Genomic DNA, 70,888 nt, shown 5'->3' with positions numbered 1-70,888 from the left:
TGAAGCCATGGAAGATGAAATGAAATCAATGAAAACCAACAGTGTTTGGGACTTAGAAACAATTCCTAAAGGAGCCAAGACAGTAGGCTATAAATGGGTCTACAAAACCAAACATGACTCCAAAGGGAATATAGAAAGATTCAAAGCGTGACTTGTGGCGAAAGGCTTCACGCAAAGAGAAGGCATAGATTACAATGAGACATTTTCTCCAGTCTTATGTAAGGATTCTTTTAGAATCATAATGGCACTTGTAGCACATTATGATTTAGAATTACATCAGATGGATGTAAAGACGGTCCTAAACGGGGATCTGGAGGAAAATGTTTACATGGCACAACTGAAAGGTTTTGTTGTGGAAGGAAAAGAACATATGGGATACTGCCTGAAGAAATCCATTTACGGATTAAAACAAGCTTCAAGAGAGTGGTATTTGAAGTTTGATAGTACAATAAGAAAGTTTGGGTTTCAAGAAAATGTAGAGGACAATTTCCTTTATGCAAAGTTCAAGAATGGGAAATACATTTTCCTAGTCTTGTATGTGGATGACATCTTGCTCGCTAGCAGTGATGTTAATCTACTACTAGAAACAAAGAAGTTCTTGTCCTCAAAGTTTGATATGAAGGATCTCGATGAGGCTTCATTCGTCCTAGGAATAGAGATTCACCGAGATAGAGAAAATGGGGTTTTAGGATTATCACAAAAGGCATACTTAGAAAAGGTTCTAAAGAAATACAGTATGCAAAATTGTAAGGCTTAACCCGCTCCCATAGTCAAGGGCAACAGATATGGGGAATTTCAATGTCCCAGGAACCAATATGAGATCGATCAAATAAAAGTGGTTCCATATAGTTCAGCTGTCGGAAGTTTACAGTATGCTCAAGTGTGTACTCGCCCTGACTTAGCATTTGTTACCGGGTTACTTGGCAGATATCAGAGTAATCTAGGAATAAAACACTAGAAATTAGTAAAGAAAGTTTTGCGTTACCTGCAAGGTATGAAGGGTCTCATGCTAACGTACAGAAGATCTGATTCCCTGTACATAGAGAGGTATACAGATTCTGATTATGCGGGAGATGACAGAAAATCCACGTTAGGATACATATTCACTCTCGCAGAAGGAGCTATATCATGGAAAAGCTCAAAGCAAACCGTCACTACATCGTCCACGATGTATGCCGAGTTTGTGGCATGTTATGAGGCCACAGGGCAGGTGAATTGGCTGAAGAAATTCATGCCCGGGTTGAAAGTGATAGACAACATACATAAACCACTCAAGTTATACTGCGATAATAATCCAGCAGTATGTTATGCTCACAACAATAAGTCAAGTGGTGCAGCCAAACACATTGACATAAAGTATTATGTTGTGAAAGACAAAGTCTGGGATCATACAATTAGTCTTGAGCATATAAGAACGGAAAAGATGCTTGTGGATCCGCTTACAAAAGGCTTACCACCCAGCGTGTTCAGAGAACACTTAGCCGGCATAGGTTTAAGGGAAAACCTATGATTACTGGACAATAAGGGCCTAGTTGACAATCTGTTTCAAAATAGAGAGGTGCATTATAGCTGTTTAATCTAATGGCAACTGACCGTAACGATGAGGCACGCTCTATGCACTGATCTGTGATGGAATGGGAACAAGATAAAGTAAGTTGAGTTTAAGTCATAAGGTGAGATCAAGGGGGAGAATGTTTGATGATCTCCACCAATTGGCCCGCCCTTGGATCTGTGCCCTGATCGGGGGCGCCCAACCGTTCCATGGTTGGTGGGCCCCCATCTCACAGCACCATAAAAAGGGAGGTGGGGGCTGGGGCACAAGCAATGATGTTCACCTAAGCCATCAGACGCCCCACATATAGTCCCTAAACCCTAGTCGATCAAGAGAGGGGGCGTTGCCAGCGACGAGAAGCTCCGCCACCGGCCACCGTCGCCTCTGCACCGCCGCCACCGCGACAGTGCCTTCACTGTCGGGCATCACAGCGCCACCGTCAAGCAACCCTATGGCCAGCTCGTCTTCTATGAAGGCGGACGATAGTTTGCACCTCCTCAACCCCTATCTCTCTCTCACTCTATCTGTTAATCCCGAACTAGCACATGTTCTAGGACTCGCTATTTATTCCAAATGTAAGTACACATGCTAGATCTATGGCTAGTTGATCCTGTAATAATCTATCAACCTCCCTCGTACATATGAATGATTAGGTCTTCTTCACACACGCTGTCACTCCACTGTAGCCTAGGGCTATCCATGCAAAAGCTATATGCAAAAGTTAACATTATTGGAGAAGTTGGCTTAGAGCTATTAACTAACTCTAACCATCGTGGGTGCCCTAAGGGCAGCTCCAACAAACGACTTTTAATCAAGCTCTAAATATTTTTCTCGTATTTTAATAGAAGAGAGAGAAAACTAGCTCTTGATCAAGAGCTAAGCTCTTGCACACATTTCAAAGTTATGTGAGAGTGTCATATGAAGCTATCCATATTAAAACTATGTGCTAAAAGTTAATGTAGATATCATCTATGCTCCCGAACCTAACGGGTGAAGCTAGCAGCATGCAGCTCCTTCCACCCACTTGCCAATACGTACACAAGAGCAAACGTACAAAACCGTCCATTAGTTATTCCACGACCCTCTCAACAACTACGTTCCCCCCACTATACCACAACCAACAATTAGCGTCGAACAACGGTCGCTAAAACATAATATTAACAACCAATAATTGGTCGCTATAAATTTCTAACAGATTATCGGTCGCTATTTTTTCTTCTACCAACTCTACATCGGTCGGTATATATATTTACCTGTTTCCTCGTACAATCGGTCGCTAAAAACAAGTATTAGGGTCAAACGATCAGTCGGTACAGTCTATTTTCATTTTAGCGCGCTCGGCCCATCCCACTGGCGCCCAGAGAAATTTGGTGGCCCACCTCTCATTCTTCCTTTGCGAAACCCTATACCTCATCCTTTCCAGCCGCCGCCGCCCAACAGCACATAGTCGCGTGAGCGCGTCAATCCATTCTCTCGCCGCCCCTACCCCCATACCGCCGCTCGGTGCCGCGCGCCCTTGGCCCCTCCCGCGTGCCCTCTTAGATGGGGCCGCGCAAGCGCCCACGGAACCCCTCGGACGAGGCCGCACGAGCTTGGACGCACAAACCCACCGGAGTCCGTGATACCTGCATTACCATAGGCAAGGGGTCTGAGTCCCTCGCTCCTTTCATCTTCCTTCCGAAGCCCGATATTTATTCCCCCATCCCACCTGTCTTGCTCTAGATCGAGGAGATTGAAATCAAATCCTTGGGATAAGATGAGGTCAAGCAGGATAGTGATTTATGTGATCTGTCTTGCTCTATATCAAGGAGATTGAAATCGATTCCTTAGGATAAGATGAGGTCAAGCATGATGGGATTTATGAGATTAAAGGGGCTTTAAACTGGGCCCACTGGACGCCCCATACCCCCCATCCACCCACTATGCATGTGCATGGCTTAATTAAATGAGAGGCAAATCAATCATTGTAGGATGAAGGAGTAAAGTTTTGCCCATGAATCTAAACAGCCCAGCGGGGCTAAACTTTAGTCCCCCTAAACTTTAGTCTATGGACTAGTGATCCAAACACGGCCTTAGACTAAAGAAGCAAAAGTTTAGTCCTTGACGGGGGTGTTTGGATCATGGGTTAAACTTTAGTCCTTCAACCAACAATGGCCAATTTGCCCATAATTTAATTTAGCCATGCACATGCATGCATAGCCATGCAGCATCAAGTGGGTGGGGGTATGGGGCGTCTTTGACACCCCCCCCCCCCCCCTCTCCCTCCCTCCTCCCCCCTAAGGCACTTTTAGCCTAGTTTAGACCCTCCTATGGAGCAAATGGAACATGCACTGAGTTGTTTACTTTGCGAGTAGTAGCTTAGGCTGGGCGCAGCTCTTGAGTTAGCGTGTGGAATGCACATTTCATAAAAGGGCGTTGTATTCAACTGTTTTACACTTAATCATTGAGAAGAATTACCCTCTCTTCTGCATGAAAATAAGCATTCAATATCTCAATATATACCAATAACCCATTTTTCATGGAAAAATACAAACAGAGTAGCGTAAACCATTGACATGTCTTTTTTTCTTAGTGCTGCCAGGAGCACTGCCATCATTTAAAAACTTGGGCACCGGCACTAACCGTGTGCTCAAACACATAATAGGCCATTGAGCCCTGCTCGGTCCTCATGTGACACGCCACCCGAGTCATTCAGCCAGGAATCAAACTTTGGCTACTCCATTTTCCATTAAGGGTCCGTTAGGGAACCGCTCTCTAGAAGAGTTCCTGCTCGGATTACTTGCTTGCGCTCGTTCGGTTATCACGAATTTGCTCCATAGAACAATTCGTAGCTAGATTGTTTCTCTAATTTATATAAGCTTTTCTCATCTGGAATGATTCCTGGGAGAATTCAGATTAACCGAACATGGCCTTAATTTACATAGTCTACGAGCAGCAGGAATAATACCTGGTCAATTTTTGCCTAGCCGAACGGGCCCTAAAGTGATAAGTAGGTTAACCAAGGTCACACCTTTGAGTGCAAAACTTGTTTACACCACACTGAGTCTAATAGTGTGAAAATTGTTTACACTACTTCCTCTTGAGAGGTACAATCTCAAAATTTTCAAATTTATCGTTCATTTTTCGTTTGTGGTTTAACTTGTGCAATTTCAAAGAGGTACAATCGATCAGTAGTTGAAAGCAATTTTATTTATCAAAACATAGAGGAAGATTTCAAAATCAAAATGCTTCACGAGGAGCTGTGTTCTTTTTTTTACACCTTTTTTTTTTTACAAAAATCACAGCCACCACGGTCATTTGGGCCGCTTAAGGCACCGAGTGGGTTGTCCGTTGGGCTTGGCAGGCTGGACATATTGGGCCCGACCGGGCCGCCAATAAGTTGCAGCCGTGCAGGTGCCACCAACAGACTCTGTACGTCTGTGTTTCTTGGCTTGCCAAACGACCTCAACGGAACGGAACCGGAATCCGGTACGCAACAGCAACCAACGACCAACCGGAGCCGACAAGGATAGGAAATCGCCACCGCCCACCACCGCCGCCCGCCCGCCCCCATATTCACAGCCGCGCGGGCACGGTGGAGTTCTAGTTCCGCCCTTGTCCGGGATCGCTGCTCCACGATTCGATTCGATTGATTGATTCCGTCTCGAGCTTCAGGTGAGGCGACCTTTCCTCTTCTTCAAATCGCTGTGTGTTTTTTTTTTGGGTTCCCCACCCAGTCCGTAATCTGCAATCCCGCCGACGATTTTTGGGGTTCTTCCCCCTTGCTCGATTTGTTTGCTTGACTGATTGGCCCCCTTCCTCGTTTGCTCCCCGTTCCCCCGCCCTCCCTCGCCGATCGGCTTCCCAGTCGATCTCTCGCCGGGGTTGGTTCCCCGTGGTCTGCTGGATCTGGAAGGGGGCTGCCCTCGGTTCCTGGCTAACCGAAATCAACTGGTTTTCTTGAAGCTCTGTAGTCTGAACTGTATGTGATGTATTTCTTCCCATGGCAGGTTGACAAGGAAAGCATCGCCAGTCCACCATACAGATGGGTTCCAAAGCGCCTTTCTGTCTCACGCTCCTCTTGCTGCTGCTCGTCGCCGCCTGGGGACCTGCTGCAGAGGCCAGGCGTCTTGTACCTGCTGCTGGTAACAGACTTGGCATCCTTATGTTGTGTTCTTACTCAGGGACTCCATATCAGCACCGTTGACTTACTCTTATGCTGCAAAACTATAATCACCGTTGGTTGCACTATTTGTTTCTGTTATTTCATAGAAAGTATCATCAATTCATTATGTTCTCACTCAGGGACTCCATATCAGCACCGTTGACTTATCACTTATGCTGCAAAACTATAATAACCGTTGGTCGCACTCTTTGTTACTACTGTTATTTCATAGATAGAAAATATCATCATGTCATGCTGGTTTGCTTATCTACAGCTGTACATCTCCTTTACCCAAAAGGTGCAGTGGTCGTATGTCTAGATGTTTAGGGTACTAAACAGTTAACACGATTACTAAGACTGTCTCCGACGAGGAATCCATATGGGCACCTAAACCCAAAATAGGTAGCAAGAGACCTAAAGTCAGCCTCCAACAAAGTACCTATATGGGAGACCTATTTTTGGTTGCCTGAGAGGCACAATCCAAATATGGGCATCCTCTCTCCTAGAAACCGATTTGCAGAAATGATTCTTTTTTGGGTCTTGTTGTTGGAGAAGATGTTGAATAGTTATTGAACATTTTGCCTGTAGCAATACCCAAAGGACGAATGGGTCTTGTATTTTGGGTGTTGTTGTTGGAGATAGCCTAAATAAGTTGAAATTGAGCATGTTTTATTTTCTGATACTCCTATGCCGGTTGCTAGGGTGGCATATATAGATACTATATAACATAACATAACTGTCATACCCGATTTTAAGGATAAAATGGGATGCAAAATTTTATGTGCGCCCAGAGATCAGTCACACATATAAGCCGACAAATTATAAATTGTGACAACTAAAAGCTAAATGCTGTTAAACTTGTGTCTTATTATTCGTGATGTAATAAACGCTTGTGATGATACTATTTATAATTTGTCAGCTTATGTGTGTGACTAATCTCTGGGCGCACATAAGACTTTGCATCCCATTTTATCCTTAAAATCGGGTGTGACAATAACATAGGCTCAGCATGGCATCCATCCACTGCAACTCATGAAACATCCTTTCCTTATTAGTAGCGCTGGATCTTTTGCCTGCAGATTGGATCATACCCAGTTTATTGCCTTCTCACTTTTTCTTCATCTTGTGCAGTTGAACTCCCAGATCATGGCTCGACCTTGAAGGAACAAATTTCTTCAACCAAGATTCCTGTCCATCTCAAGGGTAGCGGCCCACTATGCTCAGCCTGTGAAAACTTCACGAGCGAAGCTGTCAGTTATCTCAGCGAGAAACAGACACAAGATAAGGTCATGGAATTCCTTCATGACGCTTGCTCTAAGTCATTCTCCTTTGAAGAGAAGGTGATCATCTTGAACATATTTTGTTTATTTTTATATAACTATAGATGTATATGTATTGTAGAAAATTAAAATATTGGCATGGTTGCAAGACATTAAATACATAAACATTTGGTTTCCATACTACATACCACCATGCTGAGAAGGTGCTGCCTAAAATTAAATAATATACTATGTGGGTTTAGTGTAATTTTCTCTAACAACTTCCCTATCTCTGCAGTGTGTTGAATTGATGGACTCTTATGCAGCTCTCCTGTTTGCCAAGATTACTGAGATCAAACCAGAAGCGTTCTGCAAACAGTATGGCCTGTGTAGGGACACGGCTATTTTCTCTGGAGTGAGAAGTAACAGCACATGTGTGTTCTGCCACCATCTGCTTGATGAAATTATGTCCAAACTGAAAGATCCAGATGCGGAGGTAATAGCTTCGCGTCATTTACTTGTTCCCTACCATGAGTTGCCATTCTGTGTCTGACATTTTCCACTTGATTGATGTCTGCAGCTTGAGATAATTCAGATTCTTATCAAGGAGTGCAATAAGATCGAAGGTCATGTTCAGCAGGTAAGCTATTTGGCTTTTGATGTGTGTAAACTTTTCACCCCTCCACTCACTATATTTCAGATTTACTTCCCTGTCATATAAAAAATCTGAATGTTTTGCAGAAACGCTAATTCTTAAAAAAAAACTTATATTGGGAATCGTTTTGATTTGCGATGACATGATATGCAATGGCTAATCTTGTTTTCGTGCTGGCAGTGCAAGAAGCTGGTCATGCAATACATTCCCCTCGTCCTGGTGAACGGTGAGAAGTTCCTCGAGAAGAATGATGTTTGTGCGCTCTTACAGGCGTGTCCAGCCAGCCAGAAGAAGACTTTCAGCTCAGTCTTGCAGGGAGCGTTGCTGAGTGACGCTTGAATTGAAGGTTGGAGAAGAACACGCGAAGCAGTTAGTGGTGGTTGGAAATAGTGGTGTCCAAGCGCTGTGTTGTACATATAATTGTCATATCATATATAAATGCATGATGAAGGACGTGTCTTGTGTCCTGCATTCTTTTCATCTTGTAATCACGTCACAACAACAACAACAACAAAGCATTTAAGTCCCAAACAAATTGGAGTAGGCTAGAGTTGAAACCCATCAGAAGCAATCAAGGTTCAGGCACGTGAATAGCTGTCTTCCAAGCACTTCTATCTAAGGCTAAGTCTTTGGGTATATTCCATTCTTTCAAGTCTCCTTTTATTGCCTCTACCCAAGTCAACTTCGGTCTTCCTCTGTCTCTCTTCACGTTACTATCCTGACTTAGGATTCCACTACGCATCGGTGCATCTGGAGGTCTCCGTTGCACATGTCCAAACCATCTCAACCGGTGTTGGACAAACTTTTCTTCAATTGGCGCTACCCCTAATCTCTCACGTATATCATTGTTCCGAACTCGATCCCTTTTTGTATGACCGCAAATCCAATGCAACATACGCATTTCCGCGACACTTAGCTATTGAACATGTCGTCTTTTCGTAGGCCAACATTCTGCACCATACAACATAGCAGGTCTAATCGTCGTCCTATAAAACTTGCCTTTTAGCTTCTGTGGTACCCTTTTGTCACATAGGACACCAGACGCTTGCCGCCACTTCATCCACCCTGCTTTGATTCTATGGCTAACATCTTCATCAATATCCCCGTTCCTTTGTAGCATTGATCCTAAATATCGAAAGGTATCCTTTCTAGGCACTACTTGACCTTCCAAACTAACATCTTCCTCCTCCCGAGTAGTAGTGCCGAAGTCACATCTCATATACTCAGTTTTAGTTCTACTGAGTCTAAAACCTTTGGACTCCAAAGTCTCTCGCCATAACTCCAGTTTCTGATTCACCCCTGTCCGGCTTTCATCAACTAGCACTACATCGTCCGCGAAAAGCATACACCAAGGGATGTCCCCTTGTATGTCCCTTGTGACCTCATCCATCACTAAAGCAAACAAATAAGGGCTCAAAGCTGACCCTTGATGTAGTCCTATCCTAATCGGGAAGTCATCCGTGTCTCCATCACTTGTTCGAACTCTAGTCACAACATTGTTGTACATGTCCTTAATGAGCCCGACGTACTTCGTTGAGACTTTATGTTTGTCCAAAGCCCACCACATAACATTCCTTGGTATTTTATCATAAGCCTTCTCCAAGTCAATAAAAACCATGTGTGGGTCCTTCTTCTTCTCCCTATACCGCTCCATAACTTGTCTTACTAAGAAAATGGCTTTCATGGTTGACCTTCCGGGCATAAAACCAAATTGGTTCATAGAGACCCGCATTATTGCTCTCAAGCGATGCTCGATAACTCTTCCCCATAGCTTCATAGTATGGCTCATCAACTTAATTCCCCGGTAATTCATACAACTTTGAATATTCCCTTTATTCTTGTTGATCGGTACCAATATACTTCTCCTCCACTCATCAGGCATCTTGTTCGATAGAAAAATATGGTTGAACAGCTTGGTTAGCCATACTATAGCTATGTCCCCGAGGCATCTCCACACCTCGATTGGGATACCATCCGGTCCCATCGCCTTACCTCCTTTCATCCTTTTCAACGCCTCTCTAACCTCAGATTCTTGGATTCTCCGCACAAAGCGCCTATTGGTGTCATCAAAAGAGTCATCCAAATGAAAGGTTGTGTCCATATTCTCACCATTGAACAATTTGTCAAAATACTCTTGCCATCGATGTCGGATCTCATCCTCCTTCACCAAGAGATGCTCCCTTTTATCCTTAATGCACTTAACTTGGTTGAAGTCCTGTGTCTTTCTCTCCCGAACCCTAGTCATCCTATAAATGTCCTTCTCTCCTTCCTTTGTACTCAAATGTTGGTAAAGATCCTCGTACGCTCTACCCTTTGCCACACTTACAGCTCGCTTTGCAGTCTTCTTTGCCACCTTGTACTTCTCTATGTTGTCCACACTCCTGTCATGGTACAAGCGTCTATAGCATTCTTTCTTCTCCTTAATAGCCCTTTGGACTTCCTCGTTCCACCACCAAGTATCTTTAGCCTCGCGTCCCCTTCCTTTGGTAACTCCACACACCTCTGAGGCTACCTTCCGAATGTTGGTTGCCATCTTGTCCCACATGTTGTTTATATCGTTTTCTTCCTTCCAAGAGCCCTCTTTGATAACCCTTTCCCTAAATACCTCTGACGTCTCCCCTTTCAGTTTCCACCACTTTGTTCTTTCAATCTTAGCTTGTTTATCCCTACGGGCACGCACCTGAAAACGAAAGTCTACCACCAAAAGCTTATGTTGAGAAACAACACACTCCCTCGGTATCACCTTGCAATCCAAGCATGCTCGTTTGTCCTTTCTTCTTGCGAGGACAATGTCAATCTGGCTACAGTGTTATCCGCTACTGAAGGTCACTAGATGAGATTCTCTCTTTCTAAAGAAAGTGTTGGCTATCATCAGGTCAAAAGCTACCGCGAAGTCCAGAACTTCTGTCTTAAGTAATTTTTTATGGACATCCAGAGGGATGAAGGGTAAAACATTTGTATCATAATAAACACATTGTCTTAAGCTACGGATGCAGTCAATCAATTTATATCCAGAAAATTTCAGCACTGTTGGCATGTACTCATTTCGACGGAAGCAATGCTCCTAAAATGATGTCTTCCTTTTTTTCGCGATTGGCTCCTAAAATGATGTCCTGATCATGCACTTGCACTTTGATGAGAGATTGAATTTTGGTCAATATGGGCATATAAACAAGGGATTTTTGGTTTCTTGCCATTACAATTTTCCAACCTTTGAAAAACGCCATTACAATTTACGTTATTGTAAATTTGCCATTACAATTCTGCTTGTCCCTCACCCTTGCCCTTTTCTATGCCTGGAACGTACCTGGGCCCACTTGCAGGCGTCGTATTTGTGTACTGCCCCGTATTGCCCCTGGTTAAGTGGATAAGGCAGGATTGAAGCTGGTGTTCCTTTCTTCTCTCTACTCCAGTTCTTCTGTCCAATGAACCCTAACAACGTTCTGGCAGCGGCGATTTGGAGGCATCGGCGGTAATTGAGGCGTCAGCTTGCGACTGGAGGCGACGGCGACAAATCCTAACCAGCGTGTGTCCGGTGGGGGCGATGGAGGCGGCCTAATGGCGTCGGTAGATTCGGGCACGCCGCGCGCTGGTGCGGCTGCGATGGAGAACACCGCCACCAGGTACCCTTTCCTCCTGCTTTGCCTTGTTGTGGTCATCACAGTATGGGATTAGGCTTGATTTGTGTGGTGGCATCGATGTATCGTGCATGTATACACTTTTATTTGGGGTTCGATTTACTGCATGGTAGGGATGGCATGTTTTCGGTAGAGTTTAAAGTGGAAGGATTTGCGTCCAAAGACACGGCTGGTAGGAAATCATACACAAAAGGCCATACATTTAAGTGGAATGTGGAGTATGGGTCCATGACACTTGACTTGCTGCTGAAATTTCTAGCAACTGAATTGAATCTGAGTAGTAACCAGACACCAGCAGTTTGGTTCTTTGACAAAAGATTGAATGAGGATGTCAGATTAGTTAATGAGATACATATGCTTGATTTGTTTGAAATGTATAGGGCAGTTTGTGTGGAAGCTGAATTTGACGCACTAGAGCCTCTCTGTGTGGTTCCTGCTGATGATGCAAATGTTCAGTTAGAGGCACATAGAGATCCTGATAGACAAGTAGAGGTAGCTGCTAACATGCCTAAAGAACCCAATAGTGCTGCTCCTGAGAATCCAGAGGCAGCTGCTGACATAGAGCCAGATAGGGAGCCTGATATGTTTGATAATGCTGAAGAATATGTGGGTGTTGATGATGAGGGCATGTATGATATAGAGCCACCTGCTCCTCGGTTTGCAAAGTCATCTGACAGTGCTAACACTTATGCTACTACTGATACAACTCACAATGTTGAGCCATCTGATGAGTTTGTCCATGTTGAGGCAGAGGTGGATGATGCTGACCCTCTGGAGATCCATGTACTACAAGATCCTGAGAACCCAAAAATAGTGGAGGGGCAGTTGTTTACTGATATCATTGCATTCAGGAAAGCAATAAGACACTATGCTGTGAAGACTGGGTTTGCCTTTGCTATTGGTTACAAAACAGACAAGTCAAGATTTATAGCAAGGTGTGCTGCTGAGGGATGCCCTTGGAGAATACATGCTTCCACTATATTTGATAAAAAAACTGTAAAGGTATATTTTTCTAGATCTTTTTAGTTGTTCTATTCTTTTTTAATCATGTACATATTTGCAAATGCATTTATATGTTTATCTGCCTTTCTGTAGATCAAAGTCCTTCCTACAGAGCATAATTGTCCTACCACCAAGCTTAAAGAAGGGAAAATGGCTACTCAGGGCTGGTGTGCTGATAGGCTTGGAGATTGGGTTAAGAAGAATCCAACTAAGGGAGCAAAGGATGCAAGAGACAAATTGGAGGGTGACTTTGGAATAAAGCTGAAGTACTCAAAAGCGTGGTCTGGATTGAAGGTTGCCTTGGATCAAATTCATGGTAAGTATGAGGAAAGCTTTCAACTTCTTTTCAATTGGTCTGCTCAACTTGAACAAACTTCACCTGGAAGTCATGTACAGATAGAGTTAGAGAAGATTGGTGACAAGAATAGGTTCAAGAGGATTGTTGTTGCTTTGAAGCCATGCATTGATGGATTCCTAGCTGGTTGTAGACCCTTCATAGGAGTAGATGCATCTTTTCTGCATGGAAAGTATACTAGACAGTTGGCTTCAGCAACAGGTGTTGATGGGCATAACTGGTTGTACCATATAGCATATGGCATTTTTGACTCAGAGACTGAGGACATCTGGACGTGGTTCCTAGAGAATTTGCACAAAGTTATAGGAGACCCACCAGGACTAGTATTATGTTCAGATGCCTGTAAAGGATTAGAGAAAGCTGTAGGGACTGTTTTCCCACAAGCTGAAAACAGGGAGTGCATGAGACACATGTACAGCAACTTCATGAAACACTACTCAGGGGATGTTTTCACTGATCATCTGTACCCTATAGCTAGGAGCTACATAGATTATATGTTTAAGTGGCACATGAAGAAAATTTTTGTGTATGCTCTAGAGGCAATTGACTACCTTCAAGAGCATCATGGTAGGATATGGTACAGATGTGGCTTTGCTGAGGACAGCAAATGTGACTATTTAACTAATAATGTGTCTGAGAGTTTCAATGCTCAGATCAAGCACTTGAAAGGCCTTCATCTCCATGAGTTAGTTGACAGGATAAGAGAGCCGATAATGGAGAAAAGGTACATTAGAAAGAAGCTTGGACAGCAATGGCAAGATGGGATCCTACCAAGTGTTATGAAGGATTTGAATCTTATTAGCAACAATCTAAAGGTTGTCAAGGTGAAAGTTAGTGATGAGGATTTTGCAGAGGTCACACTGCTTGATGAATGGAATAACCAGAGGAGGCATACGGTGGATCTAAAAATCAAAATTGCTCATGCAGGGAATGGCAGATAACTGGCAAGCCATGCAAGCATGCCTTGGCATGGATACTGTCCAACAGAGGTATGCAGATAGCTGACTTTGTGCATGAGTATTACTCGGTTGCTAGGTTCAGAGCAACCTATGAAGGAAGAGTTGAACCAATGACAGATAGGTCCCAGTGGCCAGAAGTTAATCTTGGGTTCAAGGTTTACCCACCTTTGCTAGGAAGAGCACCAGGTCGGCCAAAGGTGCAAAGGCAAAGGGGTTGTCTAGAGAAAAATGCCAACAAAAAGAAAGTGTGATGCAAACGGTGTGGAGGTTTTGGACACTTCGCGAAGACATGCAAGCTTGACATGGTTGGAGAAGATGGTGAAACTGCTACAAAGAAGGGGAAAAGGTTATCTTTAGTTTCAATTATTTCCTGTTATCTGTACTTTCAATTATTCACTATTATTTACTGAAAAATTGCATGTACAAGAAGCGGACAGAGTGCGCAGGTGATGATGCTTGACCATCCAAGGGGAAGAAAAAGAAGGCAGCGAAGAAGAAGAAAACTCCTAAAAACAAAAAAAAAACCCTTGAAGAAGAAGCAAAAGAAGGATGCAGCTGCTCCTCCAGCAAAGGTTGTCAGGAACCTGAAGGACCTGTTTTCTGATGGACAGTGAACCTGATGGTACATTTCAAGCTATTTTGTGACCTTTCTTTTTGTAATATAATGGCATTGAACTGTGAAGGTAGATGCCTGTTGTTGCACTGAACTGTGTGTGATCTAGATGCCTGTGATGGCACTGAACTGCGAACTAGATGCCTGTGATGGCCTATTTTGCGGATGCATGTGATGTCATCTAAACTGTGAACTGGAATGCTGAAATGCTTGTAAGCTGGGCATTTTCTGGATGTAGTGCTTCAAAACTTGAACAAGCTGTGAATTAATGCTATTCTCAGAAGTGCTATTGTCTCAGTGATGCTACTGTGAGTTATTGATATATTTTAATAATGCTATTGTCCTATTAATTATCCCAGCAATACTTCTGTCTTGCTGAAATACATGTGTCAAACTGAAGGACTCTCAATCTGAATTTTCATACATACATTTTCAAACTGAAAGCAGCTATTACAGAATACATTTCAGACATTTTCAAACTGAAAGCAGTTATTACAGAATACATTTTAGTTTCAGTCTGGCTACTGGCATACATCAGCTGACCAACAAAAGCAACACACAGACTGCTTTCAAATCCTACATTCGACACCACTGGCTACTTCCATATTTTGCTCATAAGACAACCAATAGCTACACCTACACACACTGCTGCAATAATAACGTAGTCCTTCTTCACAACCTGTACTTGCACCTTCAACTCCCACAGATCAATCACAGCACTGTCAAGTTTTGCCTTCACTACCTCCAAATCTTGCTTCAGGTCCAAACTGAGGTCCATAGACCCATGTCCACCATCTACTGAATTGAATGGGATCACCTTCTTCGACCGAATTGGGTGCTGGGTTGCGTAGGTAAGCTTCATACTGCGCCTCGGACATGATGATAGGACATGTAGTTGAGTCATCCTGTATCACATGAAACCATAGCCTCATTGAAGGGGACCGTGACGCCTCAGAGGGGGGGAGGTGAATTAGGCAACTTAAAATTCTAACTCTAAACTATAGCCTCTTTTACTAACCTTAGCAAAACCTATGCAAAAGATAAACTACCTAAATGTGCACCTACGGTTTTGCTAGTGTGTTACTATCTCTACCGCAAAAGGAGTAATTCAATTAATGTAAATACGGAAGCTAAAGAGTTAGGTAGAGATATGCAAACTCCCGTCGACGACTCCGGTATTTTTACCGAGGTATCGAGAAGCACGTAAGCTTCCCCCTAGTCCTCGTTGGAGCCCCTCGCAAGGAATCCCTCGCAAGGGCCAAGCTCCCGGTCGGGTAACTCCGTGGACAGCCTTAGGCCTTCCCCACGCGTAAGCGGGTCTCCGACGTGCCTTCCGGCAAGCCTCTCCCGGATGCTCCCCGCCGTCTTCACTATCAAGTTTTTGGCCGAAACGCCGTGGGCCTTGTTCCCTCCGATACACGGTGGCGGCCACACCACAAACGCGGTTGGTATGATCTCGCAAGACTAAAAGCCCCTCCGATGTACAACAATGGTGCGCGCAAGCACCGAGTGGTAAGAGGTATGCAAACCTCACTAAACACTAGGTCTAAACCTAGAGCAAGCGCATAAGCAGTGGTCTAATCAACCTAAGCACTTCACAAAGCACCTACGCTAATCACCTAATAAAACACTAAGCACTATGCAAGTGGAGATCACTAAAATGGTGTATCAACACCCTTGGTATGTTTCCTCAGCTCCACACACTCAAATGGCCGGTTGGGGGTTGTATTTATAAGCCCACTGAGAAAGTAGCCGTTGGAGACGAAATCCCGTTTTTCTGCTACTGACCAGACGCTGAACTCGTCCTAACCGGACGCGTCCGGTCGTCCCGACCGTTGGAGCCACGAACACTTGATCGGACGCTGCCAGCGTCCGGTCACCTGCCACCGGACGCGTCCGGTCGTAGTTTCGCCACTCTGGAACCTCTCTGTACTCGACCAGACTCTGTTGTCCTATATCCAGTCAATCTGTCGCCAGCGTCCGGTCCAACGTCCGGTCGCGCCTGTTTGCCGAGCCTCTTGATCGGAGCGTCCGGTCACTTTCTTCCATCGTCCGGTCCAGCGTCCGGTCACTTCTGTGAGCTCATTTCTTCGCGATCTTGCGTATGGCTTGGTTTCTATCTTTATGTTTGGACTTTGCTTGATATCTTGGGTCTTCTCTTGTGCTCCTAGGGTCTTGCTTATGGTGTTGATTATCGGATCATCACATCGCCTTCGTCCAAGTCGTGTCTTGTATCCTATTGAACTACAAAACAATTACTTGCAAGTTCATTAGTCCAATTTGGTTGTGTTGGTCATCAAACACCAAAATCCAAAGTAAATGAGCCAATGGTCTATTTTCCTTACAATCTCCCCCTTTTGGTGATTGATGACAACACGACCAAAGCAAGCAAATAATAAAAATTTTAAAATTGAAAACTATCCACTTGCTAGGATGCAATGCAAGGGGCAAGTTTATATGATGCTAAAAGATACTATTTGTAAGACTAAAAGATACTACATAAAAACTTATCTTGCCCTTGCAAAATGTCCCCATGTGGCATTATAGATTTAAGCCTTGCTTCCTACAAATTCTCCCCATTACATAGGCAATCCATAATCCACTATCATCCCTTTCTTGGACCATTACCACTTGTAAATTATTAATGCTTGCTTTTGGTCCTCTAAATTCTCCCCCTTTGGAATCAAACACCGAAAATGAAGACATTAGTAGCACAAGGGAGGGTAAACTTTGTGAGCCTTTATGTGTAGAGTGGAATATGTCACAAAATTTTGACTCTCACATTATATAGATTAAGCTCCCCCTAAATATATGCATACATATGATAGAAAGCAAAGTATATGCCTAATTAGCAAGTTATTGCTCAAGGGAATTTAATTTATATAATGCATGGAGAAAGCATATAAATATCAAAATGAAATCAACATGATGATATTGGTTTAGAAATACCACATGTGGAAACCAAATTGATTTATACCACTTGCAATGAGTGGTGAATATTTGAAGTGTGATGCTTAACTCCGGGGACTCCAATTTTCTTGCAATGAGACTACTACACACATGATAAACTTGAAAAGGGTATTAGTCTCAAAGCATCCAACTTGTAGATTAACCTCCCCCTAAATTTGTGCACACACAAGTGTGGAGTACTTGTAGGAATCATGCACATTGATTTTAGAGTCAAGAATACCACTTGAAAGATGACATCTCATGAATGTGAGAATCACTTTCGAAGATAATATTCAGGAGAAATTATCTACAATTTGGACTTTGGCACATATTAAATGAACAATCAAAGGACAAGCTATGTGCCGTGCTCCTAAACAATTTAAAACCATATAGGTTTGCTCTAAGGGTTAAGAATGAAATCGAGCAAGCCTACCATAAGATATACCTAGTGTATGCATGACAAATGATGTAAGAATTCAAATACAAACCTAGGCATGAAGAGTAACTAGATGCTAAAAGATACCAATTGTAGGAAAATTTAAATCTAATACTAATTGAAGTAAATTGAATCTAGTTACCTAACATGGGAAGGGGAAGTTGGATCCATAGTATTCACTAACCCACTTGGCAATGTCTTTGTCCATCATGATGCATCTCATGAAATGCACCCATACTTTGCCAAGTCTCCAAATTCTCCGATGTCCATCGGACTTCTCACTTCCCTTTTGGGATCCAAACCTTCTTGGTGCTCTTCATGTTGGAAATAATTTCCTTTGGCACCCAAAAGCGTTTGACCCCATTATTGGCTTGCTTGTTCACCTTGATGGCCACCACCTTGTCATTTTTCTTCTTCTTCAAGAGATAAGGTGTGGAGGCCTTCTTGTCCACCTTGTTGGTGTATGTGTTGGAGAGCTTGCTTGTTTGCTTTTTGTTTCTCTTTCTTCTTTGCTCCTCCCCCATTCTTCACCTTGCACTCATAGGACTTGTGACCTTTCTTGTGGCATATGTAGCAAACCACGGTTTGTCCTTCATCAAGCTTCTTCACTCCCTTGATGGTGTTATCTTGATGAAGTTGGGCTTGCTTCACCTTGCCTTTCACTTGAGTCAAGTCCTTGGTGAGACGAGCGACTTCTTGCTTGAGTTGCTCATTCTCCTTTGCAACCTCTTGTGTGCATGTTTCTACAACAATTTTCTCAACACAAACTTGGTTGCACAAGGATGAGTCTAAACATAAATCATTGTAAGAAGTAGAGACATCCTTTTTAGACATGTTAAAGTTAGAACTTTTCTTTTTAGATGCCTTGGTGGGGGTTGAACTAACGGCTTCAAGGTTAGCAACTTTATTAGTTAGCTCATCACAATGTTTGCACATGGTTTCCATGTTAGCAAGCAAACTTTTATAAGCATCTTGTGAGCTAGCTAATTTTTCTTTTAATTTTTCATTTTTCTTTACAAGTTGCTCATCATTGATTGTGCATGTATTTGTTGTTGCACTAGCCTTAAGTTGCTCAATTTTAGTAGATAGTTCAACATTGAGATTAGCAAAGTTCTCATATTATTCAAGCAAAGTTTTGTATGCTTCTTGTGAACTATCTAGCTTTTCTTTTAAACTTTTGAGCTTCTTTTGTTGACTAGTGCAAACTTTAGCATATTTAAGATTTTGTTGCACAATTGCATCATAAGAAGGCATATCATCATCACTATCACTCTCACTAGAGGATGAGCTTTCGTTACCTCGTGCCATAAGGCACACACATGAAGAGCCTGATGATGAGTGCTTGCGGCCTCGCCTCTTATGATGGTGTTCTTCTTCACTTGAAGAATCATCCCATGATCTTATTGAGGTGAGGGCTTGGTTCTTGTATGCCTTCTTTTTTGTCTTTGGGTGTGGGCTTGTTTGGACAAACTTCCACAAAGTGCCCCAACTCGCCGCATCCATAGCATCCTCTCTTTCTTTGCTCATTTCTTTGATTTATGAAAATGAGATCTTGAATTTGGATGGGCACACCCTTGACATTGAGCCTTTGGATCATCTTCTCCACCTTGTTGATTAATTTGATTGATTCTTCATCAAGGTCGGAGGTGGAGGAGGAAGATTGATCATCACTTGAATCTTCATCATCATCATCGTCCTCATCTTCTTTTTCATCTTCACTTGAGGAGCTTGAGCTTGTCTCAACTTGCTTGCCCTTCATCTTCTTTTTCTCGCTACATGCGAGAGCTTTTCCTTTGCTTGATGAAGAAGCTTCTTCTTGACCCATCTTACATGATATTTTAAATGCCACTAACTTGCCGATGACTATGCCTAGGGTCATGGTGTTCAAGTCCCCCATATTGTGAAGGATGGTGATGATGCTTGCATATTTCTTTTGTGGTAGCACAGAGATGATCTTCCTTACGATGTCCGTATCATCTAACTTTATCAATCCTATTGAATGGAGCTCATTGATAATTAGATTCAAACGTGAATACATATCACGAACAAGCTCATCATCATTCATTTTAAAGGCATCATAATTTTGTTTAGCTAGACAATGTTTTTACTCACGGACATTACTTGTGCCGTCATGGAGCTCTTGGAGTTTTAACCAAATTTCATGTGTCGTATTTAAAGCGAATACTTGGTTAAACACATCCATACTAAATGATTCAAACAAGCAATTTTTAGCTCTAGCATTGAAATGCATTTCTTTTTTATTACTCTTTGTGGGTTTTTCGGGATTCTTGATGGGTTTCATCCCGTCACGAGTGACTCTCTATGCACCCAAATCAACCGCCTCAAGGTGGCAAGCCATTCTAGCCTTATAATAAGGAAAGTTAGTGCCGTCAAAGTGCGGAGGCCTAGAGGTATCCATCCCAATCACTCTAAATGGCGTCGGCTCAACGGCGGTTAAGCCAAATGTCCAAAATGAGCCAACCGGCTCTGATACCAATTGAAGGGGACCGTGACGCCTAAGAGGGGGGGGTGAATTAGGCAACTTAAAATTCTAACTCTAAACTGTGGCCTCTTTTACTAACGTTAGCAAAACCTATGCAAAAGATAAACTACCTAAATGTGCACCTACGATTTTGCTAGTGTGTTACTATCTCTACCGTAAAAGGAGTAATTCAATTAATGTAAATGCGGAAGCTAAAGTGTTAGGTAGAGATATGCAAACTCCCGTCGACGACTCCGGTATTTTTACCGAGGTATCGAGAAGCACGTAAGCTTTCCCCTAGTCCTCGTTGGAGCCCCTCGCAAGGAATCCCTCGCAAGGGCCAAGCTCCTGGTCGGGTAACTTCGTGGATAGCCTCGGGCCTTCCCCACGCGCAAGTGGGTCTCCGACGTGCCTTCCGGCAAGCCTGTCCCGGATGCTCCCCGCCGTCTTCACTATTAAGCTTTTGGCCGAAACGCCGCGGGCCTTGTTTCCTCCGGTACACGGTGGCGGCCACACCACAAACGCGGTTGGTATGATCTCGCAAGACTACAAGCCCATCCGATGTACAACAATGGTGCACGCAAGCACCGAGTGGTAAGAGGTATACAAACCTCACTAAACACTAGGCCTAAACCTAGAGCAAGCGCATAAGCGGTGGTCTAATCAACCTAAGCACTTCGCAAAAGCACCTACGCTAATCACCTAATAAAACACTAAGCACTATACAAGTGGAGATCACTAAAATGGTGTATCAACACCCTTGGTATGTTTTCTCAGCTCCACACACTCAAATGGCCGGTTGGGGGTTGTATTTATAAGCCCCACTGAGAAAGTAGCCGTTGGGGACGAAATCCCACTTTTCTGCTACTGACCGGACGCTGAACTCGTCCTAACCGGACGTGTCCGGTTGTCCCGACCGTTGGAGCCACGAACACTTGATCGGACGCTGCCAGCGTCCGATCACCTGCCACCGGACGCGTCCGGTCGCAGTTTCACCACTCTGGAACCTCTCTGTACTCGACCGGACTCTGTTGTCCTACGTCCGGTCGATCTGCCGCCAGCATCCGGTCTAGCGTCCGGTCGCGCTTGTTTGCCGAGCCTCTTGATCGGAGCGTCCGGTCACTTTCTTCTAGCGTTCGGTCCAGCGTCCTGTCACTTCTGTGAGCTCATTTCTTCGCGATCTTGCATACGGCTTGGTTCCTATCTTCATGCTTGGACTTTGCTTGATATCTTGGGTCTCTCTCTTGTGCTTCTAGGGTCTTGGTTATGGTGTTGATCATCGGATCATCACGTCGCCTTCGTCCAAGTCATGTCTTGCATCCTATTGAACTACAAAACAATCACTTGCAAGTTCATTAGTCTAATTTGGTTGTATTGGTCATCAAACACCAAAATCCAAAGTAAATGGACCAATGGTCCATTTTCCTTACACTCATGAACACCATCCAAAATTGAATAAAATAAATTGACTTACTTTGATGTTGTTTGGACACTTGAAGAAGGTCTTGCCGTACGTCTCCCGCTGCTTGCTTGTGATACGTACTAACTCAATGCGGCACTTTGGGCAGTCCACGAGCGGGAACAACGCCGGGCTCTGGATGGCCGCCGAGCTGGAGCATGCCGCTGTCCCTCCCTTAAATTGGCTGCCACTCATCTGGGAAACAGCAGGCGGCAAAGGCACAGGACAAAAGCAGGCGGGCGTCAGTCGCGGGCAAAGCACGGCGACGCACGGCAATGGTGTGCGCGAGAAAAGGGAGAAGAATGGGGGCACCTCTGTTTGTCTCCTGCCGATGTCAACGACCCGGAGCCAGAGCCGACGTCGCCAATCGTCGCACGGCCACCTCCAATCGCCGCACGGCCGTCTCCAGTCGAGTGCTAGGGTTCGTCGCGGAAGAAAGGGGAAGAACACGGGAGGGACAGAGAAGAACGGTGAAAACGCCAGCTTCAATCCTCTGTGCCTTATCCACTTAACCAGGGGCAATACGGGGCAGTACACAAATACGATGCCTGCAAGTAGGCCCAGGTACGTTCCAGACGTAGAAAAGGGTAAGGGTGATAGAATTGTAATTGTAAATTTACAATAACGTGAATTATAATGGTGTTTTTTTGAAAAATTGTAATGGCGAGAAAACAAAAATCCCTATAAACAATGGCTCTTCCAGACTCCCAAGCACATAGCCGGCCGATGCAGGAGTCTAGTAGGACTGCGGATGCGGAAGAGTAGAGTCAACCCAAGCCGTCCGGAGAGGAGCAGGGGAATGGCGACGCCTCGCCGGCTCATCCGGGAGCGCGCCGAGGCGGCGGTGGCTTCCCTCGTGGCAGTCCGCCCCCACGAGATCCCCCCGTTGATGAGCGCGGCCGCCACCTTCTTCTTCGTAAGCCAACCTTTGATCCATCTCTCGCCGTAGTCCTCGCGCCCCGTTCCTGCAAGGTTACGATACGCCATCTGAATTGTCTGTGCTGGAGACGCAGATCCTGAGCGCCTACTTCGTGGTGCTGCCGCTGCGGGACGAGGGCGCCATCTCCCTGGGCCTCGACACCCTCCCGGGCCTCTTCGCCGGCTCCCTCCTCCTCACCGTCGTCTCTGCCCCCATCGCCTCCCTCGCCTTCTCCCTCCCCTCCATACCCAAGCCCAAGGTTCGTCCGTCCGTGCCACCTCCCTTTCCTAGCTTGGGCGCATCCATTGGTTTGGGAATCATAAAATTAACCCCGGTGATAAATTGATAATGTGGGTCTGTACTGGTCAGCTGGCCTGTTAATTAATCCTATAGAAATCAAGTAATGACCCCATTGGTACAATAGAGATGCCCCAGTGGAATTGATGGCTGGCTCCACACCTGGTCTGGTTCAATCATTTCCCTCACGGTTGATTCATGGTTTCTTGTTTCGTCGTACACAATAATTAGGATTTTTTTGTTGTTCAAGCTCTAAAGATGGGATCTTTGTCTTTGTTATGTTGCGAGATGAAGGTGGACTGCTGGCCCTCCTTTGTCTGTGGAATTCTTGCATTATTTGTGTTGCTTTTATGCACTGCTGGTCTGCTATTAAAAGTGATCCTGGAAGACTTGTTTGTTGCACTTGCTGCTTATAAGTGTAAAAATAGTGAAGTTAGTTGAATGATTATGGCCAGTTTCTCTTAAAAGATTTCCCCCTTTGGTATTGATTGTTTGATTTATCTGTTTTTATTTTCATTTTTAGTAAGAACTTTTCCATTTTCAGAATCCAGATAATTTTGTAAAACTATTGACATAGTAGAAATTACATTGCAATTATTCTTTTATAAGGATACAGGCTCATTTTATCATGTACATATCTTCTTTCAGGCTTTGGTGATGATACACAGGTTTTTCAGCATATCTCTTCTTGCATTTTTTTTGCTTTGGTATACCTCTACACCAGGGCAGTCCGGATCTACCTCCCAGGTAATAGACGCTGATGAACATTTGCTGTCCATATCCATCAATATTGCCACATTTCCTTGTGATCTTTGGAAAACTAAATGTCCAAGAATACTTCTTTCACTTCACCACTTCCTATGTGCGTCAAATTTTCTTTTATTGGAATCTTGAGCAACAATTCCTGACACAAAAGAGTTGTTGCCCTATGTTCTCTTGTCTGATGATGAAGTCAAGTGAAGGAGGTTCAGACAAACCTGCGGGATGGAGAAATCAGAGCTGGTTCTACATAGTTGTGAGAATAAGTTTGTTTCTTTGGGTATGTCCTTTCCTAATGACGACATGATGCTGTTCATGTTTTAAAGACCAAAGATGATAATTGATTTGAATAACTCTCTTAATCTGAAGGTTGCTTTGCTAAATCTCATTACAATATCGTCAACTTGGGCAAGGGTAATTGATGTCATGGACAGTGAGGTACCATTTACTATTGCGCCAATAATCATGTAGTTCTTATTTCTTACTGCCTGTTCAACCCTTTTCTTGTTCTTCAGTTTCTTATTTCTCTTTTAGTTCAGTCAGGTTCAAGATTATTTGGTTTTATTGGGGCTGGTGCTACGCTAGGGCAACTCTTTGGTTCATTGTTTGCTGCAAGTATGGCATGGTTGGGACCATGTATGTATCATTCTCTTGAGTAAATTAATGAGTTTGTTTCATGGAATGTGACTTCACATCTCCCAATTGTTCCTCAGTTCTGCTCCTATTTTCCTCACTCTTGATGGAACTTGCTGCGCTGTCATCAAAAGGAATTTGTATTGATGGAAATCATGCTTCAGCTGAATTATGTCAAACAGGGTATGAAATCCTTTTGGACACTAATTACATGTTATCCATTCATCTTCTTGATAAGTTTGACCTGGGCAATCTATATGTTTTATAGAAAACATTTCTGGGTCCATTTCCATTATCAAACTTTGAGCCACAAGCATTGTCTTTCTATTCATGATCAACTATTTCTTTGTGACAATCTATATTGACAATTTGTAGTACAGACCTCTATTAGAAAAGTCGGCTTTTGCAATAAATATATAGGCTTCACTGATGATTTATTTTATATTCTGCTGCTTCCCATATTCGTGGGTTGCAATCTTAGACTTTCCAATCTATTGCTAACTGCAGGGCAGGACAAGCTCCTAATACCGTGGCTGATGATGAAATGTCTTCACTGGTCACTTCACCTAGACCAGCGATCCAATCTCAAAAATCTAAACCTGAATTTTTCATAATGTTTGAAGGTTTCTGGCTGATCTTGCGATCGCCCTACCTGATATACATATCGCTGTTTCTTTGGTTAAGTGCAGTTGTCTCATCTGTATTTTACTTTCAGGTATGATTATTCTGTATATGTGTATTGCCATGCATCATTGACCTTGTTTCTTTATTACATATCATAATACAAATGAGTCATCTTCTCCCAATTACCTCTTCTCCATGGTTTTCAGAAAGTGACGATAGTTGCTACTACAATATCAAGCCCAACGGCCAGAAGGAGAACGTTTGCTCTGATAAACAGCTTTATAGCAGTTTTTATTCTTGCGGGACAACTCACTTTGACGGTATTTTGCATCTACTGATTATTCTCAGTTCACTCTATGCCAGTAGTCCCAATACATTATGATATTGATACATAACCAAAAGTGAAACTGATGAAGTCTAGTCCTTTAGCAGACATTTTTATTTTATTTTATTAATTGTTGGTATGTTTTTGACAAATATTTCAGGGTCATATTCTTACAGTAGCTGGTATCACAGTTGCTATCTGTGCATCTCCCTTTGTTGCTGCCTCAAATTTGGTTGCCCTTGCTGTATGGCCAACTTGGGTTGCTGTTGCTATCACTGAAACAATTAGAAAGGTATCAGTTTAATAGCTATTGTAGCCAACATGCTTACTATCAACAACAATAACAAAGCCTTTAAGTCCCAAACAAGTTGGGGTAGGCTAGAGTTGAAACCCAGCAGAAACAATCAAGGTTCAGGCACGTGAATAGCTGTCTTCCAAGCACTCCTATCTAAGGCTAAGTCTTTGGGTATATTCCATCCTTTCAAGTCTTCTTTTATTGCTTCTACCCAAGTCAACTTCGGTCTTCCTCTGCCTCTCTTCACGTTACTATCCTGACTTATGATTCCACTACGCACCGGTGCCTCTGGAGGTCTCCGTTGGACATGTCCAAACTATCTCAACCGGTGTTGGACAAGCTTTTCTTCAAATGGTGCTACCCCTAATCTATCACGTATATCATCGTTCCGAACTCGATCCCTTCTTGTATGACCGCAAATCCAACGCAACATACGTATTTCCGCGACACTTATCTGTTGAACATGTCGTCTTTTCGTAGGCCAACATTCTGCACCATACAACATAGCAGGTCTAATCGCCGTCCTATAAAACTTGTCTTTTAGCTTCTGTGGTACCCTTTTGTCACATAGGACACCAGATGCTTGCCGCCACTTCATCCACCCTGCTTTGATTCTATGGCTAACATCTTCATCAATATCCCCGTCTCTCTGTAGCATTGATCCTAAATATCGAAAGGTATCCTTCCTAGGCACTATTTGACCTTCCAAACTAATATCTTCCTCCTCTTGAATAGTAGTGCCGAAGTCACATCTCATATACTCAGTTTTAGTTCTACTGAGTCTAAAACCTTTGGACTCCAAAGTCTCCCGCCATAACTCCAGTTTCTGATTCACTCCTGTTCGGCTTTCATCAACTAGCACTACATCGTCTGCGAAAAGCATACACCAATGGATGTCCCCTTATATGTCCCTTGTAACCTCATCCATCACTAAGGCAAACAAATAAGGGCTCAAAGCTGACCCTTGATGTAGTCCTATCCTAATCGGAAAGTCATCCGTGTCTCCATCACTTGTTCGAACTCTAGTCACAACATTGTTGTACATGTCCTTAATGAGCCCGACGTACTTTGTTGGGACTTTATGTTTGTCCAAAGCCCACCACATAACATTCCTTGGTATTTTATCATAAGCCTTCTACAAGTCAATAAAAACCATGTGTAGGTCTTTCTTCTTCTCCCTATACCGCTCCATAACTTGTGTTATTAAAAAAATGGCTTCTATGGTTGACCTTCCGGGCATGAAACCAAATTGGTTCATAGAGACCCGCGTTATTGCTCTCAAGCGATGCTCGATAACTCTCTCCCATAGCTTCATAGTATGGCTCATCAACTTAATTCTCCGGTAATTAGTACAACTTTGAATATCCCATTTATTCTTGTAGATCGGTACCAATATACTTCTCCACTCGTCAGGCATCTTGTTCGATCGAAAAATATGGTTGAACAGCTTGGTTAGCCATATTATAGCTATGTCCCCGAGGCATCTCCACACCTCGATTGGGATACCATCCGGTCCCATCGCCTTACCTCCTTTCATCATTTTCAACGCCTCTCTGACCTCAGATTCTTGGATTCTCCGCACAAAGCGTCTATTGGTGTCATCAAAAGAGTCATCCAACTGAAAGGTTGTGTCTGTATTCTCACCATTGAACAATTTGTCAAAATACTCTTGCCATCGATGTCGGGTCTCATCCTCCTTCACCAAGAGATGCTCACTTTCATCCTTAATGCACTTAACTTGGTTGAAGTCCCTTGTCTTTCTCTCACGAACCCTAGCCATCCTATAAATGACCTTCTCTCCTTCCTTCATACTCAAACGGTGGTAAAGATCCTTGTACGCTCTACCCTTTGCCACACTTACAGCTCGCTTTGCAGTCTTCTTTGTCACCTTGTACTTCTCTACGTTGTCCACACCCCTGTCATGGTACAAGCGTCTATAGCACTCTTTTTTCTCCTTAATAGCCTTTTGGACTTCCTCGTTCCACCACCAGGTATCTTTAGCCTCGCCTCCACTTCCTTTGGTTACTCCACACACCTTTGAGGCCACCTTCCGAATGTTGGTTGCCATCTTCTCCCACATGTTGTTTATGTCATCTTCTTCCTTCCAAGAGTCCTCTTTGATAACTCTTTCCCTGAATACCTCTGACGTCTCCTCTTTCAGTTTCCACCACTTTGTTCTTTCAATCTTAGCTTGTTTATCCCTACGGGCACGCACCTGAAAACGAAAGTCTGCCACCAAAAGCTTATGTTGAGAAACAACACACTCCCCTGGTATCACCTTGCAACCCAAGTATGCTCGTTTGTTCTTTCTTCTTGTGAGGACAAAGTCAATCTGGCTAGAGTGTTGTCCGCTACTGAAGGTCACTAGATGAGATTCTCTCTTTCTAAAGAAAGTGTTGGCTATCATCAGGTCAAAAGCTACCGCGAAGTCCAGAACGTCCTCCCCCTCCTGATTCCTACTACCATACCCAAAACCTCCATGAACTGCCTCGAAACCTGCGCTTGTAGTACCTACATGCCCATTAAGATCTCCTATAAAAAGCTTCTCACTACTGGGTATAGCTCTAATCAGGCCATCTAAGTCTTCCCAGAACTGGCTCTTAGCACTCTCGGCGAGGCCTACTTGGGGGGCATACGCACTAATTACGTTCAAGACCATATCACCAATGACAAGCTTGACTAAGATAATCCTATCTCCGTGCCTTCTCACTCCCACCACACTATTTTTGAGCCTCTTATCAATCAAAACTCCTACTCCATTTCTATTTGCAACTATCCCTGTGTACCAAAGCTTGAAACCTGTATTGTCCACCTCCTTCGTCTTCTGACCCTTCCATTTAGTCTCTTGAACACATAATATATTTACACGCCTCCTAGTCGCGGTATCAACTAATTCTCTTAACTTACCTGTAAGCGACCCTACATTCCAACTGCCTAAACGGATCCTAGTTGGTTCGACTAGCTTCCTTACCTTTCGCACCCGTCGAATCAGATGTGAAGACCCTTGCTCATTTTTCACTACACCCGGGCGCCGATGTAGCGCGCCACTAAGGATGCGACGACCCGATCCTTGATCACTTGACACCGTGCCCAGATCGTGACACGGCGCGTCACGGGGGTGACGATCCGGCCCTTGCTCATTTAACACCATACCCGGGTTCCGATATGGCGCGTCGCTAAGAGGGTTACGCCCCAACAATTTTCTTTCGGGTTTCATCTCCATTAGAATGGCTAGATTTACCGTTGGCTCGCCACGCCTATCACAACCCTCCTCCTTTACCAGGGCTTGGGACCTGCTATGTTGAGACAACATAGGCGGAGTTAACATGCTTACTATGCACCAAGACAAAATTACATTAAGGAAAGCAGAGTAGTCATTATTATTCTGAGATGCTTTAAATCTTGTCTTTCTTATTTTGTTAGTAATATTGTAGACATGATACAAAAGAGCCTGTGCATCTCATAAGTTGAGGGCAGTTGTACTTTAGCTGCAACCAATTTTTTCATCTTTCTATGCCAGATTTGTTCATGCTAAAATAACAGATGTAGTTCAATAATTGGCCTGTTGTGTACCTCTATCAAATATTGTTTCTACTCCATCCTATCATTTCTAAATCCAGCTATATTCAAGAATACAACTAACCTTTGATTCTTTGCAGGTAACAACTTATGTTTTGACAAGACCTGGAAGGGAGTTATTATTCACTGTTGTCTCACAGGATGAAAAATACAAAGCAAAGGTGAAAGATGTTTCTTGGAACCTTCTAAAACTGATTAGAAAACAAAAGGGTGATGAGTTGGTACTTCGGAAATGATAACGCACTGGTTTAGCCCATCTTTCATATTGTCATGACTTCTTTCACACACACAATAATTATTTCATAATGTTGTCAAAAATGGTAATGAAATCATAGCTTCGTGTGAAGTGATCATTCAGCATTGCAGCTCCATGAGATGTACAGCTCTCTCTTAAGATAGAAAGCTATTTTTCTAAAAAAAAACAGAAGTTACTAAATAGCAGTATAAATAGCAGTATAATAAACTCAAAAGCCTGTTTTCAGAAACATTAGACCGTTAACTGGAAAGAGTCAGTTTTTTGCAATTGCCTACCTACCTTTTGAGCATGAGATCCTTTAATAACAGTTTCATTCATATTGGTAAATCATGCAACATTGTTTTTGTTTTGTACCCATCTTGCCATAATTTAGAAGAAAATACTTTCGACTTTTTTTATATAGGTCTGTATAGATGTGATTGTCCAGAGGCTTGGTGATGCCACAGCCGCTGGAATTTACAGGTGGTTGTTCAGTAGCCTTGAGAAGAAAACATCCAAGGTCACCCTGTTTGCACTGCCGGTATGAATCGTATTGTGATCAGTTCATTACTTTGTTTCTAGTGTCATATGTGTTATTTTGTATTCAAATAGTGGCTCAGGGTGGTCCTCGAGTCTTGCTTGCATCACTCGATCGAATGGCGAATGCAATGCTCCATACTTCTAGGGAAATTTAATCAATGTATAATCCTAGTCCTAGTGCCATTCTGTGGCAAAAAAAAAGGAAGAAAGAAAAGTGATTTGCATTTGCAGTGTCTCCCTTTTGGCCTCTTATCACTTGCACAAAGTATCTTTATACATGTGAAACAAGCTAGTGCTGAACTGGATAACATGAAAGGATTGATAAAGGTTGTTTGCACCCATGCATGGTTTCTTTTTTTTTTTATTGCAAGTTCTGGGAGATAGCAATTAACAGTTGTTTGTGTTTCTTTTCAAATGTCAGCTCTGCTTCCTGTGGCTTGTCATTGCATTTCACTTGGGCCGGCTCCAGACTAATCTTGCCAGGCTTCAGGCTTCTTCTGCCCCATCCTATTCCTGAACAGGTATATATATAGGGACCAAAAAATGGTGCCCCTTCATCTTTCATGTTCGTTCTTGTGCTCACCGCAAAGTCAGAGTTCAGGGTTCTGAGTTTTGACTGAATACAGGGAGCTGTTGCGAGTGTCCTTGGAGATGCGCTTCGAGAATGTTTGAACAGACATGGCGAGAAGTTAGGTTGTCATCAATAGTTAGTTTACACTTTCTGAAGGAATTTCAGGTTTGATTGATGGAGAAACCTTCAGAATATAGTACCAACCATTACTACACTATACAGAAGAGTTTAGCATGCAAGAGGCGAGAAATAGTACAACATAGATTAGAACAATATACAAATTCAGTATTCCATTTCGATGTGCACTGTAGGGAACTCTAGCATGCAATGTGTGAGTTATTATAATGATGTAGTAGGGCCGGATTTGTTGGGCATTCTTCTGCCATTTGGAACTACTGTTGTCTTGGCAGACACAGCATTCTGCATTTCACCTACTTCCAGATCCCAGACTAAATGGCTGTAAACACAGATTGTGCGAGGTGGTGGTACACCTGACCTTCTTCCATATAATTCAGAAAAAATGCCTGCTTTCTGGAACATGCCCCTTTCTTTATCGACAGGAGCAGTAGAACAATATCTCACGTTCTTCGTGCTAACCGTATAAGAAATGACACACGAGTTGAACTATAAAGACGAGGCAGTGAATCATCGGATGGGCACAGCACAGACCTCTCTAGCTATCTAGCTGCATTTCATCTGCTCGCTCCGGTCCAGCGGTTCATCTGATCTGTCACAGCAATCCATCCAATGCAAGCCATCAACAGTAGCAAGAAGGCGGCGGCGGCAGCAGCAGCAGCATCTATGGCCAAGTGCATTGCCACCGTGCTCGCCGTCGCCGCCGTGCTCACGACAATGCAGCCATCGGTGGCGGCGAGCAACGCTCTGGACGCCGATGCGCTCCGGTTCCCCGGCCGCCCGGGCAGCAGGCCGCGCAACCCGGTGTTCCCAGGGTACCCGAGAGCCAGGCCGTCGCCGCCGGTGCCCGGCAGCTCCTCTTCCCCGGGGGTGCCATCACCCATGCCCGGCGTGCCGTCGTCGTCGGGTTCAGGGACGCCGGCGCCCTGCGCCAGGCCCGGCGGCGCGGTGGTGCCGCAGCTGCCGGGCTTCCCCGGCCTGCCGGGCAGCGTGGGCGGCTCCGCGCCGTCGTCGCCGACCGACTGCGTGACCCCGCTCGCGGGGCTGATGACGTGCGGGACGTTCCTGACGGGGAGCGAGCCGGAGACGCCGACGCCGCAGAGCGAGTGCTGCGCCGGCCTCGGCGCGTTCCTCAACAGCTCCAGCTCCGCGGCGGAAGGCGACGACCACACGCTGCGGTGTCTGTGCCCGGTCATCCTCGGCGACGTGAACAAGATGCTGCCCAAGCCGGTGGACCCCGTCCGCATGATGTACCTGCCCATCGCCTGCGGCGTCGTGCTGCCGCCACAGGTCCTCTACATCTGCTTCAGTGAGTCCTCTTCTTCCCTCTGTCCTCGATCGATTCTTCCATGGCTGGCTGTTGCATGACTCCGTGGACGAGCATTACGTAACTGACCGTTGCATTGCATGATGCTGCCATGGATGCAGCTGGGCAGCAAAGCCCGCCACTCGTCGGCCGCATTCCTGACGTCTGGGAGAAGCCGACTTCAGGCAAGGAATACTCTACTGGTTCTTCTTCAAGATTTAACAGCTTGCTTTTTCAGTTCATGGTTCACATTATATTACTGCTCGTGGAAGTAGATGTCTGATCTTGTCTTCTCTGTTCCATATATGCAGCAGCCTTGTCGCCATGATGAGCAACTTTCTGAATGGAGGCCGGACACGAATGGCTCAGCCAGCATCATATATAGTTCATATAAGTACACAAGACAAAACTTACTAGCATGCATGCCTCTCTAGAACATGCATGCTTCCATATATATAGTTTAACATACATACATATATATATACATGATAGTTTCAAGTTATCAGAAATTAATAGGCCGTGGATGTACGCACTTCAGAAATTTACCATCAGGTCTGATGTAAGAGCATGCTCTTTTACACGGAAGAATATATTATATACAATATAAGCCAGGTAATTGTATGACTTTGAGCGTATTGTTCCGATCATCCGCAACTAAAGAATACTGTGATCCAGTTATCTGAGGAAAGAAAAGAAAATAAATTTTACACGAAATTGCAGGAAACAAACTAAATGGCATTTCTTTGTCGATGTAGCTTACTCATAAACACTCGGGGGGCTGTGGCACGTATGCCATATGAGATAACAGCAGCAAGATGCAAAATACACACATCTAAAAAAATAAGAAAATAAAGATTCAGTCTGTTCCAAGGATCAACAGGCCCAAAACCTATACAGAGTGCTTCGATTTTGGTGATGGCTGCTTTCTGGGACATGCATAGTCAAAGACAGCCTCCTTCGTGTGCAAAACAAATTAAATTAACCCAGGATCTGTTCAACTTGTTACATACATGAGCTACCAAGAGTGAGAAGTGCATCCTCTGTTTGTGTTTGGGCAGCAACTGGCAAGTGATCATCCCCTGTTAAGTTTGGGCGCACACAGACTGATAGACGTCCGCACGCCCTCTGCATCTTCTTTTTCTTGATTTCTGTGCAAATTTCCAGCTGCTTCCCCAAAAGCTGTGCAGATGTTTTTTGTTCATCTTTATTTTAGTTTCCTTTGTTTTTTTTTCAAAATAAACTGCATGTTTCATTCCTTCCCAGATGTTTTGTGCATCCAGTTACGGAGGGACGGTTCTTCTTTCTTGCGGAGCCCCCATACTAGTTGATTGGAATTAGCATGATTGATAAAGGAGCATCGCTTGGCACCAGGACAGAAAACCTTCCAGGAATGGCAATGTCTTTGTAGACATATAAGTTAACCATATACTACACAACAAACACACAGGGGGCATGCAGAGATAGTACTACGCAGCAAAGTAGAAAAGAAACAAAAAGAAAAAGTGAACTGCACATGAAGAATCAAACTTACCAATGATATGGTAGATTTCAATTTGGCCATAGCTTCAAATAAACTTTTACAGAAATGAATTAAGTGATGTTCCTAAGAAAATGAATATTATACTGTGGCATACATCCACAGGTTTATTTACACAATAAACCTGAAAGGACCTAGGATGCCGCCTAGAGGGGGGTGAATAGGCGTTTCTGAAAATTAACATCTTTGAATGCGGAAACAATTAGAAAGGGGAGTTTCCAAAATGGAAACTCCAAATTAAGAGTACTACCACCCCTCACAAGTTAGCCACAAAGTAAACAAGGTATAAAGAATATATCTAGAAGCTACAACCCTGCAACACCAAGTTAGAACAGAGAATAAATATTTTCAGTGCAGGCAGGAAATACCGGACGTGTCCGGTATGAATACCGGACGTGTCCGGTATACACGATTTCTGCAGATCGGCCCCGAACTTGCTCCTTTCGATTTCTATCTTCAAACCAAACTGCAGGCACCTAGTGGAGATGACAATATACACAGAGAACCTGCAGAACAGCTAGAGCAACACAAATATCAAATGAAATGCGAATTTAGACACGATATTTGTTTTACCGAAGTTCGGACTCGTTCGAGTCCTACTCTCCGTTGAGGGGGCTGCGGGCGACCCAGCGAAGGTCAGCCCTAGAGGGTACCACGAAGGTCACTCTAGCCGGAGTCTTTTCCAACTCCTTTTCCTCCTTCCACTAATTTGATTCCGAGGCGGTGGAATCGACCGTTACAAACTTTCCGAAGCAACCACAATCTCTCAGTTGCTCTCCGGCGACGCCTAGCCGTCTAGGACCGAAGAGTCCAAGAGTAACAAATGCGAATCACGAGATTGACAATATGCACAAGTGCTCAAGTGGTGGCTTGCTCTCTTTTTCAAATTCTCTCTTAACCCACAAATTGATTTTGCAATTTGGATCACACACTCACTAAGAGAGGGTTTAGGAGAGTTGGCAAGGCTCAAAAACGTGTGTCTATCTCAGCAGAATCAGCAGCCTCCAAAGGTGGAGGCTTGGGGGTATTTATAGCCCCCTTGAAAAACTAGCCGTTTTATAGCCGTTGCAATACCGGACACGTCCGGTATGACTCATACTGCGCCAACGGTAACTAAGTTACAGTGATGTTGTGAGGCGACGGAACTCCCGAAGAATGCCGGGACTTCCGACCGTCGGAACTCCCGACTCAAGTCGGAACCCCCGACCCTCAGTAATTTTGAAAAACATGTAACTGAGTTAAAGTTAGTGAGGTGTCGGAACTCCCAGCGTATGTCGGAACTCCCGACCCTCAAGGCTTTTGAAAACTAGCCGTTGGCTTCTGGTCATCCATACCGGACACGTCCGGTATGAATACCGGACACGTCCGGTATGACCAGGACAGTGAAACCTCCAAGTCTGTTGAAGTGCGAGACGTCGGAACTCCCGACCCATGCCGGAACTCCCGACCGTCGGAACTCCCGACCTACGTTGGAACTCCCGACGAACAAACCCGAGAACAACAATTTTACAGCTGCTGGACAAATACCGGACACGTCCGGTATGAATACCGGACACGTCCGGTATTGCCAGACCAGCAAGAAATCAGTTAGCACTTTTGTCGCTCAAATAATCAAACCTCACAAGGGTTGGCTTGAGCACTTATGAAACATTATCTATCAACATGATGCATCCCTCTTAATAGTACGGCATACCTATTAAACTCAAGATCAAAGGAAAAATGAATTTATACCACTTGAGTTGATTTCTTTTGAATTGATGCCGCCCCTTCCAATCTTCATCAAGTAAGGGTGCTAACAAGTTGATGTTGATCTTTTCACTTGAGCATAGCCATCTTGAGTATGTGACTTGATTCCATCCATCAAATTTGAATAACCCCAAATGTATCAAGTCACTTTCATCAAATACTTCATTATAGATTTGATTCTTCACATCAATATGACCATCTTAGCTTAATTAGTACCTCAACTAAATGCAAGTACTTTCTTCTTCACCCTAGCTAGGTTCTTCGGCCGCCAAGCCGTCGCTTGCCCTTCACCCTTGCTTAGTACTTCAAAGCCTTTCCTTGCTATCTTCACCATCTCAAGCCATCAAGTCACATCTTGTGTTGTGAAAGCATCTAGGCCCCTAGTTGGATTTCGGTGATTAATGTCAATACAAAGTTACTATGACTAACGTGTGTTTTGCAGAGGCGATTAAGTTAGGTCATGGTAATGGAGATCGATTGGGAAATCGAGGTTATCATGCCCCTACGATGGAAATCGTTTCGGTTTTCAAAGGATGGACGACAAGGTTAAGGATAACTAGTTCTAAGTGTCAATTGGAGTTGGAGAGACACTTAAAGTAGTTTAGGACTTTGTTTTTTCCTTTGGCCGTACTATGAAGGGGGGTATGAATGGGTAGCTTGACCTAGTTGAGTCTAGTGAGTTAGGTGTGGTGCACACTTGTTAAAACTAGCTCTAGGTAGCTCCTATGAATGCCTAAGATCCTTTGGAGCAAACTTCATTCACATATGTTCGAAAGTTGGAAGTGAATGGAGGGTCAAACACTGACCGGACGCTGGCTCCGGTGCAACCGGACGCTGGCCGCAGGGTCCGGTCAGTTCATTTGACTGAAGTGAACAAGTCTGGTGTGACCGGACGCTGGAAGGTCATGTGACCGGACGCTGAGGGCCAGCGTCCGGTCGATTCCAGTAAGGGTCCAGACTTGGGAAAGAGTGACCGGACCCTGAGGGTTCAGCGTCCGGTCGAGTCCAGTAAGGTTCCAGTAAGGGTTTTATGCGACCGGACGCGTCCGGTCAGTGCTGACCGGACCCTGCCAGCGTCCGGTCAACTCTTTAATACTGGTTCGCGGGTTGAACTGGCCGGAGCGTCCGGTCATCACGATCGGAGCGTCCGGTCGTCCCGCAGAAGCTCATAACGGTTCGTTTTTCAGGCTGGCTTATAAATAGAAGGTCCACTCGTGAGTGGAGCATCTTTTGCTCATTCCAACAGCTGAGAAACACGTTTGTGAGTGCCAAGAAGAGCAAGGTCCTAGTGAGGTGTTTGTGATTTGAGAATCCAAGAGAGTAGCCTCACTAGCAAATCAAGAGTAGCAAAGTGTGCATCCATCTTCTCATTAGGCTTCGCGTGGTCAAGTGAGAGTTCGTGCTTGTTACTCTTGGTGATCGCCATCACCTAGACGGCTTGGTGGTGATTGGGAGTTTGGTGTTCACCCGGCGGAGCTTGTGGGTGACCCAACTCAAGTTGTGAGCGGTTTTGGGTGATTCGCCGTGACGGAGTGTCGAAGAATCAACCCGTAGAGAGCACTTGATCCTTGCGCGGATCAAGGGGGAGCTACACCCTTGCGCGGGTGCTCCAACGAGGACTAGTGGGGAGTGGCGACTCTCCGATACCTCGGCAAAACATCGCCGCGTTCCTTTCTCTCTCTATTTACTTTGAGCACTTACTTTGAGCATTTACTTTGAGCAATTCAATACTTGTTTTTACATCCATAGAATTGCTTGCTAGAGTAAGTTTGGAACTTAGGTTGCGAGGTTGTTGTGCATTAGTTTGATATAAACACTTTTCTAGGCACAAGGGGTTAATTGGGCTATCCGTAGGATTTGATTATTGAAAGAAAATTTAGAATTAGCCCAATTCACCCCCCCCTCTTGGGCATCTTGATCCTTTCAATTGGTATCAGAGCCTCGTGCTCACGTTTTTAAGCTTAATCGCTTAGAGCAAGATGTCTCACGGGGATGGACCTCCTCCTATCTTTGAGGGAGATGATTTTCCATATTGGAAAATCCGCATGGAGGCATACTTAGAAGCTCTAGATGTTGGAATTCTTAGAGCCGCCTCTCAAGGGTTCCCCGCACCTAGGAATGCCGCACAACTTCAAGGCGATGAAGTGAATTATGAGAAATGGAATGCAAAGGCTCGCAACACCATTTTTAGAGGCCTTTGCAAAGAGGTGTTCAATCGTGTTAGGAACCACAAAGACGCCCATGCTCTATGGTCGGACGTTTGTGCGCTCCATGAGGGAACCAAGAGTGAGCGTGAGGAACGCTATCATCTTGTGATTAAAAAGCTAAATTCTTTTGAGATGTTTCCCAAAGAAAGTGCTAATGAGATGTATTCTCGATTAAATGTTCTTGTAGAGGAAGTCAATGGGCTTGGACTTACTCAAATGTCACCATCCGATGTTGTGAGAAAAATCTTGAGTGTCCTCCCCATTGATAAATATGGGCACATTGTGACCGTGCTACATCAAGGTGATCTTTCCGCCGCTACACCGACACAAATCTTGGGAAAGATAAATGCTCATGAGATGTACATGCACATCACACCACAAGATGGCTCATCCTCTACAAAGAAGAAAGAGAAGGACCTAGCATTCAAAGCTAGCCAAGACAAGGGCAAAGCAAGACTTGAGTATGAGAGCTCAAGTGATGAAGATGATGAAGAAAGCCTTGCCCTCATGGTGAAGAAGACCACCAAGATGCTAAAAAAGCTAAACAAGAGTGGCATCAAGTTTGATGGCAAGAAGAAGAAGTTCTTCACTAGCTCAAGAAGAAAGCCAATCTCCGAGATGGATTGCTACAATTGTGGCGAACTTGGTCATCTAGCTCATCAATGCACAAAGCCCAAGAAAGACAAGTTCAAGAACAAGGGCAAGAAAGATGATTCAAGTGATGAAGATGAAAAGAAGAAGAACAAGCCATACAAGAAGAGAGATGGCAAAAAGAAGGAGTTCTACAAGAAGAAGAAGAGTGGCAAGGCCTATATTGTCGGTGATTGGCTCACGGACATTGATTCATCAAGTGGATCATCCGATGATGAGAGTGACGATGAAAAGGTGGCCGCCATTGCTATTGATCTTGCATCTTCACCACCACTATCGCCATCATCCTCAACACACCTATGCCTTATGGCCAAAGGTGAACGCAAGGTAACTAAGAGTGATGATAGTAGTGATGATGAACATGCTAGTGATGATGATAGTGATAGCGATGATGATGACTCACCTACTTATGATGATCTTGTCAAAATACTAAGAAAATATACTAAGATCATTAGAAAGAGTAGAGCTACAAATGAAAAACTTGATGCTAAAAATGACTCACTCTTAGCTAAATATGACACATTAGAAAAGGCTAATGATGAGCTCAAAGAAACAAATGATTCTATATCATCCAAACTCAAGGAGCTCAAATCTTCTAAGAAAGAGCTTAAAGATAAAAATGATAAACTTGAGTGGGTGCACAATGAGCTTATCACTAGTCACAATAAGCTAAAAGATGAATATGCAACTCTAAAGATCAATTATGATACCCTTATTATTGCACAAGAATTCTTACCAAATGGGCCACATGATGCTACTAACCATGTTGTTAAGATTGATATAGCTACCTCATGTGATGATTTAATTGATGAAAGCATTGAGCATGGATCTAGTAGCAAGGGCAAGCAAGTGGTTGAGTGCTATGACTATGATGAGTATGTCAAGCTCAAGAGTAACAATGAGAAGCTCATGAAAGATCTTGAAGAAATGAAAAGTCACAACACCATTGTGCTAGAAACTCTTGATCATGACAAAGAGGTGATCCTTGAAAATGAGAAGTTAAAAGAAGAAGTCAAGAAACTCAAGGAGGAGAAGAACAATGATCTTCTCAAGGAAGAAAACAAGAAGCTCAAGATGGAGAAAGAGCATCTCAAGGTGGGATTGAGCAAGTTTGCTAGAGGCAAGCATCTCCAAAGTGAGCTACTCATGAATACTGTCATGAAGATGGATAGAAGTGGCATTGGATATATGGCAAGTGTAGAGAAGAAGAAGGCTCAAGCTCAACACCAACAATCAAAGCCAAAGCCAAAGCCAAAGAGATGTTTTGAATGTGGACAAGAAGGCCACTTTGCTCATGAGTGCCAAACTCCACCACCACAACCCTTGCCCAAGCATGCTAGACCCTTTGCCTTCAATGCTCACTACATGCTTAGAAAAGATTCGAGTGGAAAGATGAAAGTCATATTCTTAGGTCCCCCCAACAAGAGTAGGCCTAAGAAAATTTGGGTGGCTAAGTCACTTGTTGAGAAGGTGAAGGGCCCTCAACAAGCTTGGATCCCTAAAGCTTGAATCTCTTGTGTGTAGGTAAACTACAAGACCGGTGGAAGTCATTGGGTTATTGATAGTGGTTGCACTCAACATATGACCGGTGATCCTCGTATGTTCACCTCACTAGATGAAGAGGTAGATGGACAAGAGAAAATAACATTTGGAGATAATTCAAAGGGCAAGGTTAAAGGATTGGGCAAAGTGGCAATATCAAATGATCATTCTATCTCTAATGTGCTCTATGTTGCTTCATTGAGCTTCAACTTGCTATCCGTTGGGCAATTGTGTGATCTTGGCTTTCAATGCTTATTCACCGAGAAGGAGGTTGTTGTATCCAAGGTAGATGACAATCAAGTGATATTCAATGGATTTAGATACAACAACTTATATCTAGTTGACTTCACCTCTGAAGATGCAAACTTGAAGACTTGCCTATTCACCAAAACAACACTTGGGTGGCTATGGCATAGAAGACTTGCTCATGTTGGGATGAGCTCACTCAAGAAGCTTATGAAGAATGATTTGGTGAGAGGATTGAAGGATGTGAAGTTTGAGAAGGACAAGCTTTGTAGTGCATGTCAAGCCGGCAAGCAAGTTGCAAACACTCATCCAACCAAAGCTTTCATGTCAACCACAAGAGTACTAGAACTCCTACACATGGATTTATTTGGACCAACAACATACAAGAGTTTGGGAGGAAATCTCTATTGTCTTGTGATTGTGGATGACTATTCAAGATATACATGGGTGTTCTTCCTTCATGACAAATCCGAAGTTGCATCTTGTTTCAAGAAGTTTGCCAAGAGAGCTCAAAATGAATTTGAAGTGAAGCTAAAGAAGATAAGAAGTGACAATGGCAAAGAGTTTGACAACACAAACATAGAAGCTTATTGTGATGAAGTTGGAATCAAACATGAAGTCTCCGCAACCTATACTCCTCAACAAAATGGTGTAGTTGAGAGGAAGAACCGGACGTTGATCACTCTTGCAAGGACAATGCTAGATGAGTACAACACTCCCGAAGCTCTATGGGCGGAAGCAATCAACACCGCATGTTATGCATCCAACCGCCTATTTCTTCAAAAGTTCCTTATCAAGACACCATATGAGTTGCTCAATGGGAAGAAGCCGGACGTCTCCTTCTTTAGGGTGTTTGGTTGCAAGTGCTACATCTACAAGAAGCGGCAACACCTAGGGAAGTTTCAAAGGCGTTGTGATATAGGTTTTCTTGTTGGTTACTCATTGAAGTCCAAAGCATATAGAGTATTTAATCATGCCACCGGCTTGGTTGAAGAAACATATGATGTGGAATTTGATGAATCTAACGGCTCCCAAGGAGCACATGAGAATCTTGATGATGTAGGTGATGAACCATTGAGGGAGGCTATGAAGAATATTCCGGTGGGAGACATCAAGCCAAAAGATGATGAAGATGATGTACAAGTCATTAACCAACCTTCTTCATCAAATGTACCACAAGATGGTGAAAAAGTTGGGAGAATAGAAAATGAAGATACTCATATCTCCCATGAGCAAATGGTGGTACAAGCACAAGATGTTGATGCTCCATAACCTCCTCCTCAAGTGGTCAATAGAAGAAATACACCTCTCCTACAAGATCATCCACAAGATCTCATCATAGGGAGTCCAACAAAGGGGGTGATGACTCGATCTCAAAAACTTACCTCATTTATTGCTCATCACTCTTTTGTCTCTTGCTATGAACCTACCAAGGTAGAAGAAGCTCTCAAAGATCCGGATTGGATCAATGCCATGCATGAAGAATTGAACAACTTCACTCGCAATGAAGTTTGGAATCTTGAAGAGCGACCAAAAGGTGCAAGAGTCATTGGAACGAAGTGGGTGTTCCGCAACAAGCAAGATGATCAAGGTGTTGTTGTGAGGAACAAGGCAAGACTAGTAGCAAAGGGGTTCTCTCAAGTTGAAGGTTTAGACTTTGGAGAAACCTTTGCACCGGTTGCAAGATTAGAAGCCATCCGTATCCTTCTTGCATATGCATCACATCATGAAATGAAACTATATCAAATGGATGTGAAAAGTGCATTCTTAAATGGCTTTATTAATGAACTAGTCTATGTTGATCAACCTCCCGGGTTTGAAGACCCTAGATATCCTAATCATGTTTATAGGTTGTCCAAGGCACTATATGGGCTTAAGCAAGCCCCAAGAGCTTGGTATGAGCGCCTTCGGGATTTCCTTATTGAGAAGGGCTTCACCATTGGGAAGGTCGACACCACACTATTCACCAAGAAGCTTGATGGGCATATCTTCATTTGTCAAGTATATGTTGATGATATCATCTTTGGATCATCAAATGAAGACTCATGCAAAGAATTTGGTGAATTGATGTCTAAGGAGTTCGAGATGTCAATGATTGGTGAGCTTACATTCTTTCTTGGTTTTCAAGTCAAGCAAATGGAAGAAGGCATCTTCATCTCTCAAGAGAAATACACAAAAGATCTTCTCAAGAGATTCAAGATGGATGAATGTAAGCCAATCAAGACCCCAATGCCTACCAATGGACATCTCGACCTAGATGAGGGAGGTAACTCGGTTGATCAAACTCTCTACCGTTCTATGATTGGTAGCTTGTTATATTTAACCGCATCTAGGCCCGACATCATGTTTAGTGTGTGTATGTGTGCTAGATTTCAAGCTAGTCCTAAGGAAACACATTTAATTGCCGTAAAAAGAATCCTTAGGTATCTTAAGCACTCACCAAGCATTGGCCTTTGGTATCCCAAAGGAGCTTTATTTGAATTAATTGGCTATTCCGATTCGGACTACGCCGGATGCAAAGTTGATAGAAAGAGCACATCCGGAGGGTGCCATTTGCTTGGTAGATCACTTGTGTCTTGGTCCTCCAAGAAACAAAATAGTGTGGCTTTGTCCACCGCCGAAGCGGAATACATTGCCGCGGGTGCTTGTTGTGCACAAATTTATACATGAAACAAACTTTACTAGACTATGGAGTAGTTCTAGAGAAAGTACCTCTTTTGTGCGACAATGAAAGTGCGGTAAAACTTGCAAATAATCCGGTTCAATACTCTCGCACCAAGCATATAGATATCCGCCATCACTTTCTAAGAGATCATGTAGCTAAAAATGATATATCACTAGAAGGTGTAAGATCCGAAGATCAATTAGCGGATATCTTCACTAAACCGCTAGATGAGGCTACATTTTGTAGATTGCGGAACGAGCTCAATGTACTTGATTTTAGTAACTTCACTAAAAATTGAGCTTGTGTTGTCCCTTGCATTCATTGTAATATACAACATGTTTAATTTGTGGCAATGCATATAGGGCTTGTCTAACATGGTTAAGATAACCGCCGAAAAGCGTGTGAAGAAGCTTAACCTTGGATCAAACTTGACAAGCAACTAGATTTACTTACAAGTATTACATATGCATGAATGTTGTTTTGTCGTTTTGTTCCATTTGCCCTCTTGTTGCCTATTTTCTTAAAAAGAATTATAGCCTAAGGCAAAAATATTTTGAAAAATATGAGGGTTTGAGAGAGGTCACTCACATCAGTCCCAATTGGTGTTTATTTGGATCTTATTCAAGTTGGGACTTGATTGGGAATAGGTAGCGCGAAGGAATGTTGAAGGATTGCTGTAAAAGGTGCACCGGACGCTGCACCGGACGCTGCTGTCCAGCGTCCGGTCAGTTCACAGGAGGTGAACTGCTAATGGAGTGACCGGACGCTGCGTCTGTGCGTCCGGTCAGGAAGGGTTCTGCGTCCGGTCGATCGAAAGAAGGACAAGCAGTACTGACCGGACCCTGCATGCGTCCGGTCATGGACCACCGGACGTGTCCGGTCGCGATTCCAGAGGATTTGGACCTCTCTGGAATCGACCGGACGCTGGGTGGTAGCGTCCGGTCGCTACCACCGGAGCGTCCGGTCAGTGGATCTCGCGCGGATTTAAGACTCTTTTCCGTTTCCTTTTCTGTCGCGTTTTGGGGGCTATTTATCCGAACCGTGTTTTTCTTCTTCCTTGATCTAAGCCTGAACCGCAGTCGTGCCCTAGCCCATGCGCCACCAAGCCGCGCCGCCGCTGCCTTGCCGAGCCGCCGCAGCCTCGCTCGCCAGCCCTAGCCCGAGCAGCCGCATCGCCGCCTCCTCGCGCCTCTCCTCGCGCTCGCGCCTCCGTGCCCCTGCCCAGCTGCACCGCAGTCTCCTCGTGCCCTACAGCCGAGCCCCCGCGCCAGCTCGACTCTGCAGCACCGTACCGGCCACCTCGCGCCGAAGTTCGCCGCTCCACCGTTGCCAGGCTTGCTCGTCTTTACGCCAAGTGCTCTTGCCCTATCCTCCCATTGGTTGGGCGTTTGACCTAACCCTAGCCCGGTTCCGAGGATCCCCCGCGTGACATCTTATCTCTTCTCGGTTCGCTGTTTGTCAGGTAGAAAGCCATTCGATTCAATTTCGCATCTACATTGCTTTCTCTGCTAGGGTTTCGTATCTATTAGACAGATGGTATTTATTTGTATATCTATCTATTCTATCGTGCAGCGAGTCGGTTCCGTTGTGGTTCAATTGGCAGTTGGCAGTTAACTCGGAGCCAAGCTCGCGAGTAAGGATCGAGGCCGAGCCTCGAAAGCGGCAGTTTGACAGTTGATCTTCATCAGCGACAGTTCACCATCTTGTCTGTTCAGATGGCTCGCACCAAGAACGTTGGTGGTGGCCCTGGTGATGATGATCAGAGGCCCCCGCCTCGCCAGCCAGCCGGATCGAAGGGCAAGTCAACCAAGCAGGTGACATCCAAGAAGCGGAAGTACCCCGACACAGAGACAGCGAGAGCAGCAGCTGTTGCAGAGGCTGCAGAGCGTGCCGAGAGAGGTGGTGCCCGCAGCGGAGTTGTCATTGCAGATCAGCCGGTTTCACCAGCACTCAGAGCTGCGATTGAGGAGGTTGAGCGTCGTCACGGTAGTCTAGCTGGGACTGCCACGTTTGCAGGACGACGGGTCGCCATTGAGGAAGGTCCGTCAGCACAGCAGCAGCCCCCACCAGCAGAGTCCTCAGCCAGCCCAGGAGACTCAGGAGAGTCAGGAGACCGAGCCGGCACCTCAGCTACGCCGCTCGAGTCGTACCAGTGCTGCAGTTCCACCGAGGCCAGTTACACAGCGTAGGGGTTCACGGCCTCCGCCCAGACCACAGGGTCCGCCTCCAGTGGTTCACCTCGACTTGAGGGCCGCTACAGCCAGGCAGGTTCAGCAGCTGCGGTTTGTTGAGTTTGAGGTTTGGTTTCCTCCGAGGAGGGATGAGAGAGCAGCTGAGGGGTTCTACACGCCACTGCATGAGGATTTCTATAATGCATATCTTAACAGTGGGGCAGTGTTCAGATCACAGAGGGTCTGTCAGATAGAGTCCATTGTGGCAGCAGCCGGAGAGGGCATTCGGCAATACTTGTCATATTTGCCAGGACTGACAGATTTGATTGGACGGACGGGCATATATGTACCTTCTTGGGTTCGTCAGTTTTATGCCTCGCTCTACATTGATCCTCATCACAGATTCATTCACTTTGCTTTCAAAGGCAAAGACTACAGAGTGACTAGTGGCAGAGTCAGGGAGATACTGAGACTACAGGAGCAGCCTGTAAAGATGCATGAGGTGTGCTATGGACATCAGGAGCCTCCCAGGCGTCCTCATGGAGGGCAGGTGCCCCCTACAGATTTAGTGCGGCATTGCTTCAAGGAGCCGTTTGGAGAGGGGTCAAGTAGGAACCTCAGTGACTTGACTCCTACAGCGAGGATACTAGAGGCCATCATCAGGAGGACACTGCTTCCCAGGTTGGGATACAGGGAGGGCCTGACTCGCTTATAGCTCTGGCTTCTCAATGCCATCATGTAGATGACAGTGTTTGACATCTGGGACCTCCTTCTTTCAGAGATGGAGGATACTATAGCTGAGGGATTCAAGGGTCGCAGGCAGCTTCCCTATGCTCACTGGATCACGTTCCTCATCCGTAGGGTTGTGCTTGATAAGCCCCCTGGCATGATGGATGAGTATACAGGTGCCACTACAGAGTTCCCGGCTTACAACCTGTCACAGAGGATCAGACACGCCACTCCTCAGGCACCCAGTCAGCCTAGTCGTCGCCCCGACGTGCCAGAGTCTGCAGCTCAGCAGGATGAGATCATCAGAGGGATTGCAGCCACTGAGGAGGAGGAGCTAGAGGCACAGCAGGAGGTGAGCGAGTACAGTGACAGCTCTGACGACGACTACCAGCCTATACCTCAGATGCCTCCACGCAGACATGATGCAGAGGCCGGTAGCTCCAGTTCTGCTCCACCTGCTCCACAGACAGACCCCGCTCTCATTGCCATTCTTGAGCGGATGCAGCAGGATCAGACACGACAGGCACAGGAGACAGCTGCCAACTTCGCACAGTTTCAGGCTCATCAGGACGAGTTTCAGCGGCAGCAGCAGCTTCTTCAGCACCAGCAGTTACTTATGCAGCAGCAGCTCATGGGATTCATGCAGCATGTAGTGACAGCTATTGGGGTCCCACTGCCACAGCCTTCGCCCCAGCTTGCACAGCCTCCCACCACTTCGACGACTCCAGCAGTACAGCCCAGTGGGCTCCAGAGTCAGGGACAGCCTCCAGCTCAGTTTGCTTCACCGCCCATACAGGTGTCCCAGTGGTTAGCCTCACCCGTGGTAGCCCCGCAGTTCACTCCATTTCAGACGGGCTTCACACCAGAGCAGTCTTCCTCGCTATTCGTGCCTGAGACGTCAGTCTCCAGGAGTCTTGGAGCTTCCTTCAGCGAGTTGACCGGCATGCCTACTCCGCCTCATATGCATACCGCCGGTCCATCTACAGCAGATCCAGTCGCAGTGACTACTCAGAGGCTCCCCTCGTCTGTCGCCTCGTCCGATCCTACCACAGACATACTCACAGCTTCACAGGCAGCACCAGCCCCAGCTCAGACCTAGATCGCTTCAGCGACACTTCCTGCCACAGAGGGTCAGTCAGTTCAGAGCTCAGGGTCAGATGATGATGGTGCCCAGTTCCAACTTGCCCCACGTTCTTCAGCGCCCGGCACGTCCGCTGCAGCCCCGCCCTAGGTTTTGGTGTTTGACGCCAAAGGGGGAGAGGGTGTACGAGTATGTAGTCTCAGGGGGAGCTACATTTAGGGGGAGCTAGTTATATAGTATTAGCTTATTATATACATTTGGAGTTTTATTTGTGTGATACACTATTACTTATGCATTCGTGTGTTTACTTTCATGCATACTATTATATATATGTGATAGTGCTATCTACATGATTATGATATTTGATATGTGTGACTTCTACTTTGCTTTATCTATATGTCATATCACTTGGGTAATGCTCATTTGCTATTGCTTCCGCGCTTATATTTCGAAGCAAATGAGCTTTGTTATTTGTACTCATGCTTAATTCATATCCTTTGAGTACATTGTGTTGGCTTGGGTCATATAAGCTTGACTAACTCTTTTGTTCTTATTGACAAAAGCTTATATGAACCAAGCCCGTCAAAAACCTCACTCCATAACATACTCGAGGTGGTATTGTCATCAATCACCAAAAAGGGGGAGATTGAAAGCATCTAGGCCCCTAGTTGGATTTCGGTGATTAATGTCAATACAAAGTTACTATGACTAACGTGTGTTTTGCAGAGGCGATTAAGTTAGGTCATGGTAATGGAGATCGATTGGGAAATCGAGGTTATCATGCCCCTACGATGGAAATCGTTTCGGTTTTCAAAGGATGGACGACAAGGTTAAGGATAACTAGTTCTAAGTGTCAATTGGAGTTGGAGAGACACTTAGAGTAGTTTAGGACTTTGTTTTTTCCTTTGGCCGTACTATGAAGGGGGGTATGAACGGGTAGCTTGACCTAGTTGAGTCTAGTGAGTTAGGTGTGGTGCACACTTGTTAAAACTAGCTCTAGGTAGCTCCTATGAATGCCTAAGATCCTTTGGAGCAAACTTCATTCACATATGTTCGAAAGTTGGAAGTGAATGGAGGGTCAAACACTGACCGGACGCTGGCTCCGGTGCAACCGGACGCTGGCCGCAGGGTCCGGTCAGTTCATTTGACTGAAGTGAACAAGTCTGGTGTGACCGGACGCTGGAAGGTCATGTGACCGGACGCTGAGGGCCAGCGTCCGGTCGATTCCAGTAAGGGTCCAGACTTGGGAAAGAGTGACCGGACGCGTCCGGTCAGTGCTGACCGGACCCTGAGGGTTCAGCGTCCGGTCGAGTCCAGTAAGGTTCCAGTAAGGGTTTTATGCGACCGGACGCGTCCGGTCAGTGCTGACCGGACCCTGCCAGCGTCCGGTCGACTCTTTAATACTGGTTCGCGGGTTGAACTGACCGGAGCGTCCGGTCATCACGATCGGAGCGTCCGGTCGTCCCGCAGAAGCTCATAACGGTTCGTTTTTCAGGCTGGCTTATAAATAGAAGGTCCACTCGTGAGTGGAGCATCTTTTGCTCATTCCAACAGCTGAGAAACACGTTTGTGAGTGCCAAGAAGAGCAAGGTCCTAGTGAGGTGTTTGTGATTTGAGAATCCAAGAGAGTAGCCTCACTAGCAAATCAAGAGTAGCAAAGTGTGCATCCATCTTCTCATTAGGCTTCGCGTGGTCAAGTGAGAGTTCGTGCTTGTTACTCTTGGTGATCGCCATCACCTAGACGGCTTGGTGGTGATTGGGAGTTTGATGTTCACCCGGCGGAGCTTGTGGGTGACCCAACTCAAGTTGTGAGCGGTTTTGGGTGATTCGCCGCGACGGAGTGTCGAAGAATCAACCCGTAGAGAGCACTTGATCCTTGCGCGGATCAAGGGGGAGCTACACCCTTGCGCAGGTGCTCCAACGAGGACTAGTGGGGAGTGGCGACTCTCCGATACCTCGGCAAAACATCGCCGCGTTCCTTTCTCTCTCTATTTACTTTGAGCACTTACTTTGAGCATTTACTTTGAGCAATTCAATACTTGTTTTTACATCCATAGAATTGCTTGCTAGAGTAAGTTTGGAACTTAGGTTGCGAGGTTGTTGTGCATTAGTTTGATATAAACACTTTTCTAGACACAAGGGGTTAATTGGGCTATCCGTAGGATTTGATTATTGAAAGAAAATTTAGAATTAGCCCAATTCACCCCCCTCTTGGGCATCTTGATCCTTTCATGTTGAATCATCCATTCATATGTATTGTTATCTTTTTCATTTTAATTTAGCAAGCTTCAAATATGAGACCATTCTATATGCAATCCCTCATGTCTCATTAACTAATAATCATGAGCTTGCTTTCACATAGTACATGGAAATCCCACAAGAAATAAGCCTTCACATGAATTCCATTTGCATTGTTGTCTTTTGCTTGAACTAGATTGTTTATACAACAACACATCATTTTGGCTTTCATTAAGTACCTGTGAGATAACCTATTACCTGTTCACGCTTAGCAAACGGGTTAGTCCTTTAATCACGTTGTCATTCAATCATCCAAAACCCACTAAGGGGCTAGATGCACTTTCAATCTCCCCCTTTTTGGTGATTGATGACAACTTAATTAAGGCTTACAAAATGATATAAACATTTAAACTTTTGGGTTCAATGATTTATGATAGGCTCCCCCTTAATATGTGCTTATGATTAGAATTCACAAAATGACCTCAAATGTCAATTGCACATACTAAAACAAATAGGAGACTCCCCCTAAATCATTGCATCCGTGGGGTGCATGTGTGTGTGACAAAGAGAAACCGTGATGCATATGACAAGATATATCATACAAGAATAAATATAAAGGCATCACATCAAATATTTTCATTCTAGCATGCATAGTCCTTATGAAAATAAATATGGCACATGTAATTCACACATAGCACTCATTACAAATTTTCTCAAGTCCAGAAACCACTGATATATATAGATAAAGATCATGTCTCAAGAGATACAAAGATAAAGCATAAGTCTCATCTCTCACAAGATATAATCAATGAAGCTCAGAAACAAACTACAGCCAGAAACCACTGATATATATAGATAAAGATCATGTCTCAAGAGATACAAAGATAAAACATAAGTCTCATCTCTCACAAGATATAATCAATGAAGCTCAGAAACAAACTACAGCCTGTAGTACATATCTTTAGGTACAAAGATAAGCAAATGAAACTATCCTGAAGCTTTAATCAGTCTCTCTCCCCCTTTGTCATCTATCACCACAAAGGTCCAACAATGACATACTAAGGACAAAGGGGCTACAAGCTGTCACTAATCTCTGGCATCACTCATCATCATCATCATCATCTCTCCTAGCATCTTCGTCATCAGAGCGGGTAACACCAGCCGGACGAGAACCATCGGCACCAGATGGGTCGTAGCCACCAGAGCCATAGTAGCTGCCACCACCTGTCAAGTCACTCCACCAATCTGTAGCATAGTCGTCGGCAGTGCTGGGACGTGGCTGAGAGTGAGTAGGCACACGAGCCTGAAGTGGCAGAGTGTCAGGGTGCTCAGGTGCCTGCTGCTGCTGCTGTCGCTATATGAACTCAACATACTCTCTATCATATCTAGCCTGCTGCTGCTCCTCGGTCTCAGGCTCACTAGCTGCCTCATCTGATAGAGGAGATCTAGGAGGATCAAGCTCAAGATTAGAAGCAATTTGCTTCAAAGTCCGAGTGTCCTTCCTCCTAGCCTCCCTCTCCTTCTGCTGCCTAGTCTGGATGTCACGGCACATCCCAAATATGGAGCTGAAAAGCCTGCGGATAGGCGAGGGAGGACTGCCACGGCGTGAAGTAGAATGTGAAGGAGCACGTGGTGAAGGTGAAGCTCCTGCCGGTGCACCACTCCGAGGTGCATCTGCCTCTGGTGCTGCTGCTGCTCCTCCTGGTCCTGCTGGAGGTAACCCTGTCTCAGGCAGATCTGCAATAATCTTCAGGGCCTTATGAATCTTATCATACTCGAAAGTGTGCCCAGTCACCTGCTCAATCATATGCATGATATAAGGAGCAAAACCACAGCCCTTGAGGGGCCTCTCTCCAACACTCCTGATCTCGGACCAAATAAAATCAAACACGCTGAAGGGCCGATCATCAGGTGCCATCCTGTGGAGTAGGTTCCTGGAATAATCTGCAATGTTGCCCTTGTCTCCACCCTTGCAGTCAATAGTCTTCCTGAACATCCTGTCCAGGTATCTGTAGGTAGGATGAAGACCTAGAATCTTCCCCACAGCTCCTCTCTCACCACCAGGAGGATACATATATGCGAGCTGCTCAGGGGGTAACACCTGCTCGGTGTGGATCCTGTCCCTTTGGAGATCATCCTCTGAGAAGCCAAGGTGGGCGGCAAAAACATCATAGTCAACACTGTACCACTGGCCCTCAAGCATCTAGTGCATCCGCCGCTCATCCTCCTCAACAAATAGAGTAGCATAGAACTGAGCTACTACCTCTGTGTTCCAGTCATGCTGGAACTCCATGATCTCATAAACCCCAGTGCGCTGGCAAATGGCAATGGCATGATCAACTGAGGCCTTCTGCAACTCTGTAACGTACTGCCAGTCAATCCACTGAGACCTGGCAATCATAGGGTTCCTGGTGAGAATCACACTGGAGTAGAAGTCCAGGTGAAAGGCTATCTAGAAGCGGTGATCGTACTGAACCTTAGGTAAGCCCCTCGGATCAACCCTTCGCTCATCTCTAGCTCTCCTGGTCATACCCTTTCCTCTGTAATCAACTCTGGGAACATAGGAGGGCACATTGGGCAGACGTGTCTCAAGAAGACCATAATGCATCCCCTGACCAGGCTGGTGCGGAACTAGAGGAACTGACTCCTCCTCCTCAATCTCCTGCTCCTCATCTGAGCTGTCACCATCTGATCCTCTATCAGTGCTCTTCCTCTTTCTTTCATCTCTAGACTCCACTCTGAACTCATCAGTGTCTGTGTCAGAAGAAGAGCTCCCGAACCCCTCTGCATACTGAGCTGCTGCACTAGAGGCAGCCCTGGTGGACCTCCTACTGGTCAGCTGAAATCCAGGATGCATATCCTGTCTCGCCTTCTTGTACTTCTCAAGTGCTGGATCATGCCTGTGCTTGGACCTCGGCTCCTGTCGTCCACTCATGGCTGCTGTCCTGTATCCAAAGATTTCCAAAGAATTTTAGATACATGCCCATAGCTTATTCTTGAATTGTAATTAGACATACATTCTTTTATCCAAGGTTTTACAATCACCTCGACACACCATTGTCACAAGGTTTGCAAAACATAGATACAGAAGAAACTGTGCCTAATAAACAATTGTAGGATAGCATTGAATCAAAGGAAGCAGAGAGGCTGCTCTGCTGGGTCATACCGGACACGTCCGGTATGAGCGACCAGCAACCCTAACCAGGGTTCCTTGATTCAAACCAACACAGATTAATACCAAACTTTGGGCATTGCTTCTCCATCACCAATGCAGCATATTGACCGAAGGAATTTTCAAATCATGTATTGACCAAGTAGATCGGATGAGGTCCGTGATTAGGGTACCTTGAGAGGAGAGAAGAGAGAGCGATGAGAAATCCAAATCCATGGGCCTTCAATCCTTGATCCAAGACTTCTCCAATGCAATCTCCCTCTCTCTCTTTTCCTTGGTGAAATCCTTGGTCGCCCTAGGTGGGAAGAAGGGCGTTGGCTGGTTGATTTGGAGGAGGCAAGTCTGTTTGGGCCGAAGGGGTATGCTCTATTTTTATAGTCCCGCTCATACCGGACACGTCCGGTAGCCATACCGGACACGTCCGGTATACGTGGGCTGGCCCAAATAATTCCAAAATGTGTTCTCACTCTTCCAATCCCTTTCTCTGTTGTTGCTCAGTCCAAAAAGGTGTATGATCTTGATCCAAACCGAGTACTATCACTTTTCTTATTGAATGCCATCAATTTATTTTCTCTTTTCCAAATATATGGCATAATCAATAATTTGCTTGCTTGAGAGAGATAAAGTGAGACAAAGTAGATTGTGGACTTAAGAGAAACCATGTCATGTGTGATTAGCCGATCAAACAATCAAGGAGAGCCATAATCACCACATGACCAGGCTAGGTCGCAAAGACCAAGATTCAAATAGTTTTTCAAATTCACACCACCTACACATGCTAGTTATGGGTTTTGAAAAACATCTCTCCTATGTCACACAAATGCACATTCTAACATGTAAAGGGCCTTAGATGCACTTACAATACATGTATGTAAAAACATACCTTTGCCTTGAGCCTACAAGAACACCACTAAGAAGATACATGGCATGATAATCTTTATGTTGACCTTGATTGCCAAGTAATCATGCTTGATACAAATTCAATTTTTCATCCAAAGGACTACAAAGAGTGCTAGATAAATTTGTTAGTCCACAATGGTGCAAAATAGAAATTTAGCTTCCCCTAAATAAGTGCTTCAAGTATTTTGAATGACTTTCAACAAGCACTTTTATTCTGATAAGAAATTGAGAGCCAATTTTCATTTTGACCATAAACCAAATAAGATTGCCATATTTAAAAGTGAGTTTAAGAGATGCTCACAATCCACTTAGATTTGATAAAACACAAGCTTCTGAGTATGTTAGGGATATATGAAAAATGTATGGATCGAATACTCAGTTGCAACACAATTAGTGTTCTGGTCCATGCAATACCGGACACGTCCGGTAGATATACCGGACATGTCCGGAATACACAGAACAGAAGCACCGACTTTCTGTCCCTGGCCATACCGGACATGTCCGATAGTAATACCGGACACGTCCGATAGGTTCATGACAGAACCAATTAATTCACTGCTTGTAATTTTAGCTCTCGTATTTATTGTAAACTTGCATCTCAACAAATGAATTGCTTTACCAGAGAGCCGTTAAAAGCATCATATGGCAAAGTAGAATTCCTTTTAATTGAATCTTATTAGCCACTTTCATTATTTCACAAATGTACCTATATGTGAATTATAGAACACGAAACAAACAAAGTGGCTATCCTACAAGGTTTAGGTATTTGTTACCAATGGTGAGGATGAAATATATGATATGTTCATTGAATTATCTTTGGGTCAACCATATAAGAGATTATGATGAGAATTGGTTGATAGATTGAGTGAATATTGTCAATTTGCTTGCTCAACCACCCCGAAACCTTTATCTCATCACCAAGTACCTACATCATTAACCTAAGCACACTTTGGTACCCAACTCTTGTTGGGTCCTTTTGAGTTAGTCAATAAGTGCTTAGGCACCCAAATGGCTTTAGCATTAGTTTGTGGTGAACACATCACCTTACTAGTGCTAACTCCATTTGTGGTCTTTCTAAGCATATCATTATAAACAAATGTGTTTGGCTTAGGAGTTTTACCATTTAGGCATTCATAGCTTAGATGCCCCTTTCTTCTACAAGCATAGCATATGCGGCCTTTGTGTGCTCTATGCTTGCTTTGCTTGTATGGACATCTATCAACCTTGTGGCCGATCTCATTGCACCCATAGCATCTTCTAGTTGCAACTTGGGCTTCCTTTCTTGCTTTTTTGTACATTGGGCATTTCTTGGTAAGATGCCCCAATTTCTTGCTCATGAGACAAGCACTTTGTCCATGACTCTTCACTTGCTTGGCCTCCTTGGTAGAAGCCTTTTGATTGGTGGCTTCAACCTTGTCGGCCCAACTCTTGTGTGGACACATAGCCCACTCATGTCCATACAATCCACAACCATAGCACATCCTTTTTCCATGTTTCTTGCTCTTGGTTGTGTTGGCCTTGCTTGAGATGTGATTCTTTTGTTGGGCTTTGGAGGAAGCAAGGTTTGAACCCTTCTCAAGCTTCTTCACCATGTTATCACGGTTATCTTGAGAAGGTTGTGCTTTCTCCTTACCCTTCAACCGAATCACATCTTTCTTTAATCTTTGCACTTCTACTTTGAGCTCTATGTTTTGTATAAGATTTAGCTCAATCGAAGATTGGCTTGCTTGAGGAGAACATTCATTAGTACAAGAAATATTTAATTGAGATGGTGTACTAGTGAGCGGATGTGTGAGAGGTTGAGAGAATTTTACCGATGTAATCACAACCTCATGAGCCACCTCAAGCATGATGCTTGATTCTACTACTTCCTCATGAGAGCACTTTAGATGAACATAATTTGCTTGTAGCTCATTATACTTGCTTGATAGTTCATCCAGCCTTGCCTTGAGCTCGAAGTTTTCCTTCTCTAGTTGTGAAACACTAGAAGAGGAGTTAGTAACTAAAACATGCTCAATTGATAATTTTTCATACCTCTCATTTATTGCCTTTAGCTCTTGCAATTTGGAGATGAGAAACTTTTCTTGATTTTGAAGCGATTGCTCTTGCTTCTCAATTTCTTCTTCAAGCTCATCATTCTTTTTAACTATCTTCATGATGATGAACTTGTCTTTATGGTTGAGATGATCAAGGTTGTAGTTGTCTTCAACTCCAATATCACTCTTATCTTGATCATCCACTTGAGCCTTCTCCTTTTCTTGATCTTTCTTGTTACTCTTCTTCTTGCTTTTCTTGGCCATGAGACACAAGTGATGAGTATCATGAGATATTGAGGTTGACTCATCACTTGTTCGCCACCGGGCTTGAGCATCGTTGCAAACAGCAGCTTGCTAGTCTGCTGCCTCGGCCATACCGGACACGTCCGGTAGGCATACCGGACACGTCCGGTATGTGCAAGCAGACAGCTGGTCATGCGCTGCTTGTACTTCTTGCTCCGGCTCGGCGCTCTTGAGGTCTTGTGAGGCTTCTTCGCTGTATGATGACACAATGGACATACTTTCCATTGACTTGATCTCAAGTGCATCATCACATTTGGATTTTCCATACAAATCAAAAAGTCTAGTCCAAATGAGATGAGCACTCTCCGGAGGTGGTTGTCCATTGAAGATTGCCTCATCTTGTACCTCTACACTCAATGTACTCAAAATAATATTAATAGCTTGAGCATTGAGTTGCACGCATATCTCTTCCTCTTTTGATAAATTTTTGTAGTTGCTCCAATCAACTATAGAAAGAGGTATGCTTGCATCCACAATATGCTCAACAAGAGGACTAATATCTCTAAGAGCATTGAGTACATGTATTGACCAAGGTAGAAAGTTTGAACCATCATTTTGGAGAAGCACCGGCTCCAACTCGATAGGCGTCGACATCCTTTTCTCACGGCGGTGAAGCTTTAGGTGAGAACCTCGCTCTGATACCAATTGAAAGGACCTAGGATACCGCCTAGAGGGGGGTGAATAGGCGTTTCTGAAAATTAACACCTTTGAATGCGGAAACAATTAGAAAGGGGAGTTTCCAAAATGGAAACTCCAAATTAAGAGTACTACCACCCCTCACAAGTTAGCCACAAAGTAAACAAGGTATAAAGAATATATCTAGAAGCTACAACCCTGCAACACCAAGTTAGAACAGAGAATAAATATTTTCAGTGCAGGCAGGAAATACCGGACGTGTCCGGTATGAATACCGGACGTGTCCGGTATACACGATTTCTGCAGATCGGCCCCGAACTTGCTCCTTTCGATTTCTATCTTCAAACCAAACTGCAGGCACCTAGTGGAGATGACAATATACACAGAGAACCTGCAGAACAGCTAGAGCAACACAAATATCAAATGAAATGCGAATTTAGACACGATATTTTTTTACCGAAGTTCGGACTCGTTCGAGTCCTACTCTCCGTTGAGGGGGCTGCGGGCGACCCAGCGAAGGTCAGCCCTAGAGGGTACCACGAAGGTCACTCTAGCCGGAGTCTTTTCTAACTCCTTTTCCTCCTTCCACTAATTTGATTCCGAGGCGGCGGAATCGACCGTTACAAACTTTCCGAAGCAACCACAATCTCTCGGTTGCTCTCCGGCGACGCCTAGCCGTCTAGGACCGAAGAGTCCAAGAGTAACAAATGCGAATCACGAGATTGACAATATGCACAAGTGCTCAAGTGGTGGCTTGCTCTCTTTTTCAAATTCTCTCTTAACCCACAAATTGATTTTGCAATTTGGATCACACACTCACTAAGAGAGGGTTTAGGAGAGTTGGCAAGGCTCAAAAACGTGTGTCTATCTCAGCAGAATCAGCAGCCTCCAAAGGTGGAGGCTTGGGGGTATTTATAGCCCCCTTGAAAAACTAGCCGTTTTATAGCCGTTGCAATACCGGACACGTCTGGTATGCATACCGGACACGTCCGGTATGACTCATATTGCGCCAACGGTAACTAAGTTACAGTGATGTTGTGAGGCGTCGGAACTTCCGAAGAATGCCGGGACTTCCGACCGTCGGAACTCCCGACTCAAGTCGGAACCCCCGACCCTCAGTAATTTTGAAAAACATGTAACTGAGTTAAAGTTAGTGAGGTGTCGGAACTCCCAGCGTATGTCGGAACTCCCGACCCTCAAGGCTTTTGAAAACTAGCCGTTGGCTTCTGGTCATCCATACCGGACACGTCCGGTATGAATACCGGACACGTCCGGTATGACCAGGACAGTGAAACCTCCAAGTCTGTTGAAGTGCGAGACGTCGGAACTCCCGACCCATGCCAGAACTCCCGACCGTTGGAACTCCCGACCTACGTTGGAACTCCCGACGAACAAACCCGAGAACAACAATTTTACAGCTGCTGGACAAATACCGGACACGTCCGGTATGAATACCGGACACGTCCGGTATTGCCAGACCAGCAAGAAATCAGTTAGCACTTTTGTCGCTCAAATAATCAAACCTCACATGGGTTGGCTTGAGCACTTATGAAACATTATCTATCAACATGATGCATCCCTCTTAATAGTACGGCATACCTATTAAACTCAAGATCAAAGGAAAAATGAATTTATACCACTTGAGTTGATTTCTTTTGAATTGATGCCGCCCCTTCCAATCTTCATCAAGTAAGGGTGCTAACAAGTTGATGTTAATCTTTTCACTTGAGCATAGCCATCTTGAGTATGTGACTTGATTCCATCCATCAAATTTGAATAACCCCAAATGTATCAAGTCACTTCCATCAAATACTTCATTATAGATTTGATTCTTCACATCAATATGACCATCTTAGCTTGATTAGTACCTCAACTAAATGCAAGTACTTTCTTCTTCACCCTAGCTAGGTTCTTCGGCCGCCAAGCCGTCGCTTGCCCTTCACCCTTGCTTAGTACCTCGAAGCCTTTCCTTGCTATCTTCACCATCTCAAGCCATCAAGTCACATCTTGTGTTGAATCATCCATTCATATGTATTGTTATCTTTTTCATTTTAATTTAGCAAGCTTCAAATATGAGACCATTCTATATGCAATCCCTCATGTCTCATTAACTAATAATCATGAGCTTGCTTTCACATAGTACATGAAAATCCTACAAGAAATAAGCCTTCACATGAATTCCATTTGCATTGTTGTCTTTTGCTTGAACTAGATTGTTTATACAACAACACATCATTTTGGCTTTCATTAAGTACCTGTGAGATAACCTATTACCTGTTCACGCTTAGCAAACGGGTTAGTCCTTTAATCACGTTGTCATTCAATCATCCAAAACCCACTAAGGGGCTAGATGCACTTTCAAAACCTACAATGCGCTATTAACGGATGGTCATCCCATTCACAGTCACCACAAAAGGTGAAGACATGAAGTGGTCTGCAACTAGAAGCTCATGTAAGGCCCTCTTTATTTCCTTCTTATTAGCTATTACAAACTACCCAGCAACAAATACGACCTTGTATAAGCTTTATTGAGAGCATTTTGATCAAATTTCTTCAATTCAACATCTAATAATCTGGTGATGAAGCGCAGTCCTTGGGAAGCTAAGTTTCCCTTCTTGATGCGTGAAAGGAGTTGCACTTGCAAAGTTATGCTGCTAAGGATAATTGGGTCTATCATGAGTTCACAACACTTCCTGTCCTGTAAGAAGGTATTATTACAGGAATGCAGATAGACCGTATGTGCAGTGTATTGCCAATGTACACTCACCTTAAAGTGGCTATCATTAATATTTTCTTCTGCTCATGCTTCACGAAGAGCACGCACCCGGTCATGAATTAACTTTCTCTCCCAGTCCGCAATGCCCTCAAAAGCGTGCTCTGGAAGATTCTCCAAAGGCTCTTTAGATGGATCATTCTTAGCTAGATCATAGGTTGCGGCACGGATAGCTCTCTTATTGGGTCCACAGGGCCTTATGGTGGTTAGCTTCTTATAAGCTGTGTTAAGCTGCATTAAAAGGATAGATAAGCAACAACAGTTTGTAGCACTCTGCATATTATGAGATGGAACAAACTTACATCCATATTCTCAAACCAAAACATGTAAGCAATTGCAACCGCAGGTGCTCTCCCAAGTCCAGCAGTGCAGTGCACATAAACTCGCCCTTTGCGTTGCGATATAGCCCATTCTAGCGCCAAAACTGCTTTTGGCAATTGTGATCTCAATGAATCTGGATCAAAATCCACTGCCTGCAACCAAGCAACCGTAAGCATATAGACAAGGTCAGATGCTACTAGTGTCAAAAACTGAAATGCAGACTGAGCTAAGAAGAACACTAATTAGTATTTTTGAAGTTATCAGAAATCCAGAAGAAATTGAAGCATATAGAATTATACTATACACACTCAATGGGTATAAGAAGCTCACCGGTCTTCTAATGTGCTGAATGCCAAGTTCTTTGCACCTATTGAGAATGGATTGGAAATCAATGCCCCAATATTCGATGTCCTTGTCCTGCTGTAAACAAAGAATATATGCTACTCGCTCTTCATTTTTCAAGTGATCGATATCTTCAGGCTTCTGAGGCTGTGAGCCAACAATCAAGCTCTCACTTATGACAGCATAGTTCATACCTATATTCCAAGTGTAGTGATTAATCCTTCAATTATTGCATCTAGTATAGCATCTTGTGAAAAAAAACAACTTAAGCCAGAGAAGGAGATGTAATTGACTCTGACAAAAGAGGCCCCAAATGTTGACAAAAATATTTTATCTTGCTACCATTTAAGTGAGAGTTTCGCAACAACTTTCCTGTGATGTTAATATTTCAGAAAAAGAGAAGATTTTGGTAAATGAGAAGTAGACTCAGTTAAGGAAAATGTATTTATCTGTGTCCTGACATAGAGCTTGGCTATTCTGAACTACTAGAAAGTAGAAACTTAATAAGAACAATGAGTACCAATGTTTATTTTTAAGACAAACAGGTCTAGGAAGCTATAAATTTAGTTGATGACAATGAGGCTTCTTTATGCATCTTATTGTCTTATTTTTGAAAGAATTAGCAAGAGAGTGTACCCATTGTATTAAATAGAGGAAAGATGCGTTGTTGTCATGAATGGGCAAATCCAAATCATAGAATCTTCACATCAACAAACACGAAATCAATTCAAGAATTATCCCAACTGCCACACTGATCACTGATAAATGTGTATGGATCGAACAACACATGAACAAATATGTACACACCAAACATACATTTAACCACCAAGGCAACAAATTTTCATGATATGAAGGGGCAAGCAACCAAAAGACCTGTGAGCACAGCAATGACATCATCTCACGATATGCGGTCTTAAAATTAGCTGCGATTAATTTCGAAAAGAATATTATATACATTAAACTTGACCGAGAAAATTGGAGGCTATGTACCAAAATCTAATCTTCAAGCAAACCCATTAGTAATTTCACCAAGTACCACATTAATTGCGTGGAATCACTAACATCACTGCTGAAATCCTTATGGATAAGTTACCAGCACACGTCAAGCTCTAGCCTTTACCCATTTTCCACATCTGTAGCAATCGACAAGGGGCCATCGCATGAAAAGCGATACTAATGGAACGAGTCAGTACCGAGATCGTGGTGGTATTCGTAGGGGTTACGCATCATCCGCTTCATGGCGGCGTTATAGTCCTCCATCCTCGTGCCCCCTTGGGCTCCGGCCGTGGACGAGGATCGACACAGGAAGACCCCAAGGCTCCTCCGGTGGCTCCTGCTGCCGCCGGGACCGCATCTGACGGCCGCCATAGCTAGCCTCCTGCTCTTAGCGCCGATGCTGACGGTTGGGAGGCCGCAGGGGGTGGGGAGACAAGAGGTGTTCGCCATGGCCGCCATTGTTGCGGTTGCAGGATCTCAATGTCTGGTCCGCGTGGAGTGAGGAAACGGGGAAGAGTCGAAGAGAGGAAGGAGCTTGGGCCTCATCGCTTTCCCGTGAATGGACTGAATAGAAGCCCAGAACCAACGGCACACACACGTTCTGAAAATAAAAATTATCCTCTCAAAAAATGTTTCAAGTTTTATATAGGACTTTCGTTCCTTTGCTTCCAAAGTGAATTTGTGAGAAAAACGTGTGAAATACTTTCTCCATCCCAAATTACAAGACATTTGACTTTTTTTACACCAAGTTTGACCACTCGTCTTATTCAAAAATTTATGCAAAATATCACTTCTTTTGTCATGGCTTGCTTTATTTATGAAAGTTCTTCTAGAATGACTTAAATTTGACTATGTTTACATAATTTTTTTTGAAAATAAAACGAGTGGTCAAACGTGGGGTCAAAAAAGTCAAACATCTTATAATTTAAGATGGAGGAAGTACAAAGTTATGTTGATTTTAGATGAGAAATTCACTCGCAAATAATGGAAACGGTAATCGTGAATACTCTATAGGTTCACAACTGTATTGGTTAGATGTCTACTTTAGTCACCTGAAAATTACGACGCATACAATCAATTTCAGAGACAGGTAAGGTAAATAGAGATTCATGCTTCATTTTGTCAATATATGTCTTTTTTAAAGAATGACAAAAGCTTTGCACAATTTTATTAGAAAAAGATTGACCTAGTTTTTAAGGAAAAAATGAACATGAAAACCTTACCACCATGGTATTGAACTATATTCAACAAGTAACTTAAAAACAACTCAACAAGCTTGCCACACTAAGGATAGCTAAAATATATGCTACCAATCAACTAGATAACTTACTCAAAAGATCACAAACTAAATAAGACCAGCCAAACACAACAGTTGCAACAGAAGATTCTGACAGACAGACAACTAGGAAAATCAAAACATTGGAAACTACAAAGATCATTGGCAAATACCAAAATAGAAAATGGCAGACAACTAAAAACTCTTGAGAAAACACTAACACCATTGGCAAAACCACCACAAGTTGATCCAAACAATAAGCAGCTAAGGAGAAATACTACCACCTCTAGCACAAGTACCACCTAATGAACCACAACACTTAGAACTTAGAACAACTAAAGGCAGAACAAAACGAGGGCTAACACGCCATTGGAAGATAGATAATAGGTCAAAAGGTAAGTTGTCTCAGAAAAAACTTCCAACTATGTTACCCCCATCCAAGAAGGCCACAATATGTCTCATGAGTCATAATTTGAATGATCATGGGTCTAAGAAAAGACCACCATATATAGCTAGATTTTGAATGGAAATTTTTCAGATATGACAAACTACAGGATAACAAAAGTATTTTTTTGTGAGGGGATAACAAAAGTACTTTGATTTGCATATATAGCAAAACAATAAAACATGTACTTAAATTTTCAAAATTGGTAGTAATAGTTTAGAAGGATAGCAACGAACTTGTCGACACGGAATTTCGTCCCGTGCCGAGGGCACACGAGCAAGCCGGAAGGGTCCGCTCGATGGAGCTGGAGTTCATGCTAAGCCAATGACTGCAAGTAACCGAACTCCTTTATAAAAGAAACAGTTCATCATCATTCAACCGTTTAATAGAGATAAATCTAATGAACATACTAGATCTCATCTATCGCTATAACCGGTGGGGCATGAGGCAGAATCATGCAGGCCGTAGAAACAACAATAGACTCGACGACCCTAACTTATTACTAATATCAGTGGGGCATGAGGCAGAATCATGCAGGCCGTAATACAATAATAAGATCATGGGGCTAACACATCTTTCAACCTATCGCTACTTCAACGATCTCGTGATGCGAACTGTTCGTAAAAGCGCTCGATGTCGGCTAAAACAGCCGATTCAGGCATAGTACACAGTTAAGGTCATGCCCTTTCAGCAATAGATCTACCAAATAATGATCCTCACTCCACGGTGCTAACAGTGGGGTGTGAGGCAGAATCACACATGCCATGATAACGGGTCATGGAACAGTTTTCGCTAGCCAATAGATCTACTCAAGATCAAACATGCCTTAACCGTAAGCTATGCACGATCAAGATTGATGTAAAACAACCGATAAAACATAACTCATCGTTTAAAGTGCAGGTTAGATCAGTTTAGATTAACAAACGATGGGTTAAAAAAGATATAAGGCCGATCTAGATCAATCACAATCGGGCGAAGTGATATTGCTGTAATTAAACAAATAATGGAAGCAATAAGCAATATCGGTAACTTAATGAATCTATCCGAAGGAACGCCACCCTTAGATAGAGCCGATAACTTGACCTTAATCTAGTTCGAGCAGTGGAGGTCGACTGGATCGATGCAGCCGTACTTGAACTAGACAAGAGTCGATAACTAACTTATACCAGAGTCACAGTGGAGATTGACCAGATCGATGCAGCCGTACGAACAGAGGTATAAGCCATGACGATACTTACAGACAAGCAGTGGAGGTCGACCGGATCGATGCAGTCATACTTGCTGAAGAACTCACCGAGATATACTCTACTCCTACTCCTAAGGGGTGGCCGGAGCCAAAAAAAGTAAATAACTTGTATTTGATTGATTGTGTGTTTTTTACAATAGCCGGGGTTTGATATATATACTCGGAGCCTAAAACGAATCCTACTCGAGTACGACTCAGTACAATCTTTGGTACAAAGAAAACATTCCTATTTTATGATAACTTGGACTCTAATCTTTTTCCTTTTGTAGAGTCCGATATGTATCTTCTCGATGCCAACCATATCTCACCATCGTTATCTGCTGACGCCATTTAAAGAGAAACGATCCCAGTGTCGCATCCGATCCGGCAGATATCAATCTTTACACAATTGACTCCTTGATTGGCACAATCTTGGAAGCCTATGAGTTCCCATGTTCTTCTCCCAAATTTTGGTGTAAACACATGCCCCCCAATTTTGGGATAAAATGATTTTATCCCAAAATTCCAGTTCATTGGTTTACCACGCCGCAACTGCTCTATCCCGAGATATACGCATGACTCCTAACTTTCTGGCCCGAGTTTTATATAGCATCCCAATAGTATCTTTTCCAACCCACTCAGCCTGTTTGCTTTCTCCTTCTTTCTCGAGCCAACTTTAATAGTCGACGCCGTCATCGCCAAGGCCCCAAACCCTAGCAAACCATCAGTTCCAATAAGCCATCATCCAAGCGATCCTCGCCAGATTCAAACCATTTTTTCGGCTGTAATGGCGACCACCAAGGCCCTAAACCCTAGCAAACCATCAGTTCCAATAAGCCGTCATCCAAGCGATCCTCGCCAGATTCAAACCATTTTTTTGGCTATAATGGCGACCATCGACCACGTCCCTGAGGTATGTTTCCAAGTTTGTACTCTCCAATTATCGGCCGCTGCCTTGCATTTCTTTTCTCCTCGGACTGATTTCATTTGATTTCTTAGGAAATGAGGAACGAAATCTTAATTCCATCAGTTGTTGCCCCCAATATCTATTTTCTTGGGCCTATGGACGATCCCGATCCATCTGATTTCATTCGCTAAGAAACCAACCAAATCCCCTTCAAACAATCTGCAGTGGATTTATCCTCTTGGAATACCAAAACTCTCTTCAGAAATTGGTCAAAGATGCCTAAGGGATGGAGAAATTGGTTCTATAGGGTATCTGAGAAAAAGGGTGGAGATTGGAAGCTTTATGATCTGAATCAATGCCTGACCCTCTCGTTGTCTGGGATGGAGAGGAACGATTCACTCCTGATTTCTACATCTTATTTCTAGTCCAATGCCCCAAATGCCTTTGTATTCGGTCATGGTCCAATGACCATCACTCTGGCCGATGTTTACATGTTGACCGGCCTTAGAATTACTGGATCAATGCAGCCTTATGAGTACTTAAGTGCTGGCTCCAAGAAGTTAACCAAAATTGCAGACTGCATAGGATGGGCCAGTTATATTCTGAACCACGTTGAAGATGGATCAGCTATCAGCGAAAGGGAATACGTGGCCTTTCTGAACATGTGGCTGGAAAGATTCATTTTCTGAGGGTCATCCTGTGGTCCAACCTATAATCACAAGCTCATGGCAGAGCACCTAGCATTAGGCAAGGATATCCCTCTTGGAAAGTATTTGCTAGAAGCTGCTTATCATCTGATGTACCAGGTTGCTGCCCAATTGCTGAAGAATGAACCAGTGCATACTGTCAGTGGCCCTTGGTGATTAATACAACTGTGGCTTAACCTATATATGCATAAGTTTGTGAGGCCTGATCTCAAAAGTCTGAGTTTTCCTTCTTCCAACTTTAATGAGGAATATAGAGGTGAAGAAGGAAGAACTCGGCAGTGCATGAGCTATGGTGAGGCTGCATTGGCCATAACAATCGATTTTGATATTGGTCATCTCTTCAAGAAGTTCTACAGAGGGTTTGGTGTTGACATCCTGACTTGGCTACCGTATGATGATGAGAATGATGAGCTGGCCTTCCCATTCAAGTTTTGATTTGAGTCAGGTTGTTCGGACGATGTGGCAGCTGCAATCTTCAATTCTTTTGTCAAGCCCTGTGTTCTTCCAGCTGAGTTTCATCATGGCCGTGGCAAAATGGCTACAGGCTCTTTCATTCCAGGCAACCTCCCAACGTATGAATTTTACAACCCATCCTTTGTAGCTCGTCAGTTTGGTTTCGGCCAATTGCCTCCTCAGCTATTCTTCAAGAATATACTGAAGCCACAGGAAGATATTAGTGAAGTACTAGAAGCTGGAAGAGTTTTTTAGCTGGGATCAGATCTTCCATCCCTTTGTTTGCACGATTGGATTAGAGTCATCCTCTCTTCTACTCTCTTCGACTCCTGGTGGCAAGAATGGCGTTCCCATCTTTTCTGTGGATCGATCCACCCTTTGTGTATAGCCCTGGATGGAGAATTTGCTTCTGATGGAGAGGTAATTTGCTATTTCTTTTCAAGAAAAATGCTTGACGAATTCCTCTGCCAACCGTCCTAATCGACCTTTTTAGGACGTTGAATTTGATCCTCCGAGCTTGGATAGGAACGGGCATCCAGTAGATTACCAGCAACCGTGCCTGGTTTCAAGAATGGGATCGGCTGCGCCTTCACTGAAAAAATTGATGAAAACTCAGGCTGCCTCTACTATCGTGACGTATCAATCTTCAAAGCACAAGGCAGCTCAAGGGACAACCCAGAAAACCACTACTGGGAAGAGACTCCGTAGAACGAGGCCATCAGCTGCTCAGGTAAACAATTGATCTTCTTCTCAAAATGATATCACATTGTTGATTTCATTCCTTCATAGTTGTAAGGAAAATGGACCCTAGGACCATTTACTTTAGATTTTGGTGCTTGATGACCAACACAACCAAATTGGACTAATGAATTTGCAAGTGATTGTTTTGTAGTTCAATAGGATGTAAGACGTGACTTGGACAAAGGCGACGTGATGATCCAATGATCAACACCTCAAGCAAGACCTTAGGAGCACAAGAGAAGACCCAAGATATCAAGCGAAGTCCAAGCATGAAGATAGGAACCTAGCCACACGCAAGATCGCGAAGAAACGAGCTCACAGCAGCGACCGGACGCTGGACCGGACACTGACAAAAAGCGACCGGACGCTCCAATCAGAGGCTCAGCAACAGCAGTAGCAACCAGACGCTGGACCGGATGCTGGCGGCAAACCGACCGGACGTAGGACAATAGCGTCCGATCGAGTACAGAGAGGTTCCAGAGCGGTGAACTTGCGACCGGACGCGTTCAGTGGCAAGTGACCGGACGCTGGCAGCGTCTGATCAGTTGTTCGCGGCTCCAACGGTCGAGACGACCGGACACGTCCGATTAGGACAGCTCCAGCGTCCAGTCAGTAGCAGAAAAGCGGTATTTCGTCCCCAACGGCTACTTTCTCTGTGGGGCTTATAAATACAACCCCCAACCGGCCAAATGAGATGTGTGGAGCTGAGGAAACATACCAAGGGTGTTGATACACTATTTTAGTGATTTCCACTTGTATAGTGCTTAGTGTTCTATTAGGTGATTAGCGTAGGTGCTTTGCGAAGTGCTTAGGTTGATTAGACCACCGCTTACGCGCTTGCTCTAGGTTTAGGCCTAGTATTTAGTGAGGTTTGCATACCTCTTACCACTCGGTGCTTGCACGCACCATTGTTGTACATCGGAGGAGCTTGTAGTCCTGCGAGATCACACCAACCGCGTTTGTGGTGTGGCCGCCATCGTGTACCGGAGGGAACAAGGCCCGCGGCGTGTCGGCCAAAAGCTTGATAGTGAAGACGGTGGGGAGCATCCAGGAAAGGCTTGCTGGAAGGCACGTCGGAGACCCACTTGCACGTGGGAAAGGCCCGAGGCTATCCATGGAGTTACCCGACCGGGAGGTTGGCCCTTGCGAGGGATTCCTTGCAAGGGGCTCCAACGAGGACTAGGAGGAAGCTTGCGCGCTTCTCGATACCTTGGTAAAAATACCAGAGTCGTTGATGGAAGTTTGTATATCTCTACCTTGCTCTTTAGCTTCCGCATTTACATTGATTGTATTACTCTTTTTGTGGTAGAGATAGCAACACACTAGCAAAACCATAGTTGCACATTTAGATAGTTTATCTTTTACATAGGTTTTGCTAAGGGTAGAAAAAGAGGCCATAGTTTAGAGTTAGAATTTTAAGTTGCCTAATTCACCCCCCCTCTTAGGCATCACGATTAACTTCAATTGGTATCGGAGCCGGTTGGCTCAATTTGGACCTTTGGCTTAACCGCCGTTGAGCCAACGCCTTTTAGAGTGGTTGGGATGGATACCTCTAGGCCTCCGCACTTTGACGGCACTAACTTCCCCTATTATAAAGCTAGAATGGCTTGCTACCTTGTGGCGGTTGATTTGGGTGTTTGGAGAGTCACTCGTGATGGGATGAAAACCATTAAGAATCCCGATAAACCCACGAAGAGTGAAGAAAAGGAAATTCATTTCAATGCTAGAGCTAAAAATTACTGGTTTGAATCATTCAGTATGGATGTGTTTAACCAAGTGTTCACTTTAAATACGACACATGAAACTTGGTTAAAACTTCAAGAGCTCCATGACGGCACATCAAATGTCCATGAGCAAAAACATTGTCTAGCTAAACAAAATTATGATTCCTTTACAATGAATGATGATGAGCCTGTTCGTGATATGTATTCACGTTTGAATCTAATTATCAATGAGCTCCATTCAATAGGACTAACAAAGCTAGATGATGCGGACATCATGAGGAAGATCATCTCCGTGCTACCACAAAAGAAATATGCAAGCATCATCACCATCCTTCACAACATGGAGGACTTGAGCACCATGACCCCGGACATAGTCATTGGCAAGATAGTGGTATTTGAAATGTCACGTAAGATGGGTCAAGAAGAAGCCTCTTCATCAAGCAAAGGCAAAGATCTTGCATGTAGCGAGAAAAAGAAGATGAAGGGCAAGCAAGTTGAGACAAGCTCAAGCTCAAGCTCCTCAAGTGAAGATGAAGAAGAAGATGAGGATGATGATGATGATGAGTCAAGTGATGATGATCAATCTTCCTCCACCTCCGACCTTGATGAAGAATCAATCAAACTAATCAACAAGGTGGAGAAGATGATCCAAAGGCTCAATGTCAAGGGTGTGCCTATCCAAATTCAAGATCTCATTTTCACCAATCAAAGAAATGAGCAAAGAAAGAGAGGATGCTATGGATACGGCGAGTTGGGGCACTTTGTAGAAGTTTGTCCAAATAAGCCCACACCCAAGATAAAGAAGAAGGCGTGCAAGAACCAAGCCCTCACATCAATAAGGTCATGGGATGATTCTTCAAGTGAAGAAGAACACCATCATAAGAGGCGAGGTCGCAAGCACTCATCATCAAGCTCTTCTCGTATGTGCCTTATGGCATGAGGTAATGAAAGCTCAACCTCTAGTGAGAGTGATAGTGATGATGAAATGCCTTCTTATGATGAACTTGTGCAACAAAATCTTAATTATGTTAAAGTTTGCACTAGTCAACAAAAGAAGCTTGAAAAATTAAAAGAAAAGCTAGATAGTTCACAAGAAGCTTACAAAACTTTGCTTGAACAATATGAGAACTTTGCTAATCTCAATGTTGAACTATCTACTAAAATTGAGCAACTTAAAGATAGTGCAACAACAAATGAATGCACAATCAATGATGAGCAACTTGTAAAGAAAAATGAAAAATTAAAAGAAAAGTTAGCTAGCTCACAAGATGCTTATAAAAGTTTGCTTGCAAAAATGGAAACCATGTGCAAACATTGTGATGAGCTAACTACTAAAGTTGCTAATCTTGAAGCCGTTAATATAACCCCCTCCAAGGCATCTAAAAAGAAAAGTTCTATCTTTAACATGTCTAAAAAGGATGTCTCTACTTCTTGTAATGATCTATGTTTAGACTCACCTTTGTGCAACCAAGATTGTGTTGAGAAAGTTGTTGTAGATACATGCACATAAGAGGTTGCAAAGGAGAATGAGCAACTCAAGCAAGAAGTAGCTCGCCTCACCAAGGACTTGACTCAAGTGAAAGGCAAGACAAAGCAAGCCCAACTTCATCAAGATAACACCATCAAGGGAGTGAAGAAGCTTGATGAAGGACAAACCATGGTTTGCTACGTGTGCCACAAGGAAGGTCACAAGTCCTATGAGTGCAAGGTTAAGAATGGGGGAGGAGCAAAGAAGAAAGAGAAAAAGCAAACAAGCAAGCTCTCCAACACCTACACCAACAAGGTGGACAAGAAGGCCTCCATACCATACTTGTTAAAGAAGAAGAAAAATGACAAGGTGGTGGCCATCAAGGTGAACAAGTAAGCCAACAATGGGGTCAAACGCTTTTGGGTGCCAAAGGAAATAATTTCCAACATGAAGAGCACCAAGAAGGTTTGGATCCCGAAAGAGAAGTGAGAAGTCCAATGGACTTCGGGGAATTTGGAGACTTGGCAAAGTATGGATGCATTTCATGGGGTGCATCATTATGGACAAAGTTATTACCAAGTGGGTTAGTGAATACTATGGACCCAAATTCCTCTTCCTATGTTAGGTAACTAGATTCAATTTACTTCAATTGGTATTAGATTTAAATTTTCCTACAATTGGTATCTTTTAGCATCTAGTTACTCTTCATGCCTAGGTTTGCATTTGAATTCTTATATGTTTTGTCATGCATACACTAGGTATATCATATGGTAGGCTTGCTCGGTTTCATTCTTAACCCTTGGAGCAAACCTACATGGTTTAAAATTAGGAGCACGGCACATAGCTTATCCTTCAATTGTTCATCTAATATGTGCTAAAGTCCAAATTGTAGATAATTTCTCCCGAATATCGCCTTCGAAAATGACCCTCACATTCATGTGATGTCATCTTTCAAGTAGTATTTTTTATTCTAAAATCAATGTGCATGTTTTCTACAAGTATTCCATACTTGTGTGCACAAATTTAGGGGGAGGTTACTCTACAAGTTAGATGCCTTGAGACTAACACATTTTTCAAGCTTATCATGTGTGTAGTAGTCTTATTGCAAGGAAAATAGAGTCCCCGGAGTTAAGCATCATACTTCAAATATCCACCACCTATTGCAAGTGGTAGAAATCAAATTGGTTTCCACATATGGTATTTCTAAACCAATATCATCATGTTGATTTTATTTTGATATTTATATGCTTTCTCCATGCATTATATAGATTAAATTCTCTTGAGCAAAAAATTGCTAATTATGCATATGCTTTGTCTTCGACCATATGTATGCATATATTGAGGGGGAGCTTAGTCTATGTAATATGAGAGTCAAATTTTGTGATCTATTTCACTCTACTCACAAAAGATCATAAGGTTTGACCCTCCCTTGTGCTACTAATGTCTTCCTTTTTGGTGTTTGATTCCAAAGGGGGAGAATTTAGAGGACCAAAAGCAAGCATTAATTTATAGTAATGGTCCGAGAAAGGGAGGATAGTGGATTATGGATTAACCTATGTAATAAGGAGAATTTGTAGGAAGCAAGGCTTAAATCCATAATACCACATGGGGACATTTGCAAGGGCAAGATAAGTTTTATATAGTCTTACAAGTAGTATCTTTTAGCATCATATAATCTTGCCCCTTGCATTGCATCCTAGCAAGTAGGTAGTTTTTAAATTTCAAAATTTTATTATTTGCTTGCTTTGGTCGTGTTGTCATCAATCACCAAAAAGGGGGAGATTGTAAGGAAAATGGACCCTAGGCCCATTTACTTTAGATTTTGGTGCTTGATGACCAACACAACCAAATTGGACTAACGAATTTACAAGTGATTGTTTTGTAGTTTAATAGGATGCAAGACGTGACTTGGACAAAGGCGATGTGATG

General features: G+C 43.9%; 4 protein-coding genes and 1 pseudogene across 8 annotated transcripts; 4 read left to right on the top strand and 1 right to left on the bottom strand.

Annotated features, from left to right (window-relative positions):
- Positions 1 to 4,970: 4,970 nt before the first annotated feature.
- Positions 4,971 to 8,191, top strand: LOC136504671 (uncharacterized). Of its 2 annotated transcripts, none has more exons than XM_066499643.1 (6): positions 4,971 to 5,206; positions 5,542 to 5,676; positions 6,840 to 7,036; positions 7,254 to 7,451; positions 7,536 to 7,595; positions 7,791 to 8,191. In XM_066499643.1, exons 2-6 carry the CDS (start codon positions 5,577 to 5,579, stop codon positions 7,947 to 7,949), a joined length of 714 nt encoding a protein of 237 aa, XP_066355740.1. In that variant the 5' UTR covers positions 4,971 to 5,206; positions 5,542 to 5,576; the 3' UTR covers positions 7,950 to 8,191. The 2 variants fall into 2 exon arrangements, with proteins under 2 accessions (XP_066355740.1, XP_066355738.1); XM_066499641.1 differs by having other exon boundaries at positions 4,975 to 5,206; positions 6,828 to 7,036.
- Positions 8,192 to 12,103: 3,912 nt separating this feature from the next.
- On the top strand, positions 12,104 to 14,446 carry LOC136503090 (uncharacterized; annotated as a pseudogene).
- A 7,784-nt stretch (positions 14,447 to 22,230) lies between these two features.
- Positions 22,231 to 30,792, top strand: LOC136504663 (uncharacterized). 2 transcript variants are annotated; one of them, XM_066499627.1, is made up of 14 exons: positions 22,231 to 22,419; positions 22,517 to 22,681; positions 23,368 to 23,466; positions 23,672 to 23,758; positions 23,848 to 23,916; positions 24,018 to 24,114; positions 24,192 to 24,294; positions 24,619 to 24,826; positions 24,942 to 25,055; positions 25,221 to 25,352; positions 29,015 to 29,095; positions 29,594 to 29,710; positions 30,131 to 30,230; positions 30,336 to 30,792. In XM_066499627.1, the coding sequence occupies exons 1-13, from the start codon at positions 22,255 to 22,257 to the stop codon at positions 30,224 to 30,226; spliced, it is 1,533 nt and encodes a 510-aa protein (XP_066355724.1). In that variant the 5' UTR covers positions 22,231 to 22,254; the 3' UTR covers positions 30,227 to 30,230; positions 30,336 to 30,792. The 2 variants fall into 2 exon arrangements, with proteins under 2 accessions (XP_066355724.1, XP_066355725.1); XM_066499628.1 differs by lacking the exon at positions 29,594 to 29,710.
- A 209-nt stretch (positions 30,793 to 31,001) lies between these two features.
- Positions 31,002 to 32,004, top strand: LOC136503089 (uncharacterized). The gene is made up of 2 exons (XM_066498278.1): positions 31,002 to 31,724; positions 31,844 to 32,004. The coding sequence occupies exons 1-2, from the start codon at positions 31,028 to 31,030 to the stop codon at positions 32,002 to 32,004; spliced, it is 858 nt and encodes a 285-aa protein (XP_066354375.1). The 5' UTR covers positions 31,002 to 31,027.
- Positions 32,005 to 58,011: 26,007 nt separating this feature from the next.
- LOC136504669 (phosphoglucan phosphatase LSF2, chloroplastic-like) lies at positions 58,012 to 60,556 on the bottom strand. 3 transcript variants are annotated; one of them, XM_066499637.1, is made up of 5 exons: positions 60,211 to 60,556; positions 59,006 to 59,211; positions 58,657 to 58,827; positions 58,349 to 58,585; positions 58,012 to 58,279 (listed from the first exon to the last, which is right to left on the bottom strand). In XM_066499637.1, the coding sequence occupies exons 1-4, from the start codon at positions 60,470 to 60,472 to the stop codon at positions 58,382 to 58,384; spliced, it is 843 nt and encodes a 280-aa protein (XP_066355734.1). In that variant the 5' UTR covers positions 60,473 to 60,556; the 3' UTR covers positions 58,012 to 58,279; positions 58,349 to 58,381. The 3 variants fall into 3 exon arrangements, with proteins under 3 accessions (XP_066355734.1, XP_066355735.1, XP_066355736.1); XM_066499638.1 differs by having other exon boundaries at positions 58,012 to 58,274; XM_066499639.1 differs by having other exon boundaries at positions 58,012 to 58,232.
- Positions 60,557 to 70,888: the final 10,332 nt, after the last annotated feature.

The sequence above is a fragment of the Miscanthus floridulus genome, chromosome 14 (assembly GCF_019320115.1).
Source record: "Miscanthus floridulus cultivar M001 chromosome 14, ASM1932011v1, whole genome shotgun sequence".
Lineage (NCBI taxonomy): Eukaryota > Viridiplantae > Streptophyta > Magnoliopsida > Poales > Poaceae > Miscanthus > Miscanthus floridulus.
This window is presented reverse-complemented; position numbering and strand designations above follow the sequence as displayed.

What these genes read in the sequence shown, in the direction of transcription:
- LOC136504663 (XM_066499627.1), top strand. Translation starts at nt 22,255, where the DNA reads ATGCGGAAGAGTAGAGTCAACCCAAGCCGTCCGGAGAGGAGCAGGGGA. An exon ending in CGGCCGCCACCTTCTTCTTC is followed by an intron (nt 22,420 to 22,516) that starts GTAAGCCAACCT and finishes CTGGAGACGCAG; the next exon opens with ATCCTGAGCGCCTACTTCGT. An exon ending in TTGATGTCATGGACAGTGAG is followed by an intron (nt 23,917 to 24,017) that starts GTACCATTTACT and finishes CTTTTAGTTCAG; the next exon opens with TCAGGTTCAAGATTATTTGG.
- LOC136503089 (XM_066498278.1), top strand. Translation starts at nt 31,028, where the DNA reads ATGCAAGCCATCAACAGTAGCAAGAAGGCGGCGGCGGCAGCAGCAGCA. An exon ending in GGTCCTCTACATCTGCTTCA is followed by an intron (nt 31,725 to 31,843) that starts GTGAGTCCTCTT and finishes CCATGGATGCAG; the next exon opens with CTGGGCAGCAAAGCCCGCCA.
- LOC136504671 (XM_066499641.1), top strand. Translation starts at nt 5,577, where the DNA reads ATGGGTTCCAAAGCGCCTTTCTGTCTCACGCTCCTCTTGCTGCTGCTC. An exon ending in GCGTCTTGTACCTGCTGCTG is followed by an intron (nt 5,677 to 6,827) that starts GTAACAGACTTG and finishes CATCTTGTGCAG; the next exon opens with TTGAACTCCCAGATCATGGC. An exon ending in CATTCTCCTTTGAAGAGAAG is followed by an intron (nt 7,037 to 7,253) that starts GTGATCATCTTG and finishes CTATCTCTGCAG; the next exon opens with TGTGTTGAATTGATGGACTC.
- LOC136504669 (XM_066499637.1), bottom strand. Translation starts at nt 60,472, where the DNA reads ATGGCGGCCATGGCGAACACCTCTTGTCTCCCCACCCCCTGCGGCCTC. An exon ending in CGAATACCACCACGATCTCG is followed by an intron (nt 59,212 to 60,210) that starts GTACTGACTCGT and finishes CTTGGAATATAG; the next exon opens with GTATGAACTATGCTGTCATA. An exon ending in TTCAGCACATTAGAAGACCG is followed by an intron (nt 58,828 to 59,005) that starts GTGAGCTTCTTA and finishes GCTTGGTTGCAG; the next exon opens with GCAGTGGATTTTGATCCAGA.